Source organism: Gossypium hirsutum, chromosome A13, assembly GCF_007990345.1.
Source record: "Gossypium hirsutum isolate 1008001.06 chromosome A13, Gossypium_hirsutum_v2.1, whole genome shotgun sequence".
NCBI lineage: Eukaryota > Viridiplantae > Streptophyta > Magnoliopsida > Malvales > Malvaceae > Gossypium > Gossypium hirsutum.
The window spans coordinates 11,680,344-11,752,432 of record NC_053436.1 but is presented as its reverse complement, the minus strand read 5'-3'; the positions used below and the strand labels follow the sequence as shown (position 1 = coordinate 11,752,432).

The window sequence follows — 72,089 nt, the reverse complement described above, 5'->3', positions numbered from 1 at the left end:
ATCCATACTGAGCTATGATACGTAGGTATGGTATTTTCCATACTGAGCTATGATATGTAGGTATGGTATTTCCCATATCGAGTTGTGAAACATAGGTATGGTATTAACCATACTGAGTTTTGAATCATGCATTGAGCATACGACGTACTCAAATCCGTAAGTCGTCCCTTAATTTGACATGTGTGGGTAAGTGATAGTTGAGGCTAAGTGTTGAATTATGAATTGATATTTGGGTATTGAGCTCAATTAAGTGAACTCATTGTTTGAAATTATATTTGGTGGGAATTGAATGTTTAATATTATTCATTGAATTAATTGTGAATGCTTGGTAAGATTGTTATTATGAACCTATGAACTTACTAAGCTCCCAAAGCTTACTTTATGTGTTAATGGTTCTTGTAGATTTGCGTGACATCGGTGGATCAAATCAACACATCGAGAAGCACTATCCAGAGTTACATCGGTAGATTTTGAATACAACTTTTGATTTATATGGCATGTATAGGATAGGGTTGAAAGATGTAGTTTTGAAATATTGATATTTGTATGTTTGAATATCTATGTTTTGAAGTTATTTTGGTAAGGTAATAAACGAAACCATTTTGACAAATTAGGATAAAATAGTAGTATTATGGTATGTTGGTAGATGAAAAACTTGTGTTTTGGTTGATTTGGTTTACTAGTTTGGACATATTTGTGTATTTGAAGGTTGTGTACAGATAGATCATAAAAAGGGTGAGAAATGTGGTCTTAAAATGGCCTATTTTCATCCAACGGGTAGACACACGGGCGTGTGTGACACACGGCTTGCCCTATGGGCATGTGTTGTAGTCGTGTGTACCCTGTACCTTAAAATTTAGAAGCAGAATGCTCTGAATTAAGCATACGGATAGAGACATGGACGTGTGTCTCAGCCGTGTGGGTAACATGGTCTTAGACATGGCCATGTGATTCGGCCGTGTGAAACCTGCACTTAAATTGTAAAATTTAAAATAACCACACGGCCTAGCATACGGACGTGTGACTTCAATTTGTTCATAGGATGTAAGTCAGAGAGTTACACGAGGTTAGGACATAGGAGTGTGTAACCACACGGCCTACCCACAAGGGCATGTCTCTAAGCCACATAGGTGTGTGAGCCATGCATGTGTGAAAAATTTTGTAGTTTCGTGAAAATTTCTCTAAGACTCCAAATAAGTCCCGACTTGATTTTTAATGTTCATATTGGGCCTCGATGGTCCATTTAAGGGATGGTTTGAATGTTTTCATTTATAAATGGTAAATTTGATTCGAATTGATTATACATATTCAGTTATCCTCGGTAATACTATGTAATCCTATTCCGGCGATGGATATGGGTTAGGGGTGTTACACAACCAACTCATATAGGTTCTATAGACAAATAAATAAATAAAAATTATGGATAATATTTGGTATATTTACTTTTATAAAATATCTCATGTGATACTTGTACTTTGAAAATGTCTAATATGGTATATGAATTATCAAATTGTGTATTATTCGATACATGTACTGTCATTAAATCTCCAATAGGGTACTTCTACTTTGAAAATGTTCAATGAGGTATCTGAACTATCAATTTGTGTTTTATTCTGACATTTAGAGTTAACATCTTTAGTGAATGCTAAACTAGCCAATTAAAATTCAATATGTGAAAACTTTTCTTTTTCCAAATAATCAACTCCACATATCATTATGTGAAAAACTAAATAAAACAGAAAGATAAGAAAAAAAATGTCATATTCTCCATTAAAGTAAAAACTAAATTTTCCACCATACGAAGCCTTAATTGTAGAAATTTGATCTTGATTTTCTCCAAATTTTCTTTCAAAAACTTAACTTCTTAGCTTAAGATGAACCTAAATACTTCATGCAAAATTTGGAGAATCTCATGATAGTCAAAATCAAGTTATTTAACTTCTTATTCAAGCTCAATAAGTCAACCACAAGACATAAAATTTTGAACATTTTGGCTTGTATAAATTTTAAAAAGCTTCTCAAAATTTAGGGATTCAAAAAAATTAGAGAAATTTTTAATTAAAAATTGCAAGTCCAAATAAAATTATTACTTTACTCTTAAAATCTACTTTAAGAAAAATCTCAAGCAATGAAATTGGTTTTTTTTTTGTTTTTTAGGTTAAACTTGTGTTGTTTAGGTTTAGTTTTTTTTTTAATTTAATTTCTTTTTTATTTAGTTATTTTTACATAATGTTATATTATCCATGTTTTTTTAGAAAAAACTTACATGTTGAATTTTCATTGGTTGTTTAGAATTTACTAAGGGAGCTTATACTTTGAGCACCGTTAACAATATGGCGGTGAGGAGTACTATTAGAAGGCTAAGTGAGCAAACTAGGAGCCAGGCCAACAACAATTGCATATTCAACTTTAGACAACATACTTATTAAAATATTATTTTGATAACATACTAAAAGGGGAAGAGAAAAAAATAGAAAAAAATATAATATGTAGACAATATACTATATAGATGATTAAATATGCATATTGAAAATAAAATAAAATAAAACCTTGCGTTCTAAAAATAAATTGAAGTAGAAGATGTTAGAAAAGAGCAAGGAGGTGACAACTTTGTTTTAATGTTTAAGAGACACATAAACTAAAATAAAATAGAGTTAATTTTATCTTAATTTATTTAACTTTTCAATCACTTGGGATAGTAAAGCTCTTGTTGGTATTTTAAAATGTTTTATATTTTTATTTTCTTTTTTCATTTTCAAAATATGATTTCCATTTTCTATTGTTTTGAAAATTGAAAAACATGTTTGATAAATGTAAAGTTGTTTTCAATAATGTGGGCATGAAAATATGTTTGGTACCTCTTTTTTTTTATAATAATAACATGAGAAATAAAATTTTAAAAATCTACATTGATATGGATTTGAATTAGGGTACCAAATTTAATATTTGAAAAACTATGAAAAAAATAATATTTTTGTATTTATATGGGGTTCAAATTAGAGCTAATTGATTTAGAGTTAAAAACCTTGTTTTCATCATTTTCAATTTTACCAAGTGTTTTTAGTGAAAACTAAAAACTCTCTCACATGTGTATAAGTGTGGAAGCCATGTATTTAGAAAATAAAATTGTGTTTAAAAATAGCATGCAATAAATAATAAAATGTATGATTTGAAACTAATTAATAATAACACATGAAATATGTATGATATTAAAATAAAAATTAGATTAAATTGTAAGCAGAACGAAATTTAAACACGTGAATAAATCAGATTAAGATCACTAAATGAATATCATTATTTATGGTGTTGTCATTGTAACATCCCTAACCCGTCACCATCGCTAGATTAGGGTTACGGATCATTACCATACACTCATAAACATTTAAACATCATAACATTCAAATAGACTAATCATATCATAACCCCTCCAATCACATACACTTTTTCCTTAAATCAAGCCTTCGAGGCCCTAAAAATAGCTTAGAAGTAATTCGGGACTAATTTGAAACAAATTGAAAATTTTAGAAAAAGATGCAAAAATTGTGAAACAGGGGTCACACAGCCATGTGGCCAAGCCGTGTGGAATCACCCTAGGCTGTGTAACTTTTGAAGAAGGGGCACATAGCTGTGTCCTAGCCCGTGTCCTCACCCGTGTAACTCACTAAGTAGGGTCAAATGGTCGCGTCACACATCTGTGTGCTAGGCCATGTAACTCTCTGAGTTGCTTCGTATGCCCATGTGTTAGGCTGTAACACCCCACACCCGAGCCTTACGCCGGAATGGGATACGAGGCGTCACCACACTTAATCACATGCATACAATCCTTTCGATGTCATTAAGACTCAGTCAAATTAAAAACTTTTTTAATTTTTGAACCTTGTTTAAACTCCTTAATATGGGACTATGAGGCCCCAAACATCCGTTGGAAACCATTCGGGACCAACCCGAGTCCTTTAACTAGCTTTAGAAAAATAACTCTTGAAAGAGGGCACACGTCCGTGTGGAAAGGCAACATACCCATGTGGCCATTATAACATGGCCGTGTTGATGGCCCGTGTGACACACACGGTCTAAGCATCTAAGGACACGCTCGTGTCCCATGCCCATGTGAATTAAATTCTAAATTCGAACCTATAGGGGTTTTCTTACGGCCTGACAGACGCCCATGTCTATGTCCCGTGTCCCTTACACGACCATGACACGCTCGTGTCTAAAAACCCTGACATTCTGTTTCTAGCGTCAACATCAAATAAGGGGCACACGGCAAAGGCACACGCCAGTGGCCAAAGGCCTTGTCCTCCACACGGCTGAGACACATGGCCGTGTCTCTGCCCATGTGTTTACTACCATGCATACTGACTTGCAAATTTAATGTGCAGGGGACACACGACCGGACAACTCTCCCATAGGGCTGGCCGTGTGTCACACACAGCATAGACACACGCCTATGGGGCTGGCCGTGTGGAGAAAATAAGGCTATTCACCAAGCCTTTATGCCACCCTTATTTGCACCAACCTATATAACATCTAACATGAAAAATCCACACAATAGCACAACGTCCAATCAGCCATACAAGGCATTAACTCATTCATGAAAATTTCATCATTTTCATATATCAATAATGAATATTAGCCATTATCCAAGGCTTTATCTAAATGAAGGGATTCATCCCAAGCCAACACATTTGGCTAAATTAACATTGACACAAAACTCAAAAGTCTAAGCCCTATACATGCCATATTCAAAATAAAAAAACCAACTATACCAAGTGCTTCGATTGATAGTGTGATCGATGCCTCCGACATCCTATGATCCTCGAGCTAATTAGGCGGCACTAGAAGAAAATGGAAAGGAAATGGAGTAAGCATAAAGCTTAGTAAGTTGCATGCAATTAAATATAACAACAACTTTACCATTCATCATCATGCTCATAATATAAAAGTAGGCATAAGCACAACTTACTCATCACTATCTAATACAATTCACATAGCATATATTGAGCTCACATCTCATACATTTCAAATAGGTACCTATACCACTCACAACATGGTTATCTCACATCTCATACATTTCAAATAGGTACCTGTACCACTCACAACATGGTTATACTTTTCTCGTTTAACTTAAACTGTAACTCTCACCGTTGAACCATTTGGAATGCTATCGGATATTCACTAAGCCTCAAACATAGGGTATAATGTCGATGCCATGTCCCAGACATGGTCTTACACTGGCTTATCCATCAAGTTGACACCATGTCCCAGACATGGTCTTACACTGACTATCGAAATTGAGGCCGATGCCATGTCCTAGACATGGTCTTACACTAGCTCTCACATATATGTGCCGATGCCATGTCCCAAACATGGTCTTACACTGACACCTCTATACGTGCTGATGCCATGTCCCAGACATGTCTTACACTAGCTCTAGTCTCAATGCCGATGCCATGTACCAGACATGGTCTTACACTAGCTCTCATAATGTGGCTGATGCATGTCCCAGACATGTCTTACACTAGCACACAAATAACCCAAATGTCATGGCATGAATATCCGATTTATTTCCTAAGGTTCAAACGGGAGTTCTACTATCTCAATATTCATCATACATAATTATTTCCACAATGAAGAAATTTATGCTACATCAATTCAAACACATATAATAACGATGTAGTTGTATTATTTACATACAACTTACCTTGGTATACAAAGTGTAGGCGACTAGTTCGGCTTAGTCTACTAGCTTTGTTTTTCCCTGGTCTAGGCCCGAATTTTGTAATTCTTGATCTAAAATGATAGAAATTCATTTCATCATCATATTAATCTAGACACTCAAAAATTCATAATTGAGCAAAATGACCATTTTGCCCCTAGACTTCTACAAAATAACCATTTTACCCCTAGCTCCGAAAATCGATTTTTATCATATTTTCTCACTAACCAAGCCTAGCCGAATACTTTTTATACTAGAAGAAGCCCACAATTCTCATTATTACACACACATAGCATCTATTTCACAACTTATGCAAAATGGTCCCTAGTTAGGGTTTCCATGAAAACTACTTCACAAAAGTTGTTTATTTAACAACCATGATTCATTTTCTTCCATAAAATTTCTGAAAACAACACGAACACTCTCATGGTAAAACCCTATATTCAACCATTTTGCAAAATAGTTAAAAGCTCATGCTCAAGGGTTCTAAAAGTACAAAAATATTCAAGAAAAGCCCTCAAAATCACTTACTTGCAAAGGCTTTAAGTTGCTAAAATTTTTCAAGCTTCCGTGGCCATTTTCTTGGAGGAAAAATCGGTGGAGAAGAAGAAGAAAAACAAAAAAAATGATAGCCTTTTTCTTATGTTTTATTTTAATATAATTAGGCCACCTAACTTTGACTTTCTCATCCCTTTTTGTCCCTATGGCCAGCCACCTCTATTTTAAGGGTCTATTTGCCCTTTAAAGACCCAAAATTTTGGTTCTCTAGCTATTTGACACCATTAGCTATCAAAATAGGATTTTTTGACTTTATACAATTTAGTCTTTTTTCACAATTAGGCTTACAATCGCTAAAATTAATTCACCAAAATTTTCATGCACCTATATAATCATGCTATAACATATAAAATAATATTAAAAATAATAAAATAGTTTCTCTAACTTTGGATTTGTGGTCTCGAAACCACTATTCTGACAAAGCCCAAAATCGGGCTATTACAATTCTCCCCTTTAGGGATTTTCGTCCCTGAAACTCTTACCGGTTAATAGGTTCGGGTATTGGCCTCTCATGGTCTCATCGGATTCCCATGTGGCTTCTTCGACCCCATGTCTATGCCATAATATTTTAACAAGTACTATGCTCTTATTCCTCAATTGCTTCATCCTTCGAGCCGAAATCTTAACCGGCTCTTCACCATAAGTCATATCCAGCTGAATCTCAACCTCAGTTGGCAAGATCACATGCGAAGGATCCGATATATATCGACGTAACATGGACACATGAAATATATCGTGAATCTTTTCTAACTCTGAGGGCAAAGCCAATCGGTAGGCAACGAGCCCTATTCTCCCAATAATCTCATAAGGTCCTATGAAATGAGGACTCAGCTTGCCTTTTCTACCAAATCTGAGAACATTCTTCCATAGGGATACTTTCAAAAACACTTTATCCCCGACTTGAAACTCGTTCTCTTTCCATTTCAAATCCACATAAGATTTCTGCCTATCCGAAGCGGCCTTCAAATAGTCACGAATCACTTTAACTTTCTCTTCAGTCTCTCTAACTAAATTGAACCCGTGAATCTAATTCTCTTTAAGTTCTGTCCAATATAAGGAAGTTCGACACTTATACCCATACAAAGCCTCATAGGGCGTCATTTTCAAACTCGACTGATAACTATTATTGTAGGTGAATTCAACCAACGGTAAATACCTTCCCTTACTGCCTTGAAACTCGAGAACACAACACCGCAACATGTCTTCCAATATCTAAATTACTCTTTCCAATTAACTGTCGGTTTGCGGGTGGAAAGTTGTGCTAAAATTCAACTTTGTCCCCAAAGCTTCTTGCAACTTTTTCCAAAACCTCGAGGTAAACCTTGGGTCCCTATCCGAAATAATCGACAAGGGCACTTATGAAGTCTCACGATCTCAGAAACATATAGATCGGTCAATTTCTCAAGGGAATAGTCAGTACGCACTTGTATAAAATGCACCGACTTTGTAAGCCTATCGACAACAACCCAAATGGCATCCTTTTTTTTAGCGTTAAAGGTAGCCCCGATATGAAATCCATGGTTACCCGGTCCCATTTCCACTCAAGAACCATTACAGGTTGAAGCAAACCCGAAGGTACTTGGTGTTCGGCCTTCACTTGTTGACAAACTAGACACTTAGAAACAAACTCAGAAATGTCTCTTTTCATCCCCAACCATCAGTACATTTTCTTCAAGTCGTTATACATTTTTACACTACCCGGATGGATAGACAAACAACCACCATGGGCTCTCATAAAATCCTCTAAATAAGCTCATTATCCTTGGGTATACAAACTCTGTCTCGGTACATCATGCAACTAACGGTGGCAATACGAAATTCTGATTCATTTCCCATCTCACACTGAGCCATCTTAGCTTGCAAGTCCTTATCATCTTTCTGAGCTTCACAAATCTTTTGAATGAACGTCAGTCTAGCTCTTATCTCAGCCAAAATTAAACCATCATTAGTCACAGGCAACTGAGCGTTCATAACCTTCAAGGCGAATAATGATTTTCTATTCAAAGCGTCGGCGACTACATTCGCCTTTCTTGGGTGGTAGTCTATTTTTAACTCGTAGTCTTTTATCAGCTTTAACCATCGTCGTTGCCATAAATTCAACTCTTTTTGAGTCATCAAATACCTTCAACTTTTATGGTCGGTGAACACCTGACATTTCTCGCCATACAAATGGTGTCTCCAAATCTTTAATGCGAACACTATAGCCGCTAGCTCCAAATCGTGGGTCGGGTAATTTTTCTCTTACGGCTTTAGTTGTCTTGCGGCATATGCTATGACCTTACCTTCTTGGATGAGTACGCACCCCAATCCATTCAAGGAGGCATCGCTATATACCACAAACTCCTTTCTTAGTTCCAGTTGGACTAAAACTAGGGTTTCGGTCAATAAAGCCTTTAATGTCTCAAAACTCTATTGGCACTTATCATTCCACTCGAACTTGACTTCTTTTTGTAGCAGTCTAGTCATTGGAGTAGCTTCATCGAGAATCCTTTAAAAAATCGTCTGTAGTACCCAGCTAATCCCAGAAAGCTTCTGATCTCCGACGCATTCTTCGGCGATTTCCACTCAACAATAGCCGAGATCTTGCTTGGGTCAACTCTAATTCCATCTCTAGACACGATGTGTCCTAGGAATCCTATTTCTTTAAGCCAAAATTCACTCTTACTGAACTTGGCATATAACTGCTTATCTCTCAAGGTTTGTAAAACCGTTCTCAAATGGTCCACGTGTTCACTCTCATTACGTGAGTAAATTAGTATGTCGTTGATAAAAACCACTACGAACTTATCCAAATACGACCAAAAAATGTGGTTTATCAAATCCATAAACACTGCAGGGGCATTTGTTCAATCGAAGGTCATAACAAGGAACTCAAAGTGCCCATACCTCGTCCTAAATGCAGTTTTCGATACATCTTGTTCCTTAACCCTTAGTTGATAGTAGGCAGACCTTAAGTCGATCTTAGAAAACACGGTGGCTCCCTTCAACTGATCGAACAAATCATCGATCCGTGGTAAGGGATACTTGTTCTTCACAGTCACCTTGTTGAGCTGTCTGTAGTCTATACATAACCTCATCGACCCGTCTTTCTTCTTCATAAAAAGTACCGGAGCACCTTATGGGGAAAAACTCGGTCTTGCAACACCCTTGTCAGTTAAATCTTGCAGTTGAACTTTCAACTCCTTCAACTCCGTAGGAGCCACCCTATACGGAGCAATCAAGATAGGTGCCGTACCAGGGACTAACTCGATACCAAACTCAACTTCTCTGGTTTGAGGCAACCCGGGCAACTCTTCCGGAAATACATCCGGGTACTCACATACTACAGGCACTGTCTCAATTTTCACTTCAAACTCTTTGGTGTTGACCACAAATGCTAGGTAGGACTCATACCCTTTTCTCAAATATTTCTCGACAGTCAAAGACGAGATCTGTACTGGTGAGTTATTCGGTTCACCTGATTTAACCCAAATATATCCCCAATCTCACATTTCATTTCAATGAACTTGCTACAATAATTCAATATCACATCATGAGCAGTCAACCAATCCATGCCAAGAATTAGATCAAATTCATCAAACGATAGTAGCATGAGGTTAGCCGGAAAACAATAACCTCTAATCATCAAAGGACAATCTCTACACACTTTATCAACTATCACATGCCTGCATAACGTGTTTGACACTTTTATCACAAATTTGGTAGACTCAACAAACATATTCATACTGGGTACTAATTTCATGCATACATAGGAATAAGTAGACCTCGGATCAATCAAAGTAATAATAGAAATATCGTGAAGAGAAAAAGTACCCGTAATCACATCTGGTGAAGATGCCTCTTTGAGAGCACAAATGGCATAAGTCCTTGCAAGCATACGGCCCTCGGACCTCACAACTGAATCTTTAGGAGAACCTCTACTATTAATCCCACTACCTGGATTCTTTTGTGGTTTACCCTTCGAATGAGCACTACTCGACCTCACCTCTTGCTTTTTCTCTTTCCCATCTAGTTCAGGGTAGTCTCGGGTGAAGTGGTCTAATGACCCACATTTGAAATAGCCTCTTTCATTCCCTTGGCACTCGTCGAAATAACGCCTACCACACTACGAACACTCCAGCCTATTTGGCTGGGCACTACCAACACTTGCGATGGAAGTGTTTTGAGCTTTCGACGCTGTGTGTTGCTTGTTCGTCTTTCTACTTGATAACACCACTAAAGCATTCAATCGGGTAGTGAACTCTCTCGATCTTTTAGATGAGGACTAATGTGATTTCCCTATCTTTCTTTTCCTCAAGTCTCAGGACTCGATGTCAGCTTTTCTCTTCTCTTTGGCCAATTCCTCAGCCTTACATGCTCTCTCCACGAGCACAAAAAATTCCCTCAATTCTAAGATGCCAATTAATAATCGGATGTCTTCGTTCAATCCATCCTCAAATCTCTTACACATTATGGCCTCAGTAGATATGTACTCTCAGGCGTACTTGCTGAGTCTTACAAACTCACGTTCATATTCCGTCACTACTATACGGCCTTGCTTCAGCTTTAAAATTCCTTCTTCTTCTAGTCTATAAATCTCTGGCTAATGTACTTCTTTCGGAATTCTTCCTGAAAGAATCCCCAAGTTACTCACTCTCTCGATATGACTAACACGAGAGTGTTCCACCATAGATAAGTCAAATCTCAGAGGAGTGACACTACGCACTTCATGCACTCTTCGAGTGTGCATGATAGCTCATCAAATACCCTAATGTTATTTTCTAGCCAAAACTATGCTCTCTCTGGGTCATCATCAATATTCGCCCAGAATTTCTCGGCCCCTTGCTTACGAATTCTATCCACGGGAGGTTTCTCTCTCCTAGCCATCTCTACTCCTTGAAGAGCTATATGAACGGGTTGAGGAATTGGGGGAGGTGGAGTATTCAGATTCGCACGAATGAACTCCGAATACCACGCGTCCATCATGTGAAGGTAAGCTTTTCTAGCTCCTCCGCCCTGACTCATTGTCACGAGCCCACTATCTACTGGCGCAGTCCCTTCAGCGGGAGCCGGCGCATTACTCTTCACATCATTCGCCATAGCTACGTCAGGATCCATTTACTATATAAATAAGAACACAATTTATCTCATCAGGAGTCGTCACACTATCAATATACAATTATGGCATGTATAGCTAGACTCGTACTCATGCACTGTTAGTCCTAAAATCGATTAAACCATAACTCTGATACCACTAAATGTAACACCTCACACCCGAGCCCTACGCAAGGATGGGACACGAGGCGTCACCATACTTAATCACATGTATACAATCCTTTTGATGTCATTAAGACTCGGTCAAATTAAAAACTTTTTAAATTTTTGAACTTTTTTGTAAACTCCTTAATATGGGCCTATGAGGCCCCAAACATCCGTTGGAAACCATTTAGGACCAACCCGGGTCCTTTAATTGACTTTAGAAAAATAACTCTTGAAATAGGGCACACGCCCATGTGGAAAGGCAACACACTCGTGTGGTCATTAATACATGGCCGTGTTGATGGCCCGTGTGACACACACGGCCTAAGCATCTAAGGACACACTCGTGTCCCATGCCCGTGTGAATCAAATTCTAAATTCGAGCCTAGAGAGGTTTCACAAGACCTAACACATAGACATGGCCATGACATGCCTGTGTCCTAGCCCGTGTCCAAAAACCTTGACATTCTATTTCTGACTTTAGCATCCAATAAGGGGCACATGGCCAAGGAAAACGCCCGTGGCTAGAGGCGGTGTCCTCCACACGGCTGAGACACATGACCGTGTCTCCGCTCGTGTGTTTACTTCCATGCATACTGACTTGCAAATTTAATGTACAGGGGACACACGGCCAGACGGCCAAGACACACGCCCGTGTGTCTACCCATGTGGAAAAAATAAGGCTATTCACCAAGCCTTTATGCCACCCTTATTTGCACCAACCTACATAAGATCTAACATGACAAATCCATACAGCAGCACAAGATCCAATCAACCACACAAGGCATTAACTCATTCATGAAAATTTCATCATTTGCATATATCAATAATGAATATTAGCCATTATCCAAGGCTTTATACAAAATGAAGGGATTCATCCCAAGCCAACACATTTGGCCAAATTAACATTGACACAAAACTCAAAAGCCTAAGCCTTATACATGCCATATTCAAAATAATAAAACCAACTATACCAAGGGCTTTGGTTGATAGTGTGATCGATGCCTCCGACGTTCGATGATCCTCGAGCTAATTATGCTGCACTATAAGGAATTGGAAAAGAGAAGGAGTAAGCATAAAGCTTAGTCAGTTGCATGTAATTAAATATAACAACAACTTTACCATTCATCATTATGCTCATAATACAAAAGTAGGCATAAGCACAACTTACTCATCACTATCCAATACAATTCACGTAGCATATATTGAGCTCACATATCATACATTTCAAATAGGTACCTGTACCACTCACAACCTGGTTATACTCTTCTCGTTTAACTTAAACTACAACTCTCACCGTTGAACCATTTGAAATGCTATTGGATATTCACTAAGCCTCAAACATAGGGTATAATGTCGATGCCATGTCCCAGACATGGTCTTGCACTGGCTCATCCATCAAGCGATGCCATGTCCCAGACATGGTCTTACACTTATTATTGAAATCGAGGCCGATGCCATGTCCTAGACATGGTCTTACACTGACATCTCTATACGTGTCGATGCCATGTCCCAGACATGGTTTTACACTGACGCATCTTGTAGCCGATGCATGTCCCAAACATGTCTTACATTGACACCTCTATACGTGCTGATGCCATGTCCCAGACATGTCTTACACTAGCTCTAGTCTCAATGCGGATGCCATGTACTAGACATGGTCTTACACTAGCTCTCATAATGTGGCCGATACATGTCCCAAACATGTCTTACACTAGCACACAAATAACCCAAATGTCATGGCATGAATACCCGATTTATTTCCTAAGGTTCAAACGGAAGTTCTACTATCTCAATATTCATCATACATAATCATTTCCACAATCAAGAAATTTATGCTATATCAATTCAACACATATAATAACAATGTAGTTGTATTATTTACATACAACTTACCTCAGTATACAAAATGCAGGCGACTAGTTCGGCTTAGTCCACTAGCTTTGTTTTTCCTTGGTCTAGGCCCGGATTTTGTCATTATTGATCTAAAATTATATAAATTCCTTTCATCAGCATATTAATCTAGACACTCAAAAATTCATAATTGGGAAAAATGACCATTTTGCCCCTAGACTTCTACAAAATAACCATTTGACCCCTAGCTCCGAAAATCAATTTTTATCACATTTTCTGACTAAGTAAGCCTAGCCAAATACTTTTTATACTAGAAGCAGCACACAATTCTCATTAATACACACATGTAACATCTATTTCACAACTTATACAAAATGGTCCCTAGTTAGGGTTTCCATGAAAACTACTTCACAAAAGTTGTTTATTTAACAACCATGATTCATTTACTTCCACAAAATTTCAGAAAACAACATGAACACTCTCATGGTAAAACCCTAGACTTTCCACCATTTTGCAAAATAGTCCTGTCATTTGAAAGCTCATCTACAAGGGTTCTAAAAGTACAAAAATATTCAAGACCTCAAAATCACTTACTTGCAAAAGCTTTAAGTTGCTAAAATTTTTCAAGCTTCCATGGCCATTTTCTTAGAGGAAAAATTGGTGGAGAAGAAGGAGCAAAACAAAAAAAAAATGATAGTTTTTTTAGGGTTTATTTTAATCAAATTAAGCCACCTAACTTTGACTTTCTAATCCCTTTTTGTCCCTATGGCCGGCCACCTCTATTTTAAGGGTCTATTTTCCCTTTGAAGACCCCCAATTTTGTTTCTCTAGCTATTTGACAACCTTAGCTATCAAAATAGGACTTTTTCACTTTATGCAATTTAGTCCTTTTTCACAATTGGGCTCACAATCGCTAAAATTAATTTACCAAAATTTTTATGCACCTATATAATCATGCTATAACACATAAAAAATATTAAAAATAATAAAAGAGTTTCTCTAACTTTGGATTTGTGGTCTCAAAACCACTGTTCTGACTAAGCCCAAAATTGGGCTGTTACACAGGCCGTGTAACTCACTAACTTGCTCCCTAAGAAATCCTTAGTTGACACATGATCGTATTGCCAGGCCATGTACCTCACACAACTGAGTCACACGCCCATGTCCCAAGCCGTGTGAACCCAAAATTTACCTAAAATCAAACCATTTCAAAATCATTTCATGCACAAACATGCAATGCAATTGTGCACATTTTCAAGGATCCAAGACATCATCTAATCACACATATAATTTCCATTTCCAAGTCCTTAATTAAACTAACCAATATGCCATTCAAAGGCACCACAAGTAGCATCCAAACATCACTTACCTAAACATATTCGCATGCCTCATTTCATGCTTACAAACCTAGTCCATTTAGGTATTAAAACATACCACATTTAACCATTTCCAAACCATTCAAAACATACTATAAGAGCCTTATTTACAAGCCTTAACAAGTATAAAAAATGATATCATTTGGTAAACATTAAAGTGCATTAACCAAACATAATTTTCAAGACCTAAGCACATCAAAGCATCATTACACAACATCATATATTTGTGCCATTATAAAACCTTGGCCAAAATTCTCAAAAACTACCAAATTGACCGTTGGATAGTGTGATAGGCCTCCGACGAGCTTCTAACCAAATATAGCTTCCAATGATCTATGCTTAGTAAGCTCGTATAAACCAAACATAACTTACCATTGCATTTGCATAATATAAAGCGTAAGCATAATATCAACCAAAAACCATAAGCTTGACATATGCCTATACAATATGATCAAAGTCACAATTTAGTACACTTGTACATGATCCAAATGAATTTAATCATAAGATAAGTAAATTTCCATATGAAATACATCATTTAGTTCATAAATAATTTCCATAAGATTATGCTTAACTCCATTTGAATACTTACCATTTCATTTCCTTTTCTTGCCCGTTGAACCGTTTAGATAACATCGAATACACGAGAAAGCTTACACAAAGTGTGCCTTTATATATAACCGTAACATTTCCTTTACATTATTGTTTACACAAGCTGTGAAATGGGCCTGCTCACACGAGTTGTGGGTTAGAATGTAAGCTACACGATGTTGCTTACACGAGATGTGGAGAATCTGCAACAAATGCAGGACCTCAGCAATTGGTAGGATATTCAAGACCAGCACACGAAACATGAAATCTGTAACACCTCTTACCCATGTTTGATGCTGAAACAGGGTACAAGGCATTACCGGACTTAAACATACACATTCATGCAAAAATCGGGCCATAAAATCTCTTTTAATTCAAAACCTTTCAAACACATGCATGTCATCCCTTATTTGGGTCTACGAAGCCCAAAAAATTCATCGAAATCGATTCGGGACTAAATCGAAAAACTTTAAGAATTTTTAGGAAAACTTAGAAAATTTTCCCATGAAACAAGGTCACATGCCCGTATGGACATAGGGACACGCCCGTGCGCCTTTGCCACGCTCGTGTCCTCAGGCAGTGTAACACTCTGTTTATGACGTCAACATGCACATCGAACTACACGGTCGGGCCACACGCCCATGTCTCCAGGCCGTGTCCCTCACAGGTTGAGACACACGGCTGTGTCTCAACCTGTATGGTTAACACTTAGGCTATTTTCCAAGCCTTCATGTTACCCATAATCTTTTACAACCTTATGCACATCAAAATCGCAAATCATGGCATCATTTTAGTGATTAAACACTCTTTATTAAGATACATCCTTAACATTAACATGTCCTCTTACAAGTAATGCATCTACTCATGCAATACCAAGTCTAGACTCCTTATTTCACATTCATAAGACTTGTCATTTTGATGACCACTTTTATCATTATACTGGTTACCAACTTATTCATCAAGCACTCATGTTCAATCATTATCACGTTGTGTTTATAACATGCAATTACTATATGGCTATGACCACATCAGTTGGCCATAGAGCATACATCCAACACACATGTCATATTACTAACCATGCATGGCCAACAAACATAATCACATTATAAACATTAGACGTGACATGAATAGCCAAGCTTACAAGCCATAATCAATATGAGCCACATCTCATGGCCATATACATATAACTCAATATAAGCCAACACATTGGGCCAAAGCAAAATAATACATGTCAATCAACTAGATCCCTATAAATGCCACTCACTTGAAATTTCTAATATATGCTTCCTTATTCCAAAGATAGCGACTTGATAGTGTGATGCTGCCTCCGACAATCTCCAACCCCGAGCTAACCTGAAAACACTAAAGGAAAGGAAAGGAAGGTAGTAAGCTTTATAGCTTAGTAAGACCATATAAAAATAATAAGCAATTTATCAACTTGATTCTCATGGTAATACAACCTTATTTGCATTTTCACTCATGTTCCAGTCAAGTTGTTTTCTCAACTCACAGTCACTAAATTATTTCTATCTGGAGCTGCGAAACTCCAAATTAAGTTCCGCTAACTTTCCCTGAAACTAGACTCACATATATTCTTACCATAAAATTTTCATAATTTTTGGTTTATCCAATTAATACAGTTTATTCCTTAAAGTTACCCTTTTTCACTATCTGATAGTTCTGACCCCTATTCAGTAAAAATTAATTATCTCATGGTACGGGACTTGGATGATGCTCCCGTCTATTTTTATTGAAAATATACTCATTAAGAATTCTAAGAATATAAATTATAACTCATAAATATTTTTGTACAATTTTCAACGATTGTCTCAAATCAGAATAAGGGATTTCGAAGTCATTCTAACTTTGTCTCACAACAATTAAAATATTTCATAATATGAAACTCTTTTGCTTACACCATTTCTTCTCTGTGAAACTAGACTCATTAGGCTTTAATTTTATATTTTATTCAACCTCTAACTCAATTTCCACAATTTTTGGTGGATTTTTAAATTCGAACTATGGCTGCTGTCCAAAACTGTTTTAGTGTAAATTAACGATACTATGTTTATCACACCATATTAATTCATTTTCACCACATTGGTAAGGTTACAAATTCATACATCATAAGTATAGACCCATAATCACAAGATCATCACAAGATCATTCTCATAAGCATGAATTACCTATTTACATCTTCACTAAATGTGCATCATAAACTGAAACCATTTCTCATTAGGTTGGCATACATACTTGTGTTTATCAACATGCTCATATTCATTCCTTACTAATCATATAACATGAATTGAATTCACATCTCATCAATTTCATGTAAGTACCTGTACCACTCACAATATGGTGGTAACCTTTCTCATTTAGCTTAAACTGTAACTCTCACTGTTGAACCATTCACAAAGCTATTGGATATTCATTAAGCCTTAAACATAGGGTATAATGCCAATGCCATGTCCCAGACATGGTCTTACACTGGCTCATCCATCAATTCAATGCCATGTCCCAGACATGGTCTTACACTGACTATCGAAATCAAGGTCGATGCCATGTCCTAGACATGGTCTTACACTAGCTCTCACATATCCATGCCGATGTCATGTCCTAAGCATGGTCTTATACTGACACATCTCCTAGCCGATGCATGTCCTAGACATGTCTTACACTGACTCTCGTCTCAATGCCAATGCATATCCCAGACATGTTTTACACTAGCATACACATATCGCCCAAATGTCATGGCATGAATATCCTTTTATTCCTAAGGTTCAACCGGGAGGTTCCTTTACGTCAATTCTCATCATACATAATCATCTCCACAATCAAGCAATTTATGCTATATCTATTCAAATACATGTAATAATGATGTAGTTATATTATTTACATACGACTTACTCGTTTCTATGGGATATCATATTCCATTGAATTTCTAATGTATTCTACCATCACGTGAATGTTATTAACCTTTGGCATCACTTTCATCATACTCAATATCATCAACATATAATTCAATATAACTGAAGCAAGATAGATTCAAGTATATTAACAATAACATGGATAACATGCTTATTTAGTCATATGAACTTACCTCGAATACGAAAACGACAATTTTACCATTAGTCCATAACCTTGTATTTTTCTCGATTTAAGCCTGAATCTCAATTTCCTTGATCTATCATTTCAAATATAACCCCTTTAGGACTCACATTATTCAAATTGACCCAAAAATCATATTTTGGAAATTTTACAATTTTGCTCCTAAACTTTGCCAAAATTATACTTTTTCCCCTAGGCTCGTAAAATGATTTTTATTCAATTTTCTTACTCTTTAAGCCTAGTCGAACCATTTTCATAACTATAGTAACTCAAGATTTCAATTATTACACACATTTACTCTCTATTTTACAAACTTTGTAAAATGATACTTTTAGGTGTTTTTATGCTAACACCTTTCACAAAAGTTGTTTATTCCAAACTAAGATTCATTTTCTTCCATAAAAATGCAGCAAAAAACATGAATATTCTCACGGTAAAACCCTAGACTTTCAACCATTTTGCAAAATTGTAACATCCCTAACTCGTATCCATCACCGGAATAGGTTAAGAAACATTACTATACTCACAACACAAGTCAAAACAACCAAACATCAATCATAATCTCAATACAGTAAACGTCATTCAATCACAATCAATATTCACCTAAAATTTAGTGTACAATACTTAAACAAAAATTAAAACCAAATTGATATCATATAAAAGTTTCAGAACTTATAAAAGAATTTTCAGCTTTTAAAAGGCCACACGCCCGTGTGAACAGGCCGCGTGCCTCACACGGGCACCAAACACACCCATGTAGATTAGCCGTGTCAAAACAGAGCATACATACTGAGTTTCACCCACGGCCAACAGACACACCTGTGTGCTATGGCCGTGTGATACTTAGCTAGCTACTGACTTAAACCCACGGCCATATGACATGCCCGTGTTCCCTGGCTGTGTGGCAATAGGGCATGCATACTGACTTGCATCGCACGGCCGGCCACAGGCCCATGTGCCAGCCTGTGTGCTACACACGGCCATTAGACACGCCCGTGTGTCTAGGCCGTGTGGAGTGAAAATAGGCTTGGTTTAAGCCACATTTCTCACCCTCCACAAGCACACCTAAAATCGCAACATTTCATGTTATTTCAATACACACATAGGCAATCACAACATGCCAAATTCATATACAAATCATACCATTTCGTCTCAAGCAAATTACTACTCAAATCACAACCTTTTCAACTACTAAATTTCATATTCAAAACAACTTATCATTATCAGAAATTTTTCCTACATTCCTTATGCATTTCTCTCATCCTTTCATCATCTATTTCATGCCATAAAATATACCAACTCAACCATACCAAAACATGCCAAAACACAAGGCTATATATACATCATACAACATTAACTAAACTTATGCATCAAGCCAACTTAAATGGTTATTACTCAACAACATTTATAAGCCAAATCACATAGCTAAAATCACAACAAAATATACCATCTTAACACTAGCCTATACATGCCATATACCAAGCCCCAAAGTGTAAAAATACGAAAAATCAATAGCAGGATAGTGTAATACGATCTCCGTTGACTTCCAACCTGACCAAACTTCCGAAACACTACAAAACATAGAAAAATAACACAAGGTAAGCTTCACAGCTTAGTAAGTTCGTAATTCAAAGAAATAAAGCTTATAACTTCAATTTATAAGCATTAACCGTTTAAGTCAATCCAACATGTCTTGGCTTAGCCTAAAACAACATTAGCTTTTAAATTTTTATCATTACATGAACTAGAAAATTATCATAAAGCATTATGACATAAGTTTACATTACTTATGTGTATTCACATATCAAGCACATAGCTAAATATCTTTAAATCATCCAAAAACTCATTCTTTTCCATGCTTTCAATAGTAATTCAAATCTAAGAATTTGTCAATCTTTACCCTTTTCTTATAACCATTAAGCCACAATTTAAATGAGTAAAAATGGAGCATATCTCAACTCATTTTGACCCAAAATCCTAACATGTAATCATTAACCAAATTTATTATTCAATCACTATTCATTCCACAATGATCATGAACTCACCATTTTCATAGATTCAATACTCAATTGAATCTCCGTACATACCTGTACCATATTGTACCAATTTCCGTACATACCTGTACTATATTGTACCAATTTCCGTAGATACCTGTATCATCTCGTACCAATCTCATACTCAATCACATATTTCATTTACCCATTGAATATTCAATGTATCGCACACTAGATGTCATACCCGATACCTTGCACACTAAGTGTCGTTCTGGGTGTTTCACACACTAAGTGCCATCCTCGTTACTTCGCACACTAAGTGCCATTCTAGATGTATCGCACGCTAAGTGCCATCCCCGATACTTCGCACGTTAAGTGCCACATATAAATATTCGATGTATTACTTAACATAGTAATAGTCATGAATATATCATTTGTACAATTTCAATGCATTAAATATTCGAATATAATAATCCTTCATGCATACGAACTCACCTCAATCGTCAAAACGTTGAAATGGATCAACTAGTCCGAAACGTACGAGGCTTAACTTGATCTAATCAATCAAATTTAGCTATTTCAATTCATATTCTATTCATTTCAACTAAATTTCATATTTTGGTAAAATTACTATTTTACCCCTGAAATTTCACACTTTTACAATTTAGTCCTTATCACATAAAATCACAATTTCATGAAATTAAACACAAACCTAAGCTAGCCAAATTTTCCATATATTACTATCAGCCCATATTTTCAATTTATTAGACATAGTAGCCACTAAATTTCCACATTTTACAATTTAATCCAAAATTGATATTTTTTACCAAAATTCACTTATAACACTTGTACATTTAAGAACAATGATTTATTTTCCAGCATCAACTAAAAAAATACTCATGCATTTAACAATGGCAACATTCAAGTACTTTAACAGTTTTGAAATCGGAGATACGGGCAAGCTAGAACACAAAGCAACGATTCCAAAATGTAAAAATTATTAAAAACGGGAATTAAAAACCATACCATGCAATCCAATTTCCATTGCCGAATGTAAAAGCTTCCATGGCTGCCATTCTTTCTCAATTTTCGATTGCCAAAATGATAGTGGAAGATGATACATAATTTGTTTTATTCATTTTAACATTAATTTCCAATTTACTATTTTATCCTTTTAATTTAAAACAAATTTCAACAATACCAACTCCCATAAATGTCCACTAACACTTAAATGGTATAATTACAACATAAGTGCCTCCACTTTAATAAATCATAGCTATTAGACACCTTAACTAATAGGACACAAGTTTTACACTTTACGCGATTTAGTCCTCTTTGCTTAATTAACTATCAAAATGATAAAATTTTTCAACGAAACTTTAATACCATCTTATTGCCACTCCGTAAATATTTATAAAAATATTTACGACTCACTTTATAGAAACGAGGTCCCCAGTACCTCATTTTCTAAACCCACTTAACCTTAGGGTCATACCACTTGAACTTAATAAATCGTTTATAAAACAAAAATCACAATATCAAAAACATTTTTAAAATCACAATTAACTTGTAAGTATTAAATATAATATTTACAAACCTACTCGTCGGATTTGGCGGCCCCGAAACCACTGTTTCGATTAACCCTAAAAATGGGATGTTACAAAAGTAGTCCCCTCATTAGCTAGATTAAGCTACAAGGGTTCCAAAAGTACAAAAATTATCAAAAATAAGCATCTAAATCACTTACTTGTGAGGGTGAACAGTTTGCTGGAATTTCAAGCTTCCAAAACCTTATTTTTGCTGGTATTTTCGGTGAAGAAAGATGGAGAAGAAGGGTGGCTACTTTTGTTTTATTTATTAGTGTTTGCTTATGTCATCAAATACCAACCATACCAAAATTTGACTTTTCAACTCTTTTGCTCCCTTATGGCCGACCATCACTTATTTAATGGCCTAATTTCACTTTAAAAACCCCCAATTAAGGTTCTCTAGCAATTTGACACCTTTGAAGATTAAAATAAAAGTTTTACCCTTTATGCGATTTAGTCCTTTTTCGCGATTAAGCACTCAAACGCCAAAATTAATTCACCAAAATTTTCATGCACTTATATAATCATGCTATAACACATAAAATAATATTGAAATAATTTCTTGACCTTGAATTTGTGGTTCCAAAATCACTATTCTGACTAATCCCTATTTCGGGATGTTATAAAATCCCTAATGACATGTCATTTGTATCCTAAGAATTCCTAAGGTTCAACCGGGACTCGATATCTATCAATTCATCATAGTTTTGATACATTTGTATATTGATTCATTTGCATCCAACTAACATAACAACCATTCAATTTAAACAATATTTAAACAGTTATAGTTCATATGAACTTACCTAGATGATTAGGGCGTAGAAGTTAGATCAACTAAAGCTTTAGCTTCTCCTCAATCTAAGTCCGAACGTGGTTTATCTTGATCTAAATAGATATTATGAATCAATTAAATACTTCTAATATTAAATTTAATCCATATTTCATATTTATGCAAAATTTCCAATTTGTGCCTAACATTTTAACTTTTCACAATTTAGTCCTTAAGCTTATAACCTAAAATCTAGTCATTTCAATCTAAATCCATATTAACCATACATACAAAGGACTTTGAAACAACCCATGTCAACCATCATTTCACAATAAAACCCTAGAATTTACACCTTTAACAATTTAATCTCTAACTCCAAAATTCATCAAAAATCAATTAACAAAACTTGTTTATTTGTCAACAAAGATTCATAATCTATCATTTAACATCAAAACCTACTCAAAAACATCCATGACATAACCCTCAAACTTTAACATTTTTACAAATTAACGGATTAACTAGATTAAGTTACAACAAACTCAAAAACATAAAAATCATTAAAAACGATATGAAAAACACATACCATGCATTATAAAGAACCTAATCGAACTAAGCTGTAACACCTCAACCCATATCCGTCGCCAGATTAGGGTTACGAAGCATTATTTAATTAAAAACACTTTTTTGAACAACCACACATATATATAAGTTACATTCATATAAATAAAGCATAAATTTCATTAAATAATAAACACAATTTCAATAATCATAATATAATGTACAGATCATATTAAAAACATTTCAATATTATCCGAATGTTAAGAAGAAATCAAACTGTTTATAACTTATTTTACATTGGCATATCTTAAACACTTAAAAATGTCTACGTAATACTTTATTCAATAACATATACATACAATATTGTCAACTTTACCTAATGATCATATATTTAATAATATAATTATAAACTTTCACCAAAATCGGACATAAATAATATCCTTTGCACATACTCAAAATAAGACCAATCAAAACTTATTACATAATTTAATAAACAATCACACATACAACCTAATATATAATGACATGTTCGAATATACTATTATAGATTAGATACATATTGCGTACTTACCATAAATTTCAAAGCTACACTTAACAATTGCATTTATACCCAATAATAGACTAAAACCATCATGGAACATTTTCCTAACTCATTGCCTTGCATATCCGAATTTCATTAATTAATATACATACACATCCAAATTTTATATCATGGAACAAGTGTCGAATTACAAATTGTAATTGAATCAAAACATAAATCTTACATACCATGTTATAAACATATTAAAACATATATATTTTTTTATCAAATTCGAATATAACAAAACAACCTTAGATATCAAATCTCTTACAACACATTGACTAAATACAACAACCTAATACACTTATACTTTTATCCATGCATATCATAACCAAACCAGTCACACAAAATCAACCCAAAAATTAACCTTTTCGAAAACACATAATACCTATCTCAAACATCATTCACTTATAACATATATCATTATAATCAAATGATTTCAAACCAAATTCAAACATAACCAAATTATCAATACCAAACTCATTAAATATTATAAATAACCATGTAAATAAAACTAAGCATAATTACTAAGCCATTTTCGCATGGTTTTATACAAAACCAAAGTTCATCGTTTCAAAACATAATCCAGTCTATACATGCCACAAGTTCGAACATAGACTTTTAAAAAATACCGAAGGTTGATGATAGTGTGGATAACTTCGATGGCGACCCCCAAGCTCGTAACTTACAACCAAAATCTATAAAACAGAGTAACAAAACACACAGAGTAAGCTAACTTAGCTTAGTAAGCCTTAAGCAAATAAAACAAATCAAATGAATAATCAAAACATTTCAAATAAGCCAAATTGTATCATTAATGTTATATTTTAACACAAATAAGTTACCTTGGCCGAATGCTAATATTTCTCATTTAGCATAATATCTTTCAACTTTTCATTCCCAAAATAACATTATAGCAAGTATGCTTACATTCAAATATATATATACTCATGAATCAAACTCAACTTTATATATATATAACCGAAACATACTTCTCATTTCTACTCACATTCTTCACTTCCTATACCAACATCACTTCTTTGACCGAATTTACAAAATCAAAAATATATCATCATAAAAGTACATACCTATATGGCCGAATATACAAGCTCATTTAGATCAACTTACTTGCTCAATTTCCACATCAATCTTATAAACATAAGCTTGAAAATAAATCATCAGCATAAAGCCTGCTAGGCATAAACCTAAATCACACACCGGCACAAGGCCCGCTAGGCAATAAGCCTGCTAGGCACAAAGCCCGATCAAATTCACCAGCACAAGGCTTGCTAGGCTCAAAGCTCGAATATCACTATTATAAAGTCATTCCATAAACAGTTCATATATCGAATCGTCCAAATATTCCATGTAATTCATACAAACTTTCAGAGGTTTTAACTCAGTCGAATAAAACTCAACCACATTAATTCAATGATAAATCACATTCGGCTACTCTACTATACAACTATAAAATTTGAATCATTATAGTAAAACATTTTATATTCAAAATAAACGATGTTTAGTTGCTTAAAGACTTACCTCGGATATCGACAAACGTTATAAATCGGCTATTCGACTATTTTTGCTTTTCCCCTATCCAAGTCCGATTTCTTTTTTCTTGATCTATATAATTTCAAATTAACCTCATTTAAACAAAATTTCATTCAATTTAATCCAACAACACATAAATGGGCAAATTACCATTTTACCCCTGATATTTTACACTTTTACAAATTAGTCCTAATTGCATAAAACACAAAATACACAAAATCTACATTCATCATGCTTAGGCCGAATGTTCATCTAACACATATAAATACACACATTTCATTTATTTTGCATTTTAGTCCTTTAATTTATTATTTTTTCAATTTAGTCCTAATTACTCAAAATCTTTAAAAACTCCAATACAAAACATGTTAATCTAAAACATATTTTTAATATTTCATCATCAAACATCATAAAACACAAATATTCATCAATGGCATAACTCAAAATATGCATCAAAATCAAAAATTTAAGCATGCGTCAGATAGTACTCGAAGCAACGATCTCAAAAACATAAAAATCATCAAAAACCGAACGAAAACTAACCTTTAATCAAGCTTCCAAAGAGTCGAATGCTTGAAACTTTCTAAAGCTTTATTTTCTTTAAGTTTCAGTCATGCAAAGTGTATGAACACTTCTATTTTTTTTTATGTTTTATGTTATTATTACATATTATTCATTTACTTATTTAACCTTGTAAAATTAATAACATAAACATGCATAATAAGGGTACATTCGGCCATCACTAGTCTAAAGGATTATTTGCAACATAAATGCTTCAACTTACAAAGCCATTAACAATTTGGCCCTTAAACTTTTAACTATCAAGTTTTTAATTTAAGCGATTAAGCCCTTTTATTTAATTAAGCACGCAAACAATCAAATTTTTGTACGAAACTTTCACGCATGCAAATTCACATATAATAAACACAAAAAATAATATTTAAATATTTTTTGACTCAAATTTGTGGTCCCGAAACCACCGTTCCGATTAGGGTCTAAATCGGACTGTTACAACTCTCCCTTCTTAGGGATTTTCGTCCCCGAAAATCTTACCGGTGAATAGGTTCGGATAATGCTCTTTCATTGTATCCTCTGGCTCCCACGTTCCTTCCTTAACTCCATGTTTATACCACAATACTATAATCAATGGAATTTTCTTATTCGCAACTATTTAATCTCGCGAGCCAGAATACAAATCAGTTTTTCCTCGTACGACATGTCGAACTTAATCTCAATTTTGGTCGGGCTAATCACGTGTGAAGGATCGGATCAATATCTACGAAGCATCAAAACATGGAATACATCATGGATCTTTTCTAGCTCAGGTGGCAACATCAGTCTATACGCAACCAGTCCAATCCTCTCTATAATCTCGTACTGTCCAATAAATCTCAGACTCAATTTGCCTTTACGACTGAATATGAGTATTTTCTTCCACTGTGAGACTTTCAAAAACACTCTATCCCTGATCTAAAACTCTATGTCTTTATGTTTCAAATCTGCATACGATTTCTGACGATCTGATGCTATTTTCAGACTTTCGCAAATCACTTTCACCTTCTGTTCAGTTTCTTTGATCAAATCAACCCCATGTATCTTATTTTCACTGAGCTCAGCCCAGTACAATGGTGTATGACATTTACGACCACACAAAGCCTCATAAGGTGCCATTTTGATACTCGATTGAAAATTTTTATTATACGTAAATTTAATCAGAGGTAGGTATCATTCCCACGTACCTTCAAACTCGAGAATGCAACATCTCAACATATCCTCAAGTATCTGAATGATTCGGTCAGATTGACTATTTGTCTGGGGATGAAAAGCAGTGCTAAAATGCAGTTTAGTGCCTAATGCATCTTGCAGTTTCTTCCAAAACCGCGATGTAAACCTCGAATCGCTATCTGACACAATAAAAATAGGTACCCCGTGTAGTCTTACAATCTGAGAAACATATAACTCAGCAAGTTTATCGAGCGGATAATCTATACGAACTGGAACAAAGTGAGCCGATTTAGTCAATCTATCCACAATAACCTAGATTGCATCTTTCTTGTTCGGTGACATCGGTAAACCAGATACAAAATCCATCGTAACTCTGTCCCATTTCCATTCAGGTATCATGATCGGCTGAAGCAATCCAGAAGGTACTTGATGCTTGGCTTTTACTTGTTGACAGACTAAACATTTCGATACGAAGTTAGAAATGTCTCGTTTCATACCTTGCCACCAATAATGTTGCTTCAGATCATTATACATCTTCGTACTACCTATTTAAACAGATAATCGACTGTTGTGAGCTTCATTCAAAATCATCTGAATCAACTCTGTATTTCTCGGAACACATATTCGGTTTCTGAATCTCAAACAGTCATCAACATGAACTCGAAACTCTGAATCAGCATTGGAATCACATTGAGCCCGTTTCACTATCAAATCATTGTCAATTTTCTGAGCTTCACAAAACTGCTGAATAAATAACGGTCTTGCTTTTAACTCAGCTATTATCACACCATCATCTGACATAGCTATATGTGAATTCATTGCGTGCAAAGCAAACAAGGATTTCTGACTTAGAGCATCAGCAACAACATTAGCTTTTCCTGAATGATAATCAATCACTAGCTCATAAACTTTCAGCAACTCTAACCATCGACATTGTCTCAAATTCAGATCTTTTTGAGTAATCAAATACTTTAGAATTTTGTGATTGGAATAAACATGACATTTTTCACCAAACAAATAGTAACGCCATATTTTCAACGAAAACACAATAGCTGCCAATTCTAGATCGTGTGTCGGATAATTCTTTTCATGCAGCTTTAACTGTCTCGAGGAATAAGCTATAACTTTTCCTTCCTGCATCAAAACACAGCCCAATCCATTTAAAGATGCATCACTATATATATACAAATTCTTTACCCGATTATGGCTGAACTAGCCCTGGAGCTCTGATTAAAAGAGTTTTCAACTGATCAAAACTTTTCTGGCACTTTTCTGACCACTCAAATTTAACATCTTTTTGCAGTAGCTTGGTCATCGGGGTTACAATCATCGAGACCCCTTTCACAAATCGTCTATAGTAACCAGCAAGTCTTATAAAACTTCAGACTTTAGAAATGTTTCTCAGAGGTTTCCAGTCAATTATTGCTGAAATTTTACTCGGATCAATCCGAATACCTGATGCTGAAACAATATCTCCCAGAAAACTAACTTCGTGTAACCAGAACTCAAATTTACTAAACTTCGCATACAACTATTTTTCTTGCAAAGTCTGTAACACAAGTCTCAAATGCTCGGCATGTTTTGTTTCGTTACGAGAGTATATCAGTATATCATCAATGAACACGACTACAAACCGATCTAAATAATGCATGAAGATCCGATTCATCAAATCCATAAAATAGAAGGTGCATTAGTAAGTCCGAACGGCATAACTAGAAACTCATAATGTCCGTACCTTGTTTGAAAAACAATTTTTGGCACATCGAAGTCTCTGACTCGCAACTGATAACAACCTGATCTCAAATCTATCTTCGAAAACATTGAAGCTCCTTTCAACTGATCGAACAAGTCGTTAATCCGTGGCAACGGGTATTTATTCTTTATAGTCACCTTATTTAGCTGGCGATAATTAATACACATTCTTATAGTTTCGTCTTTCTTTTTCACAAATAGTACTGGCGCACCCTAGGGAGAAGAACTCGGTCGTGCAAAACCTCTATCTGTTAACTCTTGCAACTGTGCTTTCAACTCTTTTAATTCAGTAGGTGCCATCCGATACGGAGCTATTGAAATCAGAGTCATACCTGGTACTAACTCAATACCAAACTCTACCTTTCAGATAGGTGGCAAACCTGGCAATTCTTCAGGAAACACATCTGGATACTCGTACACAACAGGTACCGATTCAATCTTCTTTTCAGTTACTTTACTATCAAGCACATAAGCAGGGTAAGCTTCATAACCTTTTCTCACATACTTCTGAGCTAACATCGAAGATATTACTGCTGGTAAACCATTCAGATCGTTAGATTCAATCTGAATAATCTCGTTGTTCTAACATCTCAGATCAGTGGTCTTTCTTTTGCAATTAACAACAACATCGTGCAAAGTCAACCAATCCACACCCAAAATTATATCGAACTCGTCGAAAGGTAACAACATCAAATCAGCTGGAAAGCATGAATCTCGAATCATCAACGGGCAATTTTTACATACTTTATCAACTAGAACACACCGGCCCAGGGGGTTTGATACTCGAATCACAAACTCAGTAGAATCAACAGGAAAAGTCTCACTGGATACTAATGTTTCACACACATACGAATGATTAGAACCAGGATTAATCAATGTAATAACACTAGTATCATAAAGAGTGAAAGTACTGGTAATAACATCTGGGGAAGAAGCATCCTCACGAGCGCGTATAGCATATGCTCTGGCAGGTGCACGAGCCTCAGATTGAGCCGCTGTATCTTTTGTCCCTCTCTGACTACCACCTACATTAGTCAAATGTCTGGGTAGTTTGCCTCATACTGTCATGTTACTTGGTCTTGTGCCTTGAATAGTGTTTTCCTCAACTAACATCGGACAATCTCGGATAAAATGATCCATCGATCCATATTTAAAATAAGACCGATCATGCAATCTACAATTTGCAGAATGCCCTTTACCACAATGCTTACACTCGAGTCTGTTCTGCCGATCATTGCCAACACTAGCAATTGAAGTGGCACGTGAACTTACAGGAGGTTGGTCTCGACCTCGTCTAGAAAAGTCTGAAGTAGCTTTAGATCGACCTGAATCATTGCTGAACTTCTTCAATGCTGAGTGAAAATTCTTACTCGATGATCTTTTACGAGAATCTCTGGCTTCAAAACCAGCTTTTCTTTTCTCTTTCCCAAGTTCTTCGACTTTGCAGGCTTGCTCAACAAGTACCACGACCTCTTTAATTTCAAGTATACCAATCAGCAATTTAATGTCTTCGTTCAAACCATCTTCGAATCTTTTACACATGATAGCTTCGGTTGAAGCACATTCACGAGCATATCAACTAAGTCTCACAAATTTCTGCTCGTACTCAGTTACGGTCATACGACCCTGTTTCAATTCTAGAAATTCTTTTCATTTCTAGTCGATAAATCTCTGGATGATGTATTTCTTACGAAACTCATTCTGAAAGAATTTCCAAGTCACTATCTCTTTTGGGACCACCTATACTAGTGTATTCCACCAGTGATATGCAGTGTCTCGTAATAAAGATATGGCACACTTTAAACATTCATCCGGAGGATAAGATAGCTCATCAAACACACGGATAGTATTATCAAGCCACAACTCAGCTCTTTCAGCATCATCATCATCATTAGCTTTAAACTCTTCGACCCCGTGTTTTCTGATTTTATCTACATGAGGCCTGTTAAATCTCATTGGATCAATCATCGGAGGTACCACAGGTATCGGAGATGGATTATTCGGGGATGGAGGATGTTGTACAGCCGGATTAGTCCGGATATACTGGGTAAACCACTTGTTCATCATTTGATAGAAGAGCCTCCCCTTCATAACTACTTGAGATCGGCCAAGATTCAACTGGCGCTGTCCCATGTGCGGGAGCAGGCGCTACACTCTCGACATCATCAGGTACAACTCTGTCGAGATCCATTTACTATATGAAAGCACATTTTCAAATGTCAGTAATCATCACACTATTGCAATAATATTTGTGGCATGTATAGCTAGACTCACACACGCTACGTTATAAATACGAAACTCATTAAACATTATAAATGATTTCAAACCAAAATCAACCATAACCAAATTATCAATACCAAACTCATTAGACATTATAAATAAGCATGTAAACAAAACTAAGCATAATTACTAAGCCATTTTCGCATGGCTTTATACAAAGCCAAAGTTCATCATTTCAAAACATAATCCAGTCTATACATGCCACAAGTTCGAACATAGACTTTTAAAAAATACTGAAGGTTGACGATAGTGTGGATGACTTCGATGGCGATCCCCGAGCTCGTAACTTGCAACCAAAATCTATAAAACAGAGTAACAAAACACACAGAGTAAGCTAACTTAGCTTAGTAAGCCTTAAGCAAATAAAACAACTCAAATGAATAATTAAAACATTTCAAATAAGCTGAATTGTATCATTAATGTTATATTTTAACACAAATAAGTTACCTTGGCCGAATGCTAATATTTCTCATTTAGCATAATATCATTCAACTTTTCATTCCCAAAATAATATTATAGCAAGTATGCATACATTCAAATATATATACTCATGAATCAAACTCAACTTTATATATATATATAACCGAAACATACTTCTCATTTCTACTCACATTCTTCACTTCCTATACCAACATCACTTCTTTGACCGAATTTACAAAATCAAAATATATCATCATATAAGTACATACCTATATGGCCGAATCTACAAGCTCATTTAGATCAACTTACTTGCTCAATTTCCACATCAATCTTATAAACATAAGCTTGAAAATAAATCACCGGCATAAAGCCTGCTAGGCATAAACCTAAATCACACATCGGCACAAGGCCTGCTAGACTCAAGGTATGATTCTTATTTATTCACTGGCAATAAGCCTGCTAGGCACAAAGCCCGATCAAATTCACCAGCACAAGGCTTGCTAGGCTCAAAGCTCGAATATCACTATTATAAAGTCATTCCATAAACAGTTCATATATCGAATCGTCCAAATATTCCATGTAATTCATACAAACTTTCAGAGGTTTTAACTCAGTCGAATAAAACTCAACCACATTAATTCAATGATAAATCACATTCGACTACTCTACTATACAACTATAAAATTTGAATCATTATAGTAAACCATTTTATGTTCGAAATAAATGATGTTTAATTGCTTAAAGACCTACCTCGGATATCAACGAACGTTATAAATCGGCTATTCGACTATTTTTGCTTTTCCCCTATCCAAGTCCGATTTCTTTTGTTCTTGATCTATATAATTTCAAATTAACCTCATTTAAACAAAATTTCATTCAATTTAATCCAACAACACATAAATGGGCAAATTACTATTTTACCCCTGATATTTTACACTTTTACAAATTAGTCCTAATTGCATAAAACACGAAATACACAAAATCTACATTCATCATGCTTAGGCCGAATGTTCATCTAACACATATAAATACACACATTTCATTTATTTTTCATTTTAGTCCTTCAATTTATTATTTTTTCAATTTAGTCCTAATTACAAAAAAATCTTTAAAAACTCCAATACAAAACATGTTAATCTAAAACATATTTTTAATATTTCATCATCAAACATCATAAAACACAAATATTCATCAATGGCATAACTCAAAATATGCATCAAAATCAAAAATTTAAGCATGCGTCAGATAGTACTCGAAGCAACGATCTGAAAACATAAAAATCATCAAAAACCGAACGAAAACAAACCTTTAATCAAGCTTCCAAACTGCCGAATGCTTGAAACTTTCTAAATCTTTATTTTCTTTAAGTTTCAGTCATGCAAAGTGTATGAACACTTCTGTTTTTTTTTATGTTTTATGTTATTATTACATATTATTCATTTACTTATTTAACCTTGTAAAATTAATAACATAAACATGCATAATAAGGGTACATTCGGCCATCACTAGTCTAAAGGATTATTTGAAACATAAATGCTTCAACTTACAAAGCCATTAACAATTTGGCCCTTAAGCTTTTAACTATCAAGTTTTTAATTTACGAGATTAAGCCCTTTTATTTAATTAAGCACACAAACAATCAAATTTTCGTACGAAACTTTCACACATACAAATTCACATGTAATAAACACAGAAAATAATATTTAAATATTTTTCTGACTCAGATTCATAGTCCCGAAACCACCGTTCCTATTGGGGTCTAAATCGGACTGTTACATAAGCACTCACCCATGGAGGTTTTCTTCTCTTGAAATAGGTTTAGGGATGAAAATAAAGATGATACCTATTTTCTTTTGTTTTATTTTATGTTTAAATTTCTAAATTACCATTTTAACCTTTAAAAACCCATCAAAATTATAATAAAACCTTGCCATGAACATCCATTATCACCTTAATTGGTATATTTACCATTCAATTCCTTTAGTTTAAGATTTCAAAGCTATTGGATCCTTTTAACTAGTAGAACTCAACTATTACCCCATTTTTACGATTTAGTCCTTTTTACTTAATTAATCATGCAAACATCAAAATTTCTTAACAAAATTTTAATACGACCTTAATATAACCCTGAAGAAATTAAAATAATAAAATAATAATAATTTACTCGTCAAAATTGTGGTCTTGAAACTATTGTTTCTGATATCACTGAAAACGGGTTGTTACAGTCATTAATCCTAAGTTTATGCCAAGTTAATTTATGACATCATATCAGTCAACAACATTATTAATATATGCTAGAAACTCTATCACACACGTATGTGCGTGGAAACCATGTATTTAGAACACAAATTTGTGTTTAAAAATAACATACAATAAATAACGAAATGTATGATTTGAAACTAATTAATAATAACACATAAAATATGTGTGATATTAAAATTAAAAAATATACTAAATTGTAAGTAAAATAAAATTTAAACACATGAATACACCATATTAAGATCACTAAATTAATACAATTATTTATCAAGATATTGTCATCAATCCTAAGTTGGTGTCAAGTTAATTTGTGACACTATCTCAATAAAACAACATTATTCATATATATGTATACACACAGTTGATGGAGGTAATAAAGTATGCATAATAAAACTAAAATATATAGAAATATGAAAATAAAACTTTAACTAAGTGGTAAATTAAAGGTTTTATTAATGAAATTTATTTGGGTTCAAATCTTAGCATACACATATTTTTTTGGTTTTTTAAGTAAAAAGACTAAAGTACCCTCGAATAATATATCTTATTTTAATTACGGATGAACATTTTTGTAATTTTTTTAACTGAGTTGGTGACTCGATTGAGGATGACACCAACTCAATCAGAAACTTATATAATATATAAATATAAAATTGATAAAGGTAATAAAACATGCCGAATAAAATTAAAATATATTAAAATATTAAAATAAAACTTTAGCTAAGTGGTAAATCTCATTACATGCATATTTTTATTGTTTTTTTAATAAAAATAATAAAGTACCATCGGATAATATAAATCATTTTAATTATGAAAGGGCATTTATGTAATTTTCCAAATTGAGTTGGTAATCTAGTCAAGTGCTTAAATAATAGTATAGATAATAAAAATAACTTTTTTTTTCTAATTTTCACATATTTCTGTTTTCCAAAAATTATTTTTAAAAATTTCAACCAAATACGTTTTCTTCAATTTTTTCATTTTCCAAAAAAAATGATAATAAAAATGGCATTTGTTTCGTGAAACCAAATGGAGTCTAACTTTTCCACCATTCATCAAGGGAATCACATTTTCACACCCGAAAATATTAAAGGTTAAGTGCCACGACAATTATGGATATTAAATTAGAAAAACTTTCTGTTTAAGCAAGTTCTAGTGTAAATTAGTAAATTTGATAGACTGTTTGTAACACCCCTTACCCGTATCCAATATCGGAACAGGGTACAAGGCATTATCAGACTTAAACGTAAACAAGCATACAAAACCGAGCCATAAAATTTTGTTCAAATTTAAAACCTTTCAATCGCATACAAATTGTGTAACAGCACGATTTTGGGACTAATCAGAATAGTGGTTTCGGGACCACTATTTCGAGGCCAGAGAAAATTATTTTAATATTATTTTATGTGTTATAATATAATTTTATAAGTGCATGTAAATTTTGGTAAGTTAATTTTAGCAATTTCTAGTCCAATTTCGAAAAAGGACTAAATCGCGTAAAAGGTAAAAGTTGTGTTTTAATACCTAAAGGTGTTAAATTGCCTTATATATTAAATTGGGGGTATTTAAAGTGAAATTAGGCCATTTAAAGTGTGATGGCCAGCCATGGGAGACAAAATTGTTGAAAAGTCAAAATTAGGTGAAATTTGGTCACTAATTTTGACTAGTTTTATTATTAACAAATCAAAAAGAAAAAGCTATCATTTTTCTCTTCTCCTTCACCAAAATATGCAGCAAAGAAAGGGTTTTGAAGCTGGAAAATTTCAGCAACATATTTCCCTTGCTTGTAAGTGATTTTAATGTCTTTGTTTGATGATTTTTACATTTTTGGAACCCCTAAAGCATGAGCTTTCATAAGAGGGGACTATTTTGCAAAATGATGAAGAGTCTAGGGTTTTTCCATGAGAGTAAATGTGTTTTTTTCTGTGTTTTTATGGAAGATTATGAGTCCTAGTTGTCTAATAAACAACTTTTGTGAAAGAAATTGCATGAAAACACCTTAAAAAAGGGCTAGATTGCTAAGTTGTAAAATGAGTTGTAACATGTAAAATAGTTGAAATTATGAGTTGCTATAGTTATGAAAATGGTTCATCTAGACTCAAAGAGTAAATAAATGTGATAAAAATTATTTTACAAGCATTGGGGAAAAAGTGAAAATATGTAAAAGTTTAGGGGTCAAAATAAAAATTTGTAAAAATATGATTTTTAGACCCATATGAATATTGTGACTGATTGGTAGGCTAAATGTGATATTATAGATCAAGGAAATCGAGATTTGGACATGGAACGGAAAGAAATCGATTAAGGGATGATTATGTCCTTTTCACCTTTGTGGTATCAAGGTAAGTTTGTATGTAAACAATACCATGCTATACATGTATTTAAATGTTATCATTACATGAATTGTACAGATATTAAGTGTATGTGATTAATAGAAATATGATAAGGCAAAGCCTTAATAGACGAGGAAAAATCCCGTTTGAACCTTAGGAATAGAATAGGATATGAGTGACATGTCACTAGGAATTATGAGTCTAGATGACTAGCTCGAGAGTGAGCATTGAAATGTCATGAGATATGAGGTAGCTTTAGCTACAATTGAGGCACTTATGTGCAAAGACTTTTCCGAGTATCCAATTAGTATTCCAAGTGTTCAACGGGTAATCCGAGGAAAGAGTTGATGATGGTCCCAATGAGGTAAGTCATTGGTGAGTATGCACTTGAGTTATGTTACGAGTTGTGCAAGTATGTATACTAAGCCTATGAGAATGCCTTGATATGTGATGATCTATGATGCATAATTTGTGTTCTTACCATGATGGATGAAATGATGTTGTATTAATTTTGTGAACAATGATCATGAATGAGTTACTTAGCCTTGACAGATTTGAGTTACTGCAGTAATGTAATTTTGAAAATACACTAAAAATAGTAGAAAATGAGTTAGAGGCAGAATAAAATATGGAATTAAAGCTTAATGAGTCTATTTTCACATGAAAGAAACAGGGAAGAAAAAGAAATCTATATTGTGTGATATTTGAATTCTTGTAAAACAGGGTCTGAATGAATTCGAGATCCCCTATTCTAAATTTAGAAATTCACCATAAATTGTAAAAAAAATTATCAAGAGTCATAACTTACATGCATGGATTCCTTATTGAGTCTATTTTTAAGGAAAACAAACGGCATGGTCATTGGAATTTTTTACAGGGAGAAATTCAGTTTGTAGTGCATAAGGTTCAGAGTAGTCATACCCTGAAACAGGGGAGACTTTAACTAATAAACTGTACTAAATGGATCGACCAAAATTCTGGAAATTTTATGGAAGAAATATAAATGAGTCTAGTTTCATAGAAAATTTATGGAACTTAATTTAGAGTTTCTTAGCTCCAGAGATAAATAATTTAGAGACTATTGCGCAGGAAGACAGCTTGTCGTGAACTTGAGAATATTTTGTAAACATTGATAAAACAAGTTAATAAGTTGCTTATTGTTTTCATATGAACTTACTAAGCGAAAGCTTACCCCCCTTCTTTCCCATGTTCTCTAGGGTTTCCAGGTTTGTTCGGGTTGGAGTTCGTCGGAGATATTATCACACTGTCAAGCTAACGCTATTGGTGTAGTGATTTCAAGTACTTTGAGTCTATGGCATGTATAGGAGTTTAAATATTAGAGTATGTGATATGGCTTTGACCATATGTGTTGGCCTATTTTGATTATGGGATTGTAAACTCATTTTAATTATACATGCATGTGCTATGGTATTACGTGATGAGTTTATAATGATTATAGCATGAATGTGGTAAAGATGTGAGAAAAATCTATGATATCTATTGCATGTGAAATTACCATGGTCATGTCATGTTAGGAATGTTTAAGTGGTGCCTAATTTTGCCATGTTGTATGCTATTGTATAAGTATGTGTGCATGTGTTGTGAGGGTGACAAAATGGCTTGGAAAATAGCCTTGTATTTGTCCAGGTTTTTGGACATGGGTTCGGGACACGGGCGTGTCCCTAGCACACGGGCGTGTGCTCTATACCCACACGGGCGTATGAAGCCTTGATGTAAAAGATTTTCTAAGTTTTTCATGAGTTCTCGGTTGGGTCCCGAACCACTCCGGATGTATGTTTTGGGCCTCGTAAGCCCGTATATGAGACAGATTGTATGTGAAAAGAAAAGTTTTTAATTATTTGAGATTTCATGACCCTGTTTAGTATAGAAGTGTTAGTAAAAGTCAGGTAGCACCTCGAACCCCGTCCCGTCGTCTGATGCGGGCGAGGGGTGTTACAAATTGTCCCTTATAAGGGCGCCTACGAGGCCCAAAACATACATCGAAAGCGGTTCGGGACTAAACCTAGAACTTTCGGAATCTTTTCGACACTTAGAAAATTTTCTTATTTTGGAGAGTCACATGCCCGTGTGGGTAGGCTGTGTGGTCACACACGCCCGTGTGGCTTGGGACACGCCCATGTCCTCAGCCCGTGTAACTCTCTAACTATGACGTCATCATACAATTAAAGTCATACGGCCAAGTCACACGCCCGTGTGCTTTGGCCGTGTGGCGAATTAAATTCTCAAAATTAAGTGCAGATTTCACACGGCCTGGGCACACGCCCATGTTCTAAGGCCGTGTCCTCCACATGGCTGAGACATACGGCCGTGTCTCTGCCCGTTTATTTACTACTAGCCATTTTGTTTTGCATTAATTAGGGTGCAGGGGACACATGGCCAAAACACATGCTCTTAGGGCAAGCCGTGTGTCACACACGGTCTAGACACACGCTCGTGTGTCTACCCGTGTGGAAAAAGTTAAGGCTATTTTCCAAGTCAATTGCCACCCTTATTTGGACAACACATTTATGGCTCCAAAGGTACTTAACATTCATGAACCTAGCTCATGCATGAAAACTTCTCATCACATTATACTAAATTAAGACTCCATATCATGTCAAGCCCTATTTTACCAACACACACATAGTAGCCGTCATCATTCAACCATCAACAACCAATAGCCATATCATAATGGAATTGGCTCATACATGCATATATGAATAGATTTACAACCCAATTATCATTGTAAGCCATATCTTATGGCCTTATACAAAATGAATCATAACACCATCAAAAGCCAACACATTGGCTAAACTAATATGACATAGAACAAAATAACGAAGTTTCTATTTATGCCATACTCAAAATAATGAGACTAAATATACCCAAAAGATCCAATTGATAGTGTGACCAAGCCTCCAACGTTCTTTGGCCCCCGAGCTAGCTTGGTGACACTATAAGAAAATGGAAATGAGAGGGTTAAGCATAGAGCTTAGTAAGCTTGCATGTAAATAATAAGCAATAAAAATATGCACATTCATACACATACATAACATAATGTAATTCATCTTATTCTCAACAATCATTGTAGTCATATCCTATCTCATTCGATTTATATAATGTTTAACAGAACTCAAGATCATAATTCCTTCATTCTCATCTTACCAAGGTTTAATCATTTCGTAATCTCAATAACTACAAGCTTCGCGTACATACCTGTACTCTTTCAACATAACCATACCTCGTTATTTCTTTGACAAATCCTTGGACTACCCATTGAACCACTTGGAATACTAAAGGATACTTAGGAAGTCATATTCACATAGTAGGTGCCAATGCCATATCCCAGATATGGTCTTACATGGGACAACTTATCGATACCAATGCCATGTCCCAGACATGGTCTTACATGGGATCACACATATCGAAGCTGATAGCCCAACTATGGTCTTACACGATGTTCTCATATCGATGCCAATGCCATGTCCCAGACATGGTCTTACATGGGATCACATAACGATGCCGATGTCATATCCCAAATATGGTCTTATACAGAAGCTTCTCTGTAACACCCCTTACCCGTGTTGGACGCCGGAACAGAGTACGAGGCATTACCGGACTTAATCACTAATCATCGTATAAAAATCGATTCATAATTTCACTCTAATTTAAAATTTTTTTCAAACACATTCAAGTTGTCCCTTAAAAAGAGCTTACAAGGCCCATATCATGCTTTAATTCAACCACACACATAGGCAAGCATGCACATTCATAAATTGCATCATTTAATTAATAACAGAATCAAGACTATCTACAATAAATGACTTTATACAATAGAGACCTTCAAATAACATAGGTCAGCATTTTAAGCCAATTCCTAGCAACTTAATAACAATTAAACGAGTCTCCATACATTCCAAAGACTTAAAATACTTTAAGACCTTTATATATCGATCAATAGTTTGATAATGTGATTTAACCTCGGTGACCTCCAACTCGAGCTAACATCTGCGACACTAGGAAAAAGGAAAGGAAGGGAGTAAGCATTATATCTTAGTAAGTAAGTATGTAAATATTAATAAACAATACATTATCATACTTTAAACAAAGTCACAATATGTTCCCGGAATATTACCATCACAAACACACATATTTTCACTATTACAATCATAAACATGTTCAAAATAAGTTGTCTAGCAGAGTACCAACAACTAAATTATTTATTTCTGGAGCTGCAGAACTCCAAATTACAAACCATTAATTTTCCTTGCTAGATTCACATATATTCTTACCATAAAATTTTCAGAATTTTTGGTCTAGCCAATTAGTACAGTTTATTCAGTGAAGTTACCCCTGTTTCACTACTCAACTCTTTTAACCACTCTTCACTACAAATCAATTTTATCCTTGTACAGAATTCAAAGGATGTTCTCATTTATTTCATTTGAAACTAGTCTCATTAAGGATTTCAAGCATATAAATTATATCCCCTAATTATTTTTGTACAATTTTTAATGATTTTTCCAAGTCAGAACAGGGGATCACGTAGTCATTCTGAACCAGTCTCTCAAAACTTAAATATCTCATAATATAGAATTCCTTTGGTTGCTCTGTTTCTTTTATATGAAAATAGACTCATTAAGATATAATTTTATATCTCATTCAGTCTCTAATTCAATTTCTACTATTTTTGGTAAATTTTTAGATTCACGTCACTGCAACTATCCAAAACAGTTTTATTGTCAATTTTGATCTTTCACACTTCAATTGTATTCATCACTTTCCCATAATAATCTTTCCAATTTTCAATCACATATCGAGCATATTTCTCATAAGTTACACACGTATATAATTACACTTATCATCACAAAGTTATACACAATTTCATTTAATCAATTTCCCAGTTGAACGCTTCAGAATAATAACAGATACATGATGGTATCGCACACAGCCCACCTTTAAAATCGAAGCTCTCTTGTACACATAGTGGCCTTCACTTAGCACCACTCATGTGACCTAGCTCGATTGTACACATAATTTTGGCTCTCTTGTACACATGATGAACACTTAGTACCACCCATGTGACCTAGCCAGTTTATCTCGTAGCTCTCTTGTCTACATGGTGTCCTTTACCTGGAACCACGAATGCGACCTAGTTACATATATCCCGTAGCTCTCTTTTCTACATGGTGTACACATAGTATCACCCATGCGACCTAGCTACATCATAATGTCTTGTAGCTCTCTTGTACACATTATGTGCACTCAGCACCATACATGTGACCTAGCTACATACCATTTGTATCATCCAATCTTTCCGAAGGTTCAACCAGGATTTCTCTCTCTTTCTAATACTTGATTCCATACTTCCAATAGTCAATTATGATTCAAAAATCAGCTACAATACATAAAATATGATGAAATACAAAAACATAATAAAGATAATGTATTATTTACATACAAACTTACATACTTTCTCATTTCCATGTCGAATTAATATTGAACATTTAAATCATCATAATTATACTTACTTTCAACACCTCGGCAATCATAGTAAATATATCAATTTTACATTGAAACATGCATAAATTAATACTTATTATACATATGAACTTACATCGATACTAAAATGGCCATTTTACCAACTTTCCCGATTTTCGATTTTTCTCCCATTCTAGATTCAAATCTCATTTTTTGAGATCTAAAACATCATATTTTACTTATTTAATTAATTTACTATTCAAAACAGTCCTTAACTCAAACTTTTGCAAAATTAAGATTTTGCCCCTAAACTTTTGCATATTTACACTTTTGCCAGTAGGCTCGGGAATTAAACTTCATCCCTTATTCTTATGTTTTATGACACGCTGATCATTTTTCCCTTCTATGGAAACATCAAATTCTCACTCTAACACATAGTTATGAACAATAACAACTTTTACCGATTAAGTCGTTTTACTCATTTTTGCTTAAAACCGCTTAGCAAAAGTTGTTTAACATAATTTCAGCCTTCATATTATACCATAAAACATCAAAATAAACACATTTCACCTATGGGTATTTTTCCAAATATGAACCCTAGCTTAAATTATTGCTAGAATAAGCTTAATCAAGTTACCGGGATTCCAAAATCGTAAAGAACTTGAAAAACGGGGCTAGAACGGACTTACTATTGGAAAGCTTGAAAACCGTATCCATGGCTTCCCCCATGCTAATTTCGGCCTCCATGAAAAAGATGAGTCAATTTTGGCTTTATTTTCCCTTTTTATTTCTTTTAATTACCAAATGACTAAAATGCCCTTAAGGCCTTTCTTTAAAATTTTGTCCTATTCATGCCCATTTTTGTCCAAACGAAATATAATGGTCTAATTACCATTTAAGGACCTCCTCTTTAAACCCCCATTTCAATCAAGTACTTATGAATTAGAACACATATTTTGTAACTTTTGCAATTTAGTCCTAAAAGTTCCAATTAAGCACTTTATCAGTAAAATTACTTAACGATATTTTTACACAATATTTTAATCAATAAATAAACTTTAAAACTTAATCAGAATAAATTTTTCGACTTCGAATTCATGGTTCTAAAACCATCGTTCCGTTTAGGCCCTAAATCGGGCTGTTACAACAACTTCTGCAAATAAGCCCTAATAGGCAAATTAAACATGCAATCTATAAAATTTCTTATCAATACTCTAACACATGCATCTAATCACTCGGTAAATCATAAAAATTAATCGAAATAAACTTTTCTATCTCAGATTTGTGGTTTCGCAACCACTATTCCATTTAGGCCCTATTTCGAGATGTTACGTTCTCAACCCAAAAGTCATGATATTTATACCCTAAGTATTCTTAAGGTTCAACCGGCTTCCATCACCTCAAATCTTTGTCGGACAACATCAATAATACTCGCAAAGGCAAATATACAATTCATGCAACATTAAGTATTAAATGTATAATAAAATGTTGTATCAATTACACACAAACTTACCTCGGTACAAAAATGTAGCTAACTATTCGATTTAGTCCACAACCTTGTTCTTCCATCGGTTTAGGTCTGGACTTCTTTTTTCTTGATCTATAATAGAAAATTTCACTTATTTAATTATCACATTATTCAAATCAGTCCATAAATCATACTTTGGCAAAACTTAAAAAATTTCCCCTAAACTTTCACATATTTACACTTTGGTCCTTAAGCTCATAAAATGAAATGTGTTACATATTTTACAAACAAGTCCTTTTAGGTGTTTTCATGAAAAATCACTTAAAAAAATGTTCATTTAACACCAAACTTCCATAGTCCTCCATTAATCATCAAAATACATGCATGACACACATGGGTAAATTTTTGAACATAAACCCTAGTTTGAATAAAGGGTAGAAATAGCTAAATCATGCTTCTAGGATCCCAAAAATGCAAAGAACATTAAAAACGGGGCTAGGATTGAGTTACTATTAACCTTGAAAAGTTGAAAAACCCTAGCTATGGTGCTCCTCCAAGTTTTGGCTATGGCATGAGAAAGATGAGCAAATTTTTGCTTGATTTTTCCCTTTTTAATATTTTATTAATCAAATGACCAAAATGCCCTTTTCATTAAACTTTCAAATTTTATCCATGCATGCCCATTTTTGTCCGTAAAAATAGAAATTGGGAAAATTTCTATTTAATGACCTCTAATTAATAATCCAAAGCTATGTCATACTAAAAGTTTCTAGAAACACATATTTTGCAACTTATTCAATTTAGTCCCTAAAGTCAAATTGGACACTTTACCCATAAAATCTCTTCATGAAATTTTCACACGAGTATGAAATCATATCATAGACCTTATAATAATTATAAAATAATTATTTCTACCTCAGATTTGTGGTCTCGAAACCACTGTTCTGACTAGACCCTAATTCGGGATGTTACACTGCTTGACAAATAGTTAGATTTCAACTGTTAGTCTCATTACTTTAGAACTATGTTTTCTTTAGTGGGAAACATTACGATGAGGAACATTAAATTTGATGTTGATGATTTGGTTTCAGTGAACGCGTGTGGGAAGGTTATATAGAGAAGAGGCCTCATTCTCCTATGCTCATTCTCTAATTTTTTTTATATTTATCTTATTTCTTCCATCTTATTTTCTAGTTTGTACTATAAAAGAGAAAAGTTAAGAAGTGATTTGCATGGAAGGAGAAAACAATATATCAAATTAAGTGATTGAGGTTTAGTAAACTGGTAATATTTTTAAACTTTTCTGTATCTTTTGATTGAAAAAAAGGGAAGGAAAATTGAAGATTTTAGTTTAATTCATCGAGCTTGTACTAAGATGTTTTGGGTTGTAGCTAACCTTTAAAATCTCTTTATTCATACAAACGAACTATAGTTTTTTTACACATGAATGCCTTCATTTTGATCTTGATATGATTATTATGTTTAGCTAACCGAGAAGGAGGAAGCTCAGGTGATAAGAAAAAGCTAAGCAAGTGTAATCGGTGCCAGTTTTCAGGTATTTTTCTAGTGAGTTATTGTAACCAATTTCTCATTGGTTATTTTATTTGTTTTAGTATTGTGTTGTTTGGTTATGTTTGACTTTTCGATTTGCTGATGATGGAGAATTATTCTATGGTGGGATGCTTGTTGTATTTTTGATGCATGTTTAGTGTTGAGATGCAAATGCATGTTTGGCTGTAAGTATAAGTTGGTTTTGATGAGTTGTTGCTAGTAAAGCCATATTGAATATGATATTTTTGAATGGTTAGTTAAGTGATACATATGGTATGATTTGCCTTGAGTTATTAAATAACATGGTTAGTTGAATACTTGTTATATGTCAATTGTGTAAATAAATGATATGCGGAGTATGGAAGGATGTAAGGCAGATGAAAGATGAAGAAATGTCATCTTGTGCACTTTGTACCACATGTTATCTGGCTTTCCTCATTATAATGTTTCCTACATGTTATCTGGTTAGTTAAATAATATGCATGATATTTGGTTTTGTGGAGGTTCGGTTGGAATGTACGGAGATATATGCGCACATGTATATGAAAACCCTAAATAGGTTCTTCTAAGTATGAGACTCTACGTAGTCTAAAGCTTAAAGCGTCATTTATGTAAGCAAGCCCCATGACCATGGGCACATGCAAGATAAGGCGGTCCTCTAGACTTATCTCATTATTTAAGTTATAATAATCTGCTGCCTTGTTCTCTTAGCATCATGACAAAGTTATACTTGGAAATTTCTTTATGCAAAAGTCCAAAGAGCAGTTCACTTATATGAATCTGCATATATATGTAAATACTCGTTTATGAATCCTTATGTATAAGTCTGCTATATATGAGTTCGCATCTGTGAAGTTTCTATATGAATCCGTATGTATGACAATCTATTGGACTTATCATTATGAATTCTATAACACTCTTAACCCACACTCATCACTAGAATAGGGTTTTGGAGCACTACAGATCAAACAGACATAATTTCAATGCATTTCATATCATATAATATTGAAGTCAAAACTAATCAAACTTATACATATTGTCCCTTATTCGAGCCCTCGAGACCCAAATTACATGGTAGAAAGAAGTCGGGAGTAATTCGAAAACTGAAAGAATTTTTTGAAAAATAATAAAAATTTTCAAAGCTGCAGAGTTCATACGCTCGTGTGGTCGGGCTGTGTGTCTCACACAGTCCAGTCACACACCCGTGTGTCTGGCCGTGTGGACTCAAAATGTACCTTTAACAACAAGTTTACCATTCCCTACAAGCTTAGACAATAAGCAACTTAAAAATCATTCGTTTAACCAATTCAAAACACAATCAAACTTATCCAAATCATATCAAACAAAATCCTAGGTGTCTAACCAATGTACCCTCATAGGTACCACAATTATATCATCATTTCATACCATTTAAACATCATTCAAATCCAATTTATAACCATGCCAAATTCAATTTACTTTGCCTAATTCATGTTCATTTAAACATTAACTTAAATATGTCATAACATGACCTCAAAGATAAACACATATTATATGTATATAACCAACCAATATTAAACTTATAATCTCATTTACTTTACAATCAATCCACAAAATAATTATTATTTAGACACCCTAGGTACATGCCGACACAAAAGGATAAAACATCACCACGTTTGAGATCGGGACCTTTGTTGGATGCTAAATCGGTGATCAAAATTAAGTACCTAAGCTGTGCACGGAAAACAAAGCAGTACACTGAGTAAAAACTCAGTGGTATTTCTATAATCCGAATATTTAAAAGTAAGATAATATAATATGCACATTTAATCATACAATAACAATAACCATTCAATTAATCAATTCATAAACAAATTAATCATAATGTACTCAATTCTTATCATTTGCTATCTCAAATAGCTTTTCACGATATGATACACAATTTATATGTCTCATTTCCATTTCACATTCGATATTATCCAATACCATTCATAATATCACTTCATTTAATTACCCCTATTAACACAACTCAGACTCAAACGAATACACAGATCCAACCAAAACACACTAGTTTGGTACCCAGTACCTCATCGGATAATTTGAAGCAATAAGTTGACACCCAATTTCTCATCAGCTAAACTGAAGTCAATTGGAACCTAGTGCCTCATCAAATTAATCTGAAGTAATAAATTAACACACAATACCTCATCGACTCGAAGTCGAAGTAATCCCTGAACTCTTCAAATCCTATGGCATGCCATCAACATCTGACTCAGCCGGATACAGTTAATAGGGTTTCAATTCACAATTCAAATGCAACAATATCCAATATTCAAATTTCACATTATTCACATATTCATATAATTTCAATTAAATATCAAAATGCTAAATACTCACCTCAATCACTTGTCATAAACATTTAATCAAAATACAACAATTAGTAATTAAATTTGGATTATAGAAATACAAACCAGAAATTTCGAGCTATTCCTTGTCGACTTTATCTTTTCCCTTTTTAGTTGAAGATTCCGGCACAATGTTAGCTACGGAATTAAAACAATTAAAATTCATTAATACAACATAATTCAATATCACATTTAATATTTCAATTTTTACTCAATATTTGCCTAAATTCTAATTTAGTCCCTAAACTGAGACTAACTTTATTTTTTTCACAATTAATTCTATATTTTCATTCAATTTCCACTTTAAACTAGATTTAACTCTCTAATTTCACTTAAATCCCTAAATTTCAAAATTTTCACAATTTAGTCCCTATTATTCAAAATTTATAATTTATTCTACAATTTAATCCTTTTTCATTTCTAACTTAAAAATTTATCAATTTAATCCCTAATACTAAAATTATTCAACATAGACAACATTTACAAACTCAATAATTTCTGAAATTTTGAAATGGGTCAGGTAATATTTAATACCAGGATTCTAAAAACATAAAAATTACAGGAAAATGGACTAAATTAACTCACCAATTGAGCTTTGAACTTTGAAACCCTAATTTCTCCTTTCTTTCTTTCCCTTTTTCTTTTCTTTCTTTCTTTTTCTTTTTTCGTTTCTATCTCTGTTTCTTTTTCTATTTCTTTTATCTATTTATTTATTCTTATTATATAATAATATATATATATTTAAACATCAAGATATAATTTTATAATATTATAATATATATATTTTAACTTTAAGTTTTATAAATATCCATCTTATTGATAAACTGTAATTTATACATATTTTTACCCCATGTTTAATGCATTTTATGGATGATTTTCCATTAGAATTGGTGAATTCGATGCTCCTAATGCTTTAATTTCATGTTTTACACTTAGGAGAGCATAGGGGAGCAAAAGGAACGAGAAACGAGCCAAAAACGGAGAAAATGGGCCAAAGTACGAAATCAAAACGGCCTGGACCTCCTCACATGGGCAGACCACACGGACGTGTCAATTTTGCAGGCTCGAGCACGGCTTGAAGTAATCGCACACGGGCGTGTCCCTACCGAGCCCAAGTTGAGTCCAATTCGGAAAAGGCTAATTTTGAGGGCTTTTAGGCATTCCAAAGCCTATAAATACACCCTAGAGAAGGAAGAAAAGGGAGGACAGAGTAGGGGTAAGGAATTACTCCAAGAAAGCCGATTGATTCATCTCAGAAGCCGGATTCATCATCAAGACTGAAGATCTCTCCTCAATTCCCCTTCAGGAGTTTTGGGTTTTCTTTATGTTTTGTATTCTTTATTATTCTGAGATGTTTTCTTATTTAGTTATGAACTAAATCCCCTAAATACCTAAGGGGAATGAAACCTAAGACGAATCTTGTTATTATTTTCTGAATTGTATGATAAATGTTTGACTTGTTCTTAATTATGTGTTCTTAATTCTTGTTTTGATATCCCAGGATACCGATTCAAGGTAAGCTCTTATTCAGAGGAGGAATAAACCTTGTTTAAGAGTACATTTTTCATAATTAAGTGGAGTTGATTGCGCACCTAGGCATAGGGTGACAAGATTTTGCCGGATTAGGGTGAAACTTAATAAGGGGATCCATAAATCGAGTTAATACAACCCTAAAGTGTTAATTAGAGAAAAGTCTCGGTTATTCAATCTAGGGATTAGACATTACTAGTCTTGAACAGGGATAATAACATAACTTAGGGATCTCTACGGAACAAGTTAAATGAATAAATCGTCCGATTCAGAGCCAGAATAACAAGTACAATCTAGGTGGATTTTTCCTTAAGTATTGTCTTCATTCAATCGATTTTTCTAAAAGCAATTCCCCAATTCCATTCTCTGTGCGTTCTTAGTTTAGATAATTAGTTAGTTAAAACAAAAACCTCTTTATTCTTAGGCTAGATAATAAAAAGACAGTCATTACTAGTACTTTTAGTTCCTTTGGGTCCGACAATCCGGTCTTGCTAAAACTATACTACTGTTCGATAGGTACACTTGCCTACATTGCGATAATAGTTAGTTCAAGAACGAGTAATTATAAATATCTAAAACCTATCACGAAATCACGCGATCACTTATACCGCCGCATTTAAGGAAAATGGCATAATTTACTCTTTAGTCCCTTTAATTTTTATTTAATCTATTATTCAACTTTTACCCTATATGCAATTTAGTCCTTTTTCCTAATTACTCTTAATTCATGCAAATTCACCTAACCAAAACCTAATTAACTACACAACTAACTTCGTAAATATTTTTAATAAATATTTGCAAGTTTGATTTTCGGTAACGGAGTCTCGAAAATGCACTTTCCGACACCCATGATTATCAGGTCATTACAAATTCAAGCTATGAAAGACTGTTGATCTTATGTTCATATTTCAAGTTAAGAGTTCAACAAGACTATCTTTCACAAGAGTCGGTATGGACTAATATCCAAGCAATAAATCGTATGGGATTGCTTTTATGATCAAGTTACGAGAAGTTCGTAGAAATTATTTTTATCAATCCAAAACTGCATAAATCATCTTTCATATATGCCTACGCCAATGACTATTGTTAAATCGAGAGTCTACAGTAACTATCCACCAAACAAGAGTTTGGCTGTGACTATTATTTGAGATTAAGTTCACAAGTAAGAATCCACATATATGAATATGTGATTATGATTCCATATATAAATGTTTGCAAGTATGGTCTGCAAGTATGTATTCGCCAAGCTCGAGTCTGCGTAGATAAGACTTTATGTGTAAATCCACATGTAAAAGCTCGCCAAGTGTGAACCTCCATGCATGAATTTTCTGGAATTAATCCACTGTACGTAAATTCGCAATGATAACAATTGCTAAGGTAATTCGTATATGTTCTGATGCAAAAGAAGTAATAATCCATCTTGTATGAAATCAGTACAAATAGGTAAGCAAAATCATTCCGCAATGTAGCCTATAACATGAGTGATAGAAATGAAGGATTGTGTCAGTGCAAAAGTGTACAAATTTTCAAGTTGAGTCAATGCTAGGGAGGACAAATTACGCCAAGAATATGTGTGAATTTTACTAGTACTAGTGACATCAAATAGGAGATCAGACCTATGAAGTTCTAATTATAAATTTATATATTGTGTGTTATATTAGTAACTCACCAAGTTCATTTGAACTTACTTAGTATTTATTATGTTTTCCATGTATGATAGTTTATATAAAGAGCTGAAGAGGGATCAAGTCAGAATTCGTTCAAGCTTAGGCGAACTTGTGTTCTTATCTGTAACATGCATATAGTGGGGGCAACTTAGAGGCCAAAAGTTAGGGTTTGAATTTTTGTAATTAAGTATGAACTTGATATATTATATTCTATGATGAGTAATCATTTAAATATAGTAAAGTCATTATTGTTTATATTTCATAAGTTCACATGTTAATAACTTAAACTAGGAATTTGTAACTGTAGCATTTTAGTTTGGTAGATCAACCAGTCAAATATGATAAGATTATTACAGATAATATTCGAATTAAGTATGATTATAAAATGTTTAGTTGGTTGTCTTAGTAATGTTAGTCGTACAATTTAGTTGTAAATTATTCAAGTTAGTCATGTAAGTATGATGTGACATCTTGTATACAATTTAGTTGTAAATTCTTCAAGTTAGTCATGTAAGTATGATGTGACATCTTGTAACCAAACCTATCGATCGGGTCGGGTAAAGGGTGTTACACACATTGCCATGTTTGTAAGAAAGTAACTCCCAAGGAAAAGTTAAATTCTAAAGCAAGTAAATAAAATATGACGTACCAAATGTTGTAATCACTTTTCAATTGAATAAATTTCCATGAAAGTGATCATTTTCCACCATACCAAATGTTAACTAAGAGTAAAAGTAGAATGATTTGTATGTGAAATAAATGAAAAAAGGAATGAGTTTATATAAAGGGCTTTGGGGTAGTTTAGTAATTTTAAATTCGAATTTGGAATCCCGAAGTGGTTAAACCACCGCTAGAAAAGGTTTAATCATTTTTTCCACTTTTACAACCCTTGTTAAATCCAACATTGGACGTGGAAACAATGAAAATTTTTTCAAAGAATTGACAAGTATCTGCTACTAGTTGAACCTATCGTTTGATGTGGCAAGCTCAATGTTTATTCTTTTTTGTTTTTAAAAATTAAGTTGGAAGCCATGTGAAAAAGATTACAACATGTGGCTTCCAACCAATTTTTTTTTTAAATAAATAGTGTGAGATGTGTCAAACGTATTATGAATTCTACATTTGATATGATGAGATCACTATTACCAAGATAAAAATTTTCCTTTTCAATTATTAAGGAAGATGGTGAGAATTGAAATAATTTCGTGGGTAATTACACATCAAAATCCAATTACATTATGACTTTTCAAACACTCATACATGATTTAACTCTACGAAGTTTTTAATATATAAGTTTAAGTTATAAAATTTATATTGTAAGTGTTGGTACAGTTTACAGCAATAAGGAAGACAAGGAGGGCACCATGGTAGTGTTAAGGAGGTCGGTTCACCTTGAGAGGTGGAGAGTCGAAAGAGACAAAATGATAGGCAAAAAGTTAAGGAAAATATTGAAGAGGATAAGTGTTCAAAGCTTGCTAATGAGGCCAAAAGATCCCCTTCTCATCGTTAAAGAGAGTATTTATAAAAGAGTTCCTATTATTTGCTAGTGTGATGTGATAAGTTGTTGCAAAAGGGTTGCCATTAAAGAATGCGTGCAAGACGTGCATAGAGGCCCTATTCTATTATGAGAGTAAAAGGTTGTTATGTTCAGGTGCGGCGTAATGGTCTTTAGAGGCGTATTTACACTTGAAGAGTGTTTACACCTAAAAAGTAAGTCTTTGTAAGGATATTCTCCAAGTAGGTGGATTATCTTAAGAGTGGATTATCTTTAAGAACGGGTGACTTAGGTTTTCCAAAAGAAAATGGATGGTCAAAATCTTCTACCAAGACCGTGAGTCAAACGGAAAGTGGGGATCCATAAAAGCTAGTATAAATAATAAAATAGTTAGGATATTTTCACTTCATAATTTAATGATAGTGCATTAAAACTAAGTTCACAAATATCTATATCAATAACGATAAAAGTAATAATATTGTATTATTATGTTGGAGAAAAGATTGTATGAAACAGGGGCGCCATGTCATCCTGTATCCCTTTCTAATTATTTAATGATAATTCAACAATTTCTCCATGTCATTAATACATAATTTTGGTGAATTTTTTAACCAGAACTATGAACCCTAAACCCTAAACTTGAATTTTAAACCATAAACCTAAACTCAAAACACTGACTAAATCCTCAATCCTAAATCAAAATGTCAAATTCAAGGTTCAGGATTCAAAGTTTTGGGTTTTTGGTTTAGATTTAGGGTTCAAGGTTCGAGTTTGGGTTCGAATTCACAGTTCAAGGTTCAAGTTCGAGTTCACAATTCAAGGTTCAATGTTTAGGGTAAAAATTTTCTAAAATTATGTATCAATGACATAGAAAAAATTATTGAAATATCATTATATTATTGAAAAAAATATTTTTTGAGTTTAAGATTCGAGATTCAAGTTTGGGTTTGAATTTACAGTTCTTGGGTTCGAATTCACAATTTAAGGTTCAGAGTAAATTTTTTTTAAAAATTATAGATCAATGCCATGAAAAAAATATTAAAATATTATTAAATAATAAAAAAATATATAATAGACGTGAAGCTACTCTTTCATAGAACCTTTTCTCTATTATGTTAATGGTAATATATTTTAATATTCAGATATTGGCTTGGTATAAAGAGACGTGGGGGCATGGGCTAATGGGTTCCCTGAATTTTAAAAGCGAACATCAAGGTGGAATCAGTCAAAATGCAAGTGCCAAGCCAAGGACTTAGGAGTAGGACCCGAGAGCGCTGAGCTCAGAAGATGACACGCATTCAATAACAATACTACCTGCCCAGGCCTTTTCAAAATTTTTAAAAGAAAAAAAACCTTCCTAATTTTATCAGTTTTCCGGTTTCCATAAAAGGAAAGCAAACTGCAAACATAAACCCGCCATCTCCCAACAAATGCAATGCGTCCCGCCACTCAGTCGGGCTCAGCTCCACCTGAAGATGAACCTTACAACATAATCCCCCTCCACAACCTCCTCTTCAACCACCCTTCCCTCCGTTTCCCCGAAGTACGTGCCGCTATTGCTGCTCTACGCACCGTCGGAAATCTAAGAATGCCACCTCAGGCTCAACTGCCAACTATGGACCTCCTAGACTGGCTGGCTCTCTTCTTTGGTTTCCAACGCGACAACGTCAAGAACCAGAGGGAACATCTGATCCTCCACCTCGCCAATGCGCAGATGCGCCTCTCCCCTCCTCCCGACAACATTGACGTCCTCGACGTTGGCGTCCTCCGTACTTTCCTCCGAAAACTCCTCAAAAACTACACTAACTGGTGCTCTTATTTGGGCAAGAAATCCAACATATGGTTCAGCCGCAGCTCTCACTCTGATCACCGCCATGACTTACTTTACGTCGGCCTTTATTTGCTGATCTGGGGTGAATCTGCGAATCTCCGTTTTATGCCTGAATGCATTTGCTATATCTTCCATAACATGGCCATGGAATTAAACAGGATTCTCGAAGATTATATCGACCAGAACACCGGTCAGCCTGCTATGCCGTCGACATTGGGAGAAAACGGGTTTTTGAACTGTGTTGTGAAGCCGATATACGAGACAGTAAAGATGGAAGTTGAGTGTAGCAAGAACGGAACGGCACCGCATCATGCTTGGAGGAATTATGATGATTTGAATGAGTACTTTTGGGGTCGGAGATGTTTTCATAAACTCAAGTGGCCGATTGACGCGGGGTGTAAATTTTTTGTTACTTCCAGTAAGAGAAAACGTGTTGGGAAAACTGGGTTCGTGGAGCGAAGGTCGTTTTTCAATATTTACAGGAGTTTTGATAGGCTTTGGGTGATGCTATTTTTGTTTCTTCTGGCGGCGATTCTTGTGGCTTGGGAAGGAGAGGAGTATCCGTGGCAGGCATTGAAAGTTAGGGATGTTCAGGTTAGGATTTTGACAGTGTTCGTTACCTGGAGTGGGTTGAGGTTTCTGCAGGCTTTATTAGATGCAGGGATGCAGTGTCGCCGTGTTTCTTTTGCAAAACTGGGGCTTGGCCTTAGGATGCTGTTAAAGGTGGTGGTAGCTTTGGCCTGGATCATGCTTTTCGCAGTTCTTTATGGAAGGATCTGGGTGCAGAGAAACAAAGATAAAACGTGGAGCGAGGAGGCTAATAGGCGGGTGTTCCTTTGTCTACAAGTTGCATTTGTTTTTGTGTTACCGGAGGTACTAGCGTTGGCTTTGTTTGTGCTTCCTTGGATTAGGAACTTTATCGAGGAGTCGAATTGGATAATATGTTATCTCATGACTTGGTGGTTTCAGAGTAAGAATTTTGTTGGTCGGGGACTGAGGGAAGGGCTCTTTGATAATGTTAGGTATACTCTGTTCTGGGCGGTGCTGTTAGCTACAAAATTTGCCTTTAGTTACTTCTTGCAGATTGAACCCATGATTAAACCGACCAAACAATTAATGGACCTTATGGAGGAGGAATATGACTGGGATGAGCCATATCGTGGCCGTAACAAATTGGCTGTGGGGTTGTTGTGGTTGCCTGTAGTGTTTGTTTACTTGATGGATATCCAGATATGGTATTCAATTTATTCCTCCTTTGTGGGAGCAGGAGTGGGGTTATTCCAGCACTTAGGTGAGATTAGAAACATCCAGCAGTTGAGTTTGAGGTTTCAGTTCTTCGCCAGTGCAATTCAGTTCAATCTGATGCCTGAAGAGCAGTTACTGACTGCCAGAGGATCGTTTAAGGCCAAGATTAAAGATGCTATTCACCGGTTGAAGCTGAGATATGGGTTCGGGAAACCTTATAAGAAGCTTGAATCAAACCAGGTTGGGGCTCACAAGTTTGCCTTGATATGGAATGAGATAATTACCACTTTCAGGGAAGAAGATATTATCTCTGATCTAGAAGTTGAGCTGCTAGAGTTGCCCCATAATGCTTGGAATGTCAGGGTTATCTGCTGGCCATGTTTTTTGCTATGCAATGAGCTGCTGCTTGCTCTCAGCGAGTCAAAAGAGTTGGTCGATGCTCCTGATAAGTTGCTTTGGAGTAAAATATGCAAGAATGAATACAGGCGTTGTGCTGTGATCGAAGCTTATGACAGTGTCAAGCACATGATGTTTGAAATCCTCAATGTCCAGTCTGAGGAGCATTCCATCCTCTCTGCTATGTTTCAAGAAATTGATCATTCTATTGAGATCGAGAAGTTCATCAAGACATTTAAAATGACTGTGCTACCACAGATTCATATGAAGCTGATAAAACTTGTTCAGATATTGACTAAGCCCAAGAAGGATGTGAACCGGGTGGTCAATACCTTGCAGGCCCTTTATGAGATTGTTGTCCGTGATTTTATCAGAGACAAGAGGACAGTTGAACAGCTGAGGGAGGATGGATTAGCACCTCTTGATCCTGCCGTGATGGCAGGACTGCTATTTGGGAATGCTGTTAAGTTGCCAGACCCCAGCAACGAGAAGTTCTATCGGCAGGCTAGGCGATTGCTTACAATTCTTACCTCCAGGGATTCTGTTCAGAATATTCCAGCTAATATTGAGGCTAGACGTAGAATTGCATTCTTTAGCAATTCGCTTTTTATGAAAATGCCTCATGCTCCCCAAGTAGAGAAGATGATGGCCTTTAGTGTCCTCACCCCTTACTACAATGAAGAGGTGCTCTATAACAAAGAACAGCTCGTAACTGAAAACGAAGATGGGATTTCCATCCTATATTATTTGCAGACCATATAGGATGATGAATGGAAAAATTTCATGGAAAGAATGCGGCGAGAGGGAATGGTAAAGGATGAGGAGATATGGACAACCAAGATGAGAGATCTAAGGCTTTGGGCATCTTACAGAGGCCAGACACTTTCGCGCACTGTCAGAGGAATGATGTATTATTTTAGAGCTCTTAAGTTACTGGCTTTCCTTGATTCTGCATCAGAGATGGATATTAAAGAAGGGGTACGGGAGCTTGGTTCTATGGGGAGAGATGTTGGTTTGGATAGTTTAAATCCTGAGAGGTCACCTTCTCCCAGCAGTTTAAGCAGGGCAAGTACAGGTTTCTTATTCAAAGGCCATGAGCAGGTAACCTCTTCGATGAAATACACGTCTGTGATTGCCTGCCAGATTTATGGGGCTCAGAAGGCCAAGAAGGATCCACGTGCTGAGGAAATCCTATATCTGATGAAACACAATGAAGCCCTTCGAGTTGCCTATGTTGATGAAGTTTCCACAGGGAGGGATGAGAAAGAGTATTACTCTGTTCTTGTGAAATACGATCAGCAATTACAGAAGGAGGTGGAGATTTATCGTGTCAAATTGCCTGGTCCATTGAGGCTTGGAGAGGGCAAACCGGAGAATCAAAACCATGCCCTTATCTTCACCCGTGGTGATGCTGTTCAAACTATTGATATGAACCAAGACAGCTATTTTGAGGAGGCACTGAAAATACGCAATCTCTTGGAGGAATATGGGCGATACTATGGGATACGAAAGCCAACAATCTTGGGTGTCAGGGAACATATTTTTACCGGATCTGTTTCATCACTTGCTTGGTTTATGTCAGCTCAAGAAACAAGTTTTGTCACTTTGGGACAGCGTGTCTTGGCAAATCCTCTGAAAATTCGAATGCATTATGGCCATCCAGATATCTTTGACAGGTTTTGGTTTTTGACTCGTGGTGGGATCAGTAAAGCTTCCAGAGTAATTAATATTAGTGAGGACATTTTTGCTGGCTTTAATTGTACTTTGCGAGGTGGCAATGTCACACATCATGAATACATCCAGGTCGGCAAAGGAAGGGATGTTGGGTTGAATCAAATATCTATGTTTGAAGCCAAGGTTGCTAGTGGGAATGGTGAGCAAGTTCTCAGTAGAGATGTCTATCGGCTAGGTCATAGACTGGACTTCTTCCGGATGTTATCATTCTTTTATACTACAGTAGGCTTTTTCTTCAATACGATGATGGTCGTTCTTACTGTATATGTTTTTCTGTGGAGCCGACTTTATCTAGCTCTTAGCGGTGTTGAGAAGGCTGCCCTGGCTAACAGCAACAATAATAAAGCTCTTGGTGCCATCTTGAATCAACAATTTATCATCCAACTTGGACTTTTTACTGCCCTTCCAATGATAGTGGAGAATTCCCTTGAACATGGATTCCTTCAAGCTATCTGGGATTTCTTGACAATGCAGCTTCAACTTTCATCTGTTTTCTACACATTTTCCATGGGAACCCGCACTCATTTCTTTGGCCGGACTGTCCTTCATGGTGGTGCCAAGTACCGGGCAACTGGCCGCGGTTTTGTTGTGCAGCACAAGAGTTTTTCAGAAAATTACAGGTTGTATGCTCGCAGCCATTTTATAAAGGCTATTGAGCTTGGTCTAATACTTACAGTTTATGCTCTTACAGTCCTTTAGCTAAGGACACACTTGTTTACATAGCTATGACTATCTCCAGTTGGTTTCTGGTCATATCATGGATTATGGCACCCTTTGTATTCAATCCTTCTGGTTTTGATTGGTTAAAGACTGTTTATGACTTTGATGAATTTATGAACTGGATATGGTACGATGGTAGTCTGTTTGCAAAGGCTGAACAGAGCTGGGAGAGATGGTGGTATGAGGAGCAGGAACATCTAAGGACAACTAGCCCCTGGGGAAAGCGAGTAGAGATACTTTTAGACCTTCGATTCTTCTTTTTCCAGTATGGAATTGTACACCATCTAGGTATTGCTGCTAATAGTACTAGTTTTGTTGTATACTTACTGTCTTGGATATACATTTTTGTGGCATTTGGAATTTTTCTGCTTATCTCATATGCTCGGGACAAATATGCAGCTAAGGAACACATATATTTTCGGCTTGTTCAGTTCCTTGTAACCATTGTTGGAATCCTTGTTATTGTTGTGCTGCTTCAGTTTACGGCATTTAAATTTTCTGACGTTTTCACCAGTTTATTGGCTTTTATTCCCACTGGCTGGGGACTTCTATCTATTGCGCAAGTACTTCGGCCCTTAGTGCAGTCGACCAGGCTTTGGGATTCAGTGGTTTATGTGGCTCGGCTATATGATATACTGTTTGGCGTTATTGTTATGGCCCCAGTGGCATTTTTGTCTTGGATGCCTGGATGTCAGTCAATGCAGACAAGAATCTTATTTAATGAAGCATTTAGCAGGGGTTTAAGGATCTTCCAGATTGTTACCGGGAAAAAATCCGGGGACATATAATTTGTGGTAATTTATCAGCACTTACTAGTCTGGTTCATGGTTTGCTTTTGCCCTGACATATTTTAATTATTCTGCTACCTGGTTATTTACTTCCTTTCTATTAACTGTTTTTAGAACTCTGAATTCTAGTGAACTGTCTAATTTGTTAACTTTCACTGTTATTATGTATATTAGCCATGGCTTTTGCTCTTGTATTCTCCTCAAGTTGGTTCTAATTATAGGACTTGGAAGTTTTGATAGCCAACCTATTTTGGTCTTCTTGGTTCATATTCATGTTCACCCTCTTAGTTTCATACTTTGATTTATTGGAATTAGTTGGGTTATGTTTTGAATTTGACTGATTATAACGGTGCAGGTAATGTTTTATTGGAGATGAGGGGTTTCCAGAGTTTTAGGTGTTTCGTTCTTGTGGCGAGTAGTAAAGTTTTTGCAGCCTTTTTGCTATTAAAATTCTACTGTATGATTCCTGGCCATGCATTGCCTTTGTAGAAGGAATCTTAAGAGTCTGAAATGAAATAGTGTGGCTTTGCATAATAATGCAATTGTCTTTCAAGTTTACCAGGCCATGGGGCTATTGGGGGATGGTTGACCAGTTAAAAAGTAAGTTTTGGAAGAAATTGTGATGGATGCTTGTTGAAGTTGCTATTTCCACTGGATATCCTTTATAAACAAATGAGCCTGCAGCGATTTATTTGAATTGCTTGTGAATGGTTTTTAGATGGAATTTTGAAGACTCAGTGATGCTACGATTGCCGAATTTGCCGTGTTCAGCATGAAATCTTTATGTTCAAGTTGATTGGCAACATTTCTGTTTTGAAATGTGGTCGCCATTAGTTCCACTTTGAACTAGAGTTGCTTCTTAATTGCCAGCTTCTAGTTCTTCAGTTTTGAAAGGGAGTATAGCTTTAGTGGTTGTGTTGATTGTAAGGTGGTAGAAATTGTTTGTTATTCTTTTATCAGAACAAAAAATGCAGCTATTTGTTTATTCATATCATGTTTCATTTAAGTACTTCTTGATCTGTCTTAACGAGACATTGAAATAATTGCATCATCTACTTGACAAACAAAGCATTCAGCATGAATTTTGAACCCTAGCAATTCCTAGAATTCTTCCTAAAACTATACCGTTGGTTGGAAAATGTAATTTCAAGTATGGTGATGAGAAAGAAAAAACAATAAAAATAAAAAATGGTTATACAAGTGAGGTTTCTCACCTAGTATCTCTAGGAACACAGTTGTTTCAAGTTACCAGTTTGTTGATTAAGTCCTTGAATTCTGGCCAATCTGCAGGACTGTTGTATTGTGAGTTTGTGAATAGATGGGGTTTCCCACGGCACAAGCCCGAAATCATCGTTGTACTCTTCCATTCCTTCAACAAGGAATTGCCAGACTAAAGCACCCACCCCAGACCCTTTCTTCTTAGCAGATTTATAGATGAGGTCTAAAATAGTCCTATAAAACTGCTCTCTCTGGGATGCCTGGACGTCTTTGTTCTGATTTGACAAGCCGTATTCTGTGAACATAACAGGCTTCTTCAGTTCTTTGTCACAATCTTCAATGTGCGACCGCACCCACTTGGAAACATACCTTTGTTTTTCTTAAAATCCTAGATCATGAAACCTGCCAAACAAGATTAGATTAACCATGGAGATGCTTATTGAAGAAATAAGAGAAAAACTAGACCTCAGGCAATTCAAACAAATATCAGTAAACAGTTTTTTTTTATCAAACTATGGATAATAGCCAATTTGTAAAATGAAAAATTTCAAGCAAAGTTCATTTGTAAAAGGCAGGAATGAAACTAGCTTCACAAACTTGATAGACTTGATAGCTCATACATAGCCATCAAGGTTTATCATTATCCATGCTTTAGCACCCTATATGATAATAATCCAGGCTTCATTCTGTAATCTGGTACCACAGATTTATATAATAGATTCTTCTTTTGCATGCATACTGAAACCTTTTCGATTTTTGTAAATAGTTAGTGAATGGTGCTTACCAATGGTCAGGATATATATGAACAAAGGTAAAATCGACATTTGTAATGTTGGAGTTGCGGACAAAATCAGATCCAAGGGTTGATGCCCACTCCCCTGGATTCAGAGCTGACTTCTTGGGGCTTTTAGGACCATAGAATCCTTCCAGACCAATGGTCAATAGATGATTTTTGTCTATTGATTTTATAAAACCTGTCATCTCTTCTATCCATTCCTGCAATTGTCATAAAAAGCTTTTATAGGCCTCTGTTCTTCCAAAGAAGAAGATAAAATTATGTAGTAAAGAAAATGAAGTTGTGTTTCAGTTTCAAGGAAGTCCCTAGAGTTGAGCTTTGCCCTCTCTTTTTTTGTTACTTGATAGTGTAAGATGTCATAACTTACTTGAAGAGTATCCCCAGAAGGATCAGACATGCAACGGGGTTCGTTTATTAACTCCCAAGCAAAGATGGTTGGATCATTCCGATATTCAATTCCAGTGATGGTGTTCTTCCTTGTTAGGACAGTCTGGGGAAATGAAATAGATCAAGTAAGAAAGCATTGCAGCTTAGAAGAAACTATATTTTCCTCTCAAATTTCATAGCACACCATTAGTTGCCCTATTTCTCAACCTTATTCCCGAAGAACCATATCTCTGCTTGTTGAGAGTTGGTCAGCTCTTTTGGGATTAGTCTTCGAAGTGTCATCTGTCACACAGTTGGTCGGACCTCAACAACCAAAAGTATTGTCCCTGGAAGGGTTTTGTCTCCTGTGCTCTGCCATTCTCCCAACATGTGACCTATATGCCATAGGTCAGGGGGCCAAACACTCTACCAAGGATGAGGCGCTCATGTCGCCTCTTGGTGGGTGACCTGGCTCTGTGAACCAGTCCCTTGGGGTAGCCGTTCATGGCACATTGGCTCTCGACAAAGCACAGGAGACAAGAGCCTCTTCAGGAGACAAAACTCTCCTTGAGAGACAATAACTTCAGTTGTTGGGGGACCGGGTCGGCTACCTACTGGACAATACTTTGAAGACTTCTCCGAAGGAACGGACCCTCAACACTGCTATATACTTACATAGGTAGAAACAAGACCCAGGGATGACCATGTTTACAACAAGGAGACTTTTTTCTGAAAATTATACAGATACTCCGCCATATATACTCCCATCTATTTTCTTTCCACCATATGCTTGCAAGTTATTTACTAAGCTAAGAAGCAACCTAATCCCATGTCGACTTGCTTCCCCTATGACATAATCCAAGGCCTGCCATAATTGCCAAAATGTAAAGTTGCTGATCATCATGGATTGAAAGAAAAAAGCGTAGATGATTAAAAATACCTGGAAAACTCTCTCATCAAACTGGCCAGGGGAAATCTGGAGAGCATCATACCCTCCATCATTTAAGGCCCAAGTTCTACAAACAGTGAGACCCATCTTTGCACCAGCTTGCAGCATTGCACTCACCCTACGCCTGCTATTTTCATCCATTGAATGAGCCATTAACCAGTATGAATTCCATCCATTTACATATAACGGTTTACCATCCAAAATGAAGCGACTCCCATTCCTTTCCACAAAACTTAAACTTAGTCCCTTAGGGAGACTACTAAGCTTCAAGTCGCCAAAAGACATGTAAATAAAAGCCACACATGAAGCAAATCCAAGAATTGGGTACAATACCCCATTTCCACCCATCGTCTTTCTATATAATGTAAGCAACCTGAATGCAGAAATTGCTTATTTAGGTACCCTTTTGGCTCTAACTCTAATTAAAACAAAGTTCAAAAGTTGAGAGAGTACGGTACCTTAGAATCAAATGAGAGTGCAGATCCCTCTTCATAACAAGTTGAGTGAAAGAAAGACAGATGGATTTGAAAGTTGCAAGTCTTTCAGTATAGGAAGTGATAATTTTATAGCAGAAAACGATGCAAGGAATTACAAGCAAGGCTGAGAAGAGAAAAAAAAACTGAACAAGAATAAGGCAAAGAAAGAAGATCAATGAGAGAGAGAGGAGGTGGAGGAAGAGTGTGGGTATTAGGTTCCTTGGTAGGTGGTTAAAATCAGATGAGATGGAGACGTATGCAACTGTACTGTCCACCTGATTTCCACACCTAAACTACTTAACTGAAGCAAGTCTCTCCATGGGCCCTGTCTCTTGACCTTCTTGTCTGCCTCCATACCAAATTAGCTACCTGTAAACAAAACAAAATAATAATATCATCATTATGATATAATGTGATCTGATACAGACAGTCCAAGGCAGTCTCGGCTTTCGGGAAACTTATTGTAAAGGGTTTACCAAATGAAGAGCGGTTGTGATTGCCCAATGACTAAATAAATCAAATTTAGTAGGTTAACATAGTGACAGAAATAATAAATAATTTCACACTCCATCATGTCATGTGCGGTGCCGATGCAATGAGAACTTGGATTCTCTAGTCTCCACTACACTGTGGTCTCTTGGCCTTTTCTTTTTTCTTTTCTTTTTGAATTTATTTGTTTGCTTCCATTGGGCACGCCCATTTTAATATGATAGAAAATTCTTACTAAGAACGCATCCACGTGCATTACTTTAATAACTTTTTATTATTTTTATGAATATAAATATGGTTATATATCTACTTTTAAGCTTTCTAGTTAGAATAGGCAATCACCATAAAGAAACTGGTTATACATAACCCCCTCATTTCTTCTTAACATAGCTCGAACATAAATTTCGGAGGATTTACACAATCTATATGTATTAGAAGAACTTATGATAATATTTATCATTTCTTCACATTCAATAGATTCTGACTGATTTCATCCAAGTCACGAACAATGTCCTAAGTTAACACACGTTGCTTTATTATCATTGTACCCAAAGGAAAAGAACTCAAGTGGCTGGAAACCATGCCTAGTCTCCATTCTTCAATAAATAACTTTATATCTAATCCTAACTCTGTTAGGGCTTCACCCCATTCACTCTTCCAAATCCTAAGTTTAATTCGCACCCTCGCGATGTGAAGCGCCAACATAGGCCACCCAAATATTTGTACTCTAACAATTAATGTTGTACATGGGAACAAGTAAAAAGTCATATCTTTACCCTTTAAAAGAGTATAGTCACGTGGAGTGAAACGGTTGAATCGCTCTTTATTATTCAAATTGAAGTATACTTGAGGAGCAAGGCTTAGATAACATGATAGAGGCTTGTCATCGGTCTTACTTGTTGGGGGGATTTTTTTACTAAAATAAGACAAAAAAATTAAAAATATATATTAAAATAATACAACAAAAAAATTATGTACCAAAATGGTACATTTAGGGTGGTGCCGCCTATGGCAGTGGTGTGACCACCTTACCTTTGACATCATTCTGTCATTTTCTGCTAAAAAAATTTTATGTCTAAAAAAAACACAAAAATTTAAAAAAAAAAAGGAATGGAGGGGGTGCCAGAAGCGGCACCGGTTGTGCCTCTGGCAGAGGCGGCACTTAACCAATATAAGAGCTGAAGCAGCAACTCCAGAAGCATGAAGTAGCAGCAAGGAGAAGAAGAGAAAAAGAAAGAAAAGGAGAAGAGAAGAAAAAGAAGGAGAAGGAAAAAAAAGAAAAGAAAATGTATAATTTTTTGTAAAATAATGGATTTTATATTGTTATTGTGTTTTTGTTGTTATTATTATTGTTGATTATTATTGTTTTTTGTTGTTAGTTATTATTGTTAGTTATTATTATTGTTAGTAAAAAACCTTATTATTATTGTTAGTAAAAAACCTTCTTATTATTGTTAGTTATTATTATTGTTAGTAAAAAACTATTATTAGGATTGTTGGTTGTTATTGTTAGTAAAAAATCCTAATTATTTTAGTTATTATTATTGTTGATTTATATTAATTTTGTAAAAAAACCCTAAAAAGCCTATTTATGTTATGTAAAGAATGTTTTATTTTTTTATATAATTTATTTGTTATATGTGTTTTAGGTTGATTAGATAATATTTATGAAATTTATTTAGCATGTTATAGATATTGCTAGAAATGACAGCATATTTGGTATTGCCTGATGAGATAATAACTTCAACACAAAGGGAGAAAGTTGATAATATGATGAGAGAAGTGCAAGATTATAGAATCAAACCAAAAGAAGACATTGTTCAACACGTTATCACAGTAAATAAAAAGATGCAAGAAGTGTTGTGGAAGGGTCATGAAATGATTAGAAAGAATAAAGTGCAATACTTAACCCTTAGAGGGACATTAATAGAACGGGGCTATCAAATCATTTTAGACCAACTTGGAAGAAATTGGTACCACAAACCTATTGGAATCTAATTATATGCTTCGTAAAGTTTATAATCTCTTATGGAGCAAGGAAAATAGCGAGACAAAGTATAGATTCACGAAAGTTGACTGAGAAGCAAAATGTGATTAGCATACCATGGATGGATAAATTAGATGTTAAGAAATTACCAAGAGAATTTCTAATTTCAATACCCGTTTTAAAGATTGAAAAGGAAGAAGATCCTGAGGAATTACCAAATTGGATTGTAGAAGATGAATATGAAGAGAATCAAGAATATTTAAATTGGATTGTACAATATTTCTCAGAGGAAGATATAAGGTCAGAGATGGAAGAAAACGTAGAACTGAATTTAAATGGCTAAATATAAAGATAAATGTTGTTCATGTACAAAATGAGAACTAAAAAAGTATGAGCTTATGAATGAAAAAAATTGCATATTGATTAATTAAAATTTTTATTTAAGTAATTTATTTGCTGTTCAAAATTGTTTTAAAAAATTTTGTTTATTTTTTAACAGATTGAGCATTGAAGATGGATAATCAGTTTTTCGTATGCGTTTATTTCGATGGAATCATCTTGACAACAACCGTTGGATGCATATTTGAATGTCGGCAACAAATAGCAATGAGATTTAATAGAAATGTCTTGTTGGATGATATGAAGGGAATGATTAACGCAAAAATTGTTAGACGTTGTGGGAGAAGGATCTCGAAACTTTTCTACAAGTTTCCAGTTTCGACAGATCCCATCAAATTCACCGAAATGAAACTTGTAGACAACGAAGACGTGGAGACAATGATCACTATTTACTGTGGAAATGGGAGTGACAAAAATACACCGATTCACTTATTAGCTGAGTTAGCCGATACGGAGCAAAATGAAGATCTCACTGCATATGGTGAACAAAATAGAGCTCAAGAACCGTGCATGGTAGCTCCAATATCATACATTGATAGTGAATTGACTATACATGGGACCGATATCGATCTTAATGTTACACCCGATATTGATGTGGTTGAAAATGATGGATACAATAGTAGTGATCTTTTTGATCAAGAGGTCGATAATGATAGTGATCTCGATATAGACAATGTCCTCGATGATATTGACGATGAAGACGTGAATGATGATGAAAAATTAACGCATCTTCGGTCGGGAACCAGATGCGACGTATTGTGATACACAACAATCCTGGGCCACACATGTCGCTCATAGACCCTGACGCGGTACATGCAGCTGAGTTACCAGAGTACCCTGAAATACTTCCTGCTCACCAGCTGGCCATAAATTCTGATCCTGAGGAGTTATTCTTAGGCCAGAGATTCGAAAGTAAATAAGAGTGTGTATTTGCTATTAAGCGGTATAGCATGAATATATTGGTGGATTACAAAGTTGCAGTACCTAAACCAACATTATATATCAGGGAGTGTTGGAAGTCGGCGGAAGGCTACAATTGGAAAGTACGAGCTGCATTTATTCAAAATTCACAGATGTGGGAGATACACAATTTTTTTGGGCCTCACACATGTATATCAACACGTATGACAGAAGATCATCGAAAACTTGATTCTAAAACTATCTGTACATGTATCATGCCAATAGTGAAGGACATGCCGACCATTAAAGTTTCAGTACTGATTGCCGAAATGCAGACACGATTTTAGTATCGAGTATCATATCGAAAGGCATGGATAGCTAAATAGATGGCAATGGAGTAATTGTATGGGGATTTTGATGTGTCATATAACGAGCTACAAGGATGGATAGTCGCTATGCGAGAGTACGTACCGGGAATTGTTATTAAGTTACAGACACGACCTTATTACTGCCCGAATGACCAACTACAGCCGGGAAAAAGAATTTTCATTAGATGTTCTGGACGTTTAATCTATGTGTGCTCGCATTTCCTTACTGCAAGCCGTTTGTGCAAGTGGATGGGACCTGGCTATATGAAAAATATACACAGATCTTACTTCTTGTGGTTGCTCAAGACGGAAACAGGAACGTGCTCCCGATAGCATTTGCCATTGTAGATAAGGAGAACATGGAATCGTGGGAATTCTTCCTTACCAACCTGCGAATGTATGTTATTAGCAACGATAATATTTGCATTATCTCCAATAGAGGGAAACAATTAATTACCGCCATTAGGCATTCCGGTATACCATGGAGATCCATTTACTGCATCTGACACATCGCGGCTAAGTTCCATCGAGATTATAAGAATGCAGATTGGAAGAGACAAGTTGTGAAAATGGGTAACTGATTGCCTTATCTTTTCAATATAAGTTTTAATGTTTTAGGGCAATACTGTAACTTATATTTTCTTAATACATATACAGCGCACAAGCTAGAGCCACATATTTTTCGCCAAAGAATGACTCAAGTTGAGAGTGACATGGAAGGTAAAATGAACACATCTTTTCGACAGTGGTTAATGGGCTTAAAGTTTTGACTAGGGCTTTCGTTATGGTCAAATGACCACAAACTTAGTGGAGGAGGTCAATGCTATGTTGTTGAAAACACGACATCTTTTGATATCATTTGTCTTCTCAGCTACATTCTACAGGTTGGGTATCTTGATGCCAAGAATGGGTCAACACCAAGTTAACCAAATGGAGGCAAGACACGTGTTTTTTGAAGATGTAAAGGATGCAATGGTTGCAAACCGTTGGATGGCAAGGTCGATGAATATAGTAATATATTCACGATGCCTTGAAACATTTTGAGTTACGGAGACCATTGGTCGTCGACCCGGTATACCACCTAGGTTCTATAGAGTTGATCTCCGAAACAGATAGTGCGATTGCAGGAGGCTCTAAACACTTCATTATCTATGTGCGCATGTCGTGGCAACGTGTGCTAAAGTGAACCTTAATGTTGAACAATTTACCGATGATGTGTACACACTCGAACGCATGTTACGTGTTTGGGAAAATGAGTTCCCCATCCTGCCTGACCTGTCTACGTGAGAGGTGCCTCCGATGACTTTCAAGCTTGTCCCAGACAGAGGGCTACGCAGGAATCCGAGAGGTCGCCCGCAATCATCTAGAATCCGTAATGAAATAGACATTAAGGAGAAATCTGATGGTAAGCGTTGTGGATTATGCAAGTTAGCTGGTCATAATCGGAGAAAATATCCGCAACGAAACTATCATGCTGGACAATCGTCACGATCGGGTAGGAATTGAGCTTATGTTGTAATGTATTTAATTTATATAAAAAAATTATATTACAAAGTTTGTTCCAATTAGATTAATGTTGTAATGTATTTAATTAATGTTCCAATTAGATTAATGTATTTAATTAGATTAATGTTGTAATGTATTTAAAGTTTGTTCCAATTTATATTAGTAAGACTAAGTTTGTTACAAGTTTTAGTGTTTTGATGTTCAAAATGCCCAAATTAATCTAATTTACCTTATGGTCAAATTTTATTTCACTTTTCAAAGCTCCAAGTAATCTAATTAAATATATACAAAAAAATAAAAACTTTTTAATATCAAAACCCAAGAAACCCCTAAAATTGATGGTTCGATGGTGTGGTCCTAGGGGTATATTTTTGCGAAGGTCGACGTTCACGTTGTGGGTGATTGTGACGACCAACATCTTCTTTAGTCACAGGTTAGGGTGTCTGATACATTGAAGAAAAATCATATGGCTCGAATGGCATCGATGAACTTGAGCCGGGAGGTGTGTCATGCTGTGGTGGATACAACTCAAGAGGAGTGGAGTACTGCGGTAGATACGGGTTGGGGGTAGTGCTGTACTGTGGTGGATACGGGCCGGGGCTAGTGGAGTACTGCGGTGGATACGAGCTGGGAGAAGTGCTGTGCTGCGGTGGATATGACCCAAAGATATCAAACCCGTATTAGTATCCGCCCCCTGACTAGCCCGAGAAATAACCATTGCCCAGCAAATCCGGATGATAAGAAGTATCAGCCGAATGTGAATGCGATCGCTTGGACTTGGCCTTCGGTTGTAGCTCTGGCTCTGGCTTAGGCTCAGGATCTGGCTATGGCTCCGGCTCTATATCGGCCACTGGCTTGTATACCCCAGGTCGCTGCATGTGCGGGGGTACTACAGTCAAATGCCCACCAAGTAAATATGGCTTTCCTATACTAAAGTACCATTGTTTACTCGAACGATGGTTGCAAATCAGAAGACATATCCATCTGAGGTCTTCGAGCCATCCGATTATCCCACACCGCAATATATTTTCGGTGCACATCCCCCCAATGACTCCATGTTTTCTGCTCTTGTTGATGTTGTGAACCTTCCCCACCTGCATTAGCGGATTCGGGATATACTGGATGCAACCAAACTATCATAGTACTCGATCCCCGTGGTACCACTCGACTACATTGAAATTGATAATTGGTGCGTTAGTACACCACAATTGAGAATCAACGTAGGCAGACGAGGGTATAATAGCTGCAATTTTCGGTCTACGATGTGGCATCCATATAAACTACATGATTAATACCATGGTTAAAATTTAAAACAGTTCGAGTAAGATATACAAAGTAATTACATGTCATGAATATTGGAAAAGCTTACCCATTCTCCGGCATGTTGTTCAATCATCAGATGATATATCGAGACAGTGTATGACCTCCCGATACCCAGATAAATACTCCATCTACAAAAATATTTTTTAAGTAAATATAGTATCATTAGAATAGTATCATTATAAAGAAATTGTCAATTAATAACAAGTTAAATTTTATCACCTGTTAACTAGTGGAAATACGTATGGTTGGTGACTAATTGATGCCAAGAATGACATCCGATAAAGAGCCCATGACTGCAACAATACTAGGCATTCGCCTAGGTCTACGGCATCAGGCTTTGTCGTCTGACAAAGGTCACGATACAACATAGCCAGAACTGTGGAACCTCAACTATATGAGCGAACATTACGCAAATTAGCTAATAGAGATAAATACTGGAGATGAACCCTGTTGTTGTTTGCATTGGGCATCATTACACCCCCTATAATATGCATAATGTACGCTCGAGCTGCACACATCAACTCTTCTTTAGTGGCATTAACTGATAAATGCTCAAAATTTGCTTTCAGCTATGTAAATTTCAAATTCGAAAAATTGGACTCATCATCGCCAAGCGAGGCTCTTAGTAGGCTATAACAAAGTCCAGCCGGCTCAGCTATCGCACTTACGCCCGTTACGACACTCCCGTTGATTGGAAGCCCAAAGTGCAATACAACATCCTCCAGAGTGATAGTGCACTCCCCACACGGTAAATGAAAAGTGTAGGTCTCCGGGCGCCAACGCTCGACCAATACGGATATTAAATCATACCGCAAATCGAACGTTTGGGTCAATGCTGCTGACCCGAATCCAGTTAGCTCCAAGTAGGGCATCAGTCGTGCATCCGGGGAATATCCTAAACCATTCACTCGGCCCCTTAATGTGCGGTACGTGCCCTGACAGTGTTAAATTGCAGAAAATAGTTATAATAACATAATTTATTTCCTTAAATTACGTAGATCTTTTTTTTAATGGAACTCGTGATTAACAAATAACAATATATTACCATATTATTAACTGTGTCAGATATATGAGGATATTTCCCAATCAATGAAGCCATTGCGATGCTTGCAATTTCAAAAGAAATTTCGGTTATTAATTTTAATGTTTGATGGATTTTAAATATTTATCAGAATAACTAAATTCTATATATTGCTTTTAATTACAAAAAAAATACCAAACAGTTTTTTCGACAACATATTTTTTATATACTACATTAAAAAATAAATATATCCAACTCAAATACAAATATTATTATTATTTTAAAATGATAATAAGTAAAATATTTCGATTTAAATTATAATATATATATAATATACCCTGCATGTAGTTCAATATTTTTTAAATTAATTTTTATTTAATAATAATGTGAGTGATGCAATAATAATTTAAAAACATGATAAGTAGATCAATACTATATTAAAATATATTATAATATGTAATTAAATTCCTTGAGAAATAAAAAAAGATGGGAAAACAAAGAGGGGTTATGTTGCAATATTCTTAATTTTTTTGTTCGGTGATTTTGGCTATTTGTTTGTATTTTTTTATTCTCAGATTTTATTTTTTAAAATATACTATTTTCGTATTTTATTTTTTATATTATTTTAATACATAATGTTTCAAATGTATTATTTTAGTATTTTTTATATTAATTTAGTAAAAAATCCTGATTTTGGCATTTTGTTTGTATTTTTTTCGGATTTTATTTTCTAAAATATACTATTTTCGTATTTTATTTTTTATATTATTTTAGTACATAATGTTTCAAATGTATTATTTTAGCTTTTTTTATATTAATTTAGTAAAAACCCCTGAATCTTGTATATTTGTTTGTATTTTTTATTCTCTGATTTTATTTTTTAAAATATACTATTTTCGTATTTTATTTTTTATATTATTTTAGTAACAAATGTATTATTTTAGTGTTTTTTATATTAATTTAGTAAAAAATTCTGATTTTGGCTATTTGTTTATATTTTATTATTCTCGAATTTTATTTTTTAAAATATACTATTTTCGCATTTTATTTTTTATTATTTTAGTACATAATGTTTCAAATGTATTATTTTAGTGTTTTTTTTATATTAATTTAGTAAAAAACACTGATTTTGGCCCTTTATTTGTATTTTTTATTTTTGAATTTTATATTTTAAAATATATTATTTTTGTATTTTCTTTTTATATTCTTTTAGTAAAAAACTCGCCAGCACCACTTTCCCTAAAAAATTATTTTTTTTGTATTTTATTTCTTTTTGTATTTTATTTTTTCATTAAGATATTTTTTAATATTTTATTTTTTATACTATTTTTGTAAAAAACCACATCACATAAAAAAATAAAAAAAATATAATCATAATATAAATTATGAATGAATGAAAACATAAAATAAATACAAACATACCTTAATATCTCTTTTTAACTAAACAATACCTTGAAAAAAAATAAATTTAAAAATTAAATCTGAATTAAATCAAAATCAATTAACAATAATAATAATAACAACTAAAAAAATAAATTATTTCCTTAATTTAACATTAATTACTCAATTTATAAAAAAAATTACCTTTTTTCCTTCTTTTTCTTTTTCCTTCCCTCCCTCTTCTTCTCTTTCTCTTTTTCTTTTTCTTTTTTCTTCCCTCACCAGTGTCGCCTCCTTCTCCTTCTTCTTCTTCTATTCTTTCCTTATTCTTCTCTTCTTTCTTTCTTCTCTTTCTTTCTTCCTAGCCAAAATG

The 72,089-nt window shown here is 35.0% G+C and overlaps 1 non-coding gene and 2 pseudogenes across 1 annotated transcript; 2 read left to right on the top strand and 1 right to left on the bottom strand.

Moving 5' to 3' along the window:
- The first annotated feature begins 53,139 nt into the window (after window positions 1-53,139).
- On the top strand, window positions 53,140-59,527 carry LOC107894166 (callose synthase 12-like; annotated as a pseudogene).
- LOC121212989 (small nucleolar RNA J33) lies at window positions 56,189-56,269 on the top strand. The gene has a single exon (XR_005908356.1). It is a non-coding gene; the product is annotated as a small nucleolar RNA J33 (small nucleolar RNA).
- A 170-nt stretch (window positions 59,528-59,697) lies between the features above and the next one.
- LOC107894167 (mannan endo-1,4-beta-mannosidase 2-like) lies at window positions 59,698-62,705 on the bottom strand (annotated as a pseudogene).
- Window positions 62,706-72,089: the final 9,384 nt, after the last annotated feature.